The sequence below is a fragment of the Phragmites australis genome, chromosome 5 (genome assembly GCF_958298935.1).
Source record: "Phragmites australis chromosome 5, lpPhrAust1.1, whole genome shotgun sequence".
NCBI classification, from domain to species: Eukaryota; Viridiplantae; Streptophyta; class Magnoliopsida; order Poales; family Poaceae; genus Phragmites; species Phragmites australis.
In genome coordinates, this window is record NC_084925.1 from 42,245,057 (window position 1) to 42,314,498 (window position 69,442).

At 44.1% G+C, this 69,442-nt stretch overlaps 6 protein-coding genes and 1 pseudogene across 9 annotated transcripts; 4 read left to right on the forward strand and 3 right to left on the reverse strand.

The window, feature by feature from the left end:
- Positions 1-10,195: 10,195 nt before the first annotated feature.
- Positions 10,196-13,836, reverse strand: LOC133918093 (peptidyl-prolyl cis-trans isomerase CYP71-like; annotated as a pseudogene).
- Positions 13,837-16,780: 2,944 nt separating this feature from the next.
- Positions 16,781-19,600, forward strand: LOC133919779 (NEP1-interacting protein-like 2). Of its 3 annotated transcripts, none has more exons than XR_009909966.1 (6): positions 16,781-17,115; positions 17,236-17,414; positions 17,719-17,802; positions 17,973-18,137; positions 18,985-19,160; positions 19,225-19,344. XR_009909966.1 is itself a non-coding variant. In XM_062364283.1 (5 exons), the coding sequence occupies exons 1-5, from the start codon at positions 16,992-16,994 to the stop codon at positions 19,345-19,347; spliced, it is 675 nt and encodes a 224-aa protein (XP_062220267.1). In that variant the 5' UTR covers positions 16,784-16,991; the 3' UTR covers positions 19,348-19,600. The 3 variants fall into 3 exon arrangements, 1 of the variants encoding a protein (XP_062220267.1); XR_009909967.1 differs by having other exon boundaries at positions 16,782-17,115; positions 19,027-19,160; XM_062364283.1 differs by lacking the exon at positions 18,985-19,160 and having other exon boundaries at positions 16,784-17,115; positions 19,225-19,600.
- Positions 19,601-26,460: 6,860 nt separating this feature from the next.
- Positions 26,461-27,906, forward strand: LOC133919780 (photosynthetic NDH subunit of subcomplex B 4, chloroplastic). Of its 2 annotated transcripts, none has more exons than XM_062364285.1 (6): positions 26,461-26,653; positions 26,736-26,780; positions 27,015-27,168; positions 27,246-27,301; positions 27,410-27,481; positions 27,604-27,906. In XM_062364285.1, the coding sequence occupies exons 1-6, from the start codon at positions 26,555-26,557 to the stop codon at positions 27,730-27,732; spliced, it is 555 nt and encodes a 184-aa protein (XP_062220269.1). In that variant the 5' UTR covers positions 26,461-26,554; the 3' UTR covers positions 27,733-27,906. The 2 variants fall into 2 exon arrangements, with proteins under 2 accessions (XP_062220269.1, XP_062220268.1); XM_062364284.1 differs by having other exon boundaries at positions 26,465-26,653; positions 27,012-27,168.
- Positions 27,907-32,280: 4,374 nt separating this feature from the next.
- LOC133919781 (uncharacterized) lies at positions 32,281-34,987 on the forward strand. The gene is made up of 6 exons (XM_062364286.1): positions 32,281-32,551; positions 32,645-32,740; positions 33,239-33,457; positions 33,540-33,636; positions 34,418-34,480; positions 34,686-34,987. The coding sequence occupies exons 1-6, from the start codon at positions 32,345-32,347 to the stop codon at positions 34,877-34,879; spliced, it is 876 nt and encodes a 291-aa protein (XP_062220270.1). The 5' UTR covers positions 32,281-32,344; the 3' UTR covers positions 34,880-34,987.
- A 3,861-nt stretch (positions 34,988-38,848) lies between these two features.
- Positions 38,849-40,467, forward strand: LOC133919783 (expansin-A5-like). Its single transcript, XM_062364287.1, has 3 exons — positions 38,849-39,210; positions 39,322-39,643; positions 39,739-40,467. Exons 1-3 carry the CDS (start codon positions 38,985-38,987, stop codon positions 40,046-40,048), a joined length of 858 nt encoding a protein of 285 aa, XP_062220271.1. The 5' UTR covers positions 38,849-38,984; the 3' UTR covers positions 40,049-40,467.
- Positions 40,468-44,777: 4,310 nt separating this feature from the next.
- Positions 44,778-50,864, reverse strand: LOC133919784 (probable glucomannan 4-beta-mannosyltransferase 6). The gene is made up of 10 exons (XM_062364288.1): positions 50,544-50,864; positions 50,126-50,451; positions 49,668-49,766; positions 49,169-49,421; positions 48,841-48,951; positions 48,602-48,738; positions 48,378-48,491; positions 48,019-48,218; positions 47,742-47,930; positions 44,778-45,235 (listed from the first exon to the last, which is right to left on the reverse strand). Exons 1-10 carry the CDS (start codon positions 50,548-50,550, stop codon positions 45,076-45,078), a joined length of 1,596 nt encoding a protein of 531 aa, XP_062220272.1. The 5' UTR covers positions 50,551-50,864; the 3' UTR covers positions 44,778-45,075.
- Positions 50,865-58,776: 7,912 nt separating this feature from the next.
- On the reverse strand, positions 58,777-64,069 carry LOC133919785 (soluble starch synthase 2-2, chloroplastic/amyloplastic-like). Its single transcript, XM_062364289.1, has 8 exons — positions 63,547-64,069; positions 62,844-63,234; positions 62,645-62,709; positions 61,607-61,684; positions 61,405-61,515; positions 61,249-61,293; positions 60,629-60,802; positions 58,777-60,065 (listed from the first exon to the last, which is right to left on the reverse strand). Exons 1-8 carry the CDS (start codon positions 63,823-63,825, stop codon positions 59,109-59,111), a joined length of 2,100 nt encoding a protein of 699 aa, XP_062220273.1. The 5' UTR covers positions 63,826-64,069; the 3' UTR covers positions 58,777-59,108.
- Positions 64,070-69,442: the final 5,373 nt, after the last annotated feature.

A 69,442-nucleotide genomic window follows, 5' to 3' on the forward strand; every position in this document is an offset into this window, starting at 1 on the left:
TCTAGCTCTAAGGCTCTCAAATAAGTGGCACAAGGGGGTTAAAGTGGCTGGTTCAAAGCTCTCTCTAGCCCTACTCCTCTATTTATAGGCCTAGAAAATTTGGCCCTTAAGTTTCCTAGCTTTTCCCCAAAATACCCCTATCTTGTAGTGCAGTCCTACCTACCACCGAGGGTATTTTGGTCTATTTTTTTCTCCATTCATCGGACGGCCGCGACGCCTTCACGACTTAGCTTTGCCTCGACGCAAGATTCGTGATGGTGCCACATACTCCTCCAGTCCTCCCACGGTTTTGAGGCCAAACCGCGAAACCGCCTGCACGCTTCTCAAAGCGTGACTCACCGCCTTGCTTACATCTTAAGCAAGCGCTTCAATGTCGACGCGTGTACTCCATCATGCGATCCTGACCGCCGGCAAGTCTCTCCCGCTCCCGATCCCTCGGGCCGCCTTGTCACTTGCACCGGCATCCCCTTCGCTTGACTTTGTCAACACGCCGTCTCCATCCGCCTTCAATGCTTTGCTTGACCTCCACGTGTTCAGCTAGGATTACCCTTGACTCCGCCCGGCCTCTTTGATCGTCTGGCACCAAGCACTCCGCTTGGCCCCGATCATCCCGCCGTCGACCACCAAGTTGCATCAATCACCTGCACACCATGAGACAAGCAAACACATATCTCCAACTCCAATTCCAATTAGTCCATAATCAATACAATGCACATTACAACTTGGTTTCTCATTCATGCACCCCATGCTTCCAAAAACCTTCTCTCTGTTCATCATTTTACTTGTGATAATGATGCATTTTTTGAATTTCACCCAAATTTCTTCGTGCTTAAGGATCGGGCAACGAAGACCCCTCTTCTTCAAGGTCGATGTGAGGCTGGCCTATATCCCATTCCACTCAAGCAGTGCTCCAGGTCCAACAAGCAGGCATTCCATGCATCCTCCCCTTCGCTAGAGTAGTGGCATATGCGGCTTGGGCATCCTTCCTCAACCATAGTCAATAAAATTCTTCAGGCATATAGATTAGCTTCATCCCATAAAGAGTTTGTATCCACCATTTGCAATGCTTGTCAGATGGCCAAGAGTCATCAATTACCATTTTTCAATTCTAGTTCCTCTGTGTCAGCACCTCTTGACCAAGTACACTCTGATGTTTGGGGCCCAGCGATCCCATCTGCCAGAGGTTTTAAGTATTATGTTAGTTTCATTGATTCGTTCAGTCGCTATACTTGGGTGTATCTCCTGAAACATAAATCCGATGTTGAACAAGCTTTCATGCAATTTCGATCCCAAGCCGAGAGATTGCTCAATAAGAAAATCATCTCCTTTCAAAGTGATTGGGGAGGTGAGTTTCAGCGCCTTAATTCCATGTTTAAGCAGCAAGGAATTACACATCGGGTTTCCTGTCCTCACACTCATCAACAAAATGGTATGACTGAGCGAAAACATAGGCATATAGTGGAGACAGGCCTAGCTCTTTTAGCTCATTCATGTGTTCCTCTTCGGTTTTGGGATGAAGCCTTCCTCACTGCCTGCTACCTCATTAACCAGCTCCCTTCTCCCACCATTCAAAATTCTACACCACTTGAACGACTTTTTAATGTTGAGCCTGTCTATCACACATTGCGTGCTTTTGGGTGTGCTTGCTAGCCCAATCTCAGACCATATAACAAAATCAAACTTCAATTCTGATCCCAATAGTGCGTGTTTGTTGGGTATAGTTCTATGCACAAAGGGTTCAAATGTTTACATGTTCCCACTGGTCGCGTTTACATTTCGTGATGTTGTTTTTGATGAGCATGTTTTCCCTTTTGCCACTCAGAATCCTCGATCTCCTCCTTCTTCATCTGTATCGGAACATGCTCTCCTCCCTTGGCTGCTACCATCATCTCCCACTGCTGAGAATGTCCAGCCTGAAGTTTTGACTAATCCGGCCATTGAACAACCTGATCCTGTTCTTTATAGTGATGGTGTTGTGCAAGTCTCAGGTGCTGTGCAGGAAGGGGCTGAGGCGCTCCCTGACTCTTCTGTTAATGAGTCTGATGTTTCTTCTGCATCGCCAATTGCAGAGTCTAAAGAAACTATTGTACCTCATACGCCAATGCAGGAATTTCAATAGTCTGCTCTTCGGTCGGTCACGCGCCTTTAGCACAACATTAGCAAGCCTCGTGTTCTAGATGATGGTACGGTCTTCTATGATCCTCGCAGCAACTTTTTCTGCTGTTACATCTGAACTGGTTGAATCGCATTCTCTTGCTGAAGCTCTACAACATCCACAATGGAAAACTGCCATGATTGAGGAATATGAAGCTTTACTGCAGAACCAAACCTGGCGTCTTGTGCCTCCTGAACCAAGTCAGAATGTAGTGGATTGCAAATGGGTTTATAAGCTCAAGCGACACTCGGATGGTTCTATTGAGCGATTCAAAGCACGCTTAGTTGCTAAGGGATTTCGACAACAACATGGCATTGATTATGATGATACATTTAGTCTGGTGGTTAAGCCTGCTACGGTGCGTTTGGTTTTGTCCATTGCTGTGTCTCGTGGTTGGCATCTTCATCAGGCTGATGTTAAAAACGCATTCATGCATGGTGATCTTCGAGAGAATGTGTACATGAGCCAGCCTCCCGGCTTCGTGGATATGACTAAGCCTCAGTATGTCTGCAAACTTGATAAAGTTATTTATGGATTGAAACAGGCTCCGCGCGCGTGGTATCAAAAACTCAGTACCAAGCTTCAGGATCTGGGTTTTGCTTCATCTAAAACGGACACATCTCTGTTCATTTTCTGCAAGGATGGTGTTACCATGTATGTGCTCATATATGTTGACGATTTGGTTATCGTGAGTTCCTCTGAATCATCCATTGGTAATCTGCTTTTTCAGTTGCATCAGTCTTTTGCCATCAAGGATCTTGGCCCCCTGCATTATTTTCTCGGTATTGAGGTGGCTGCAGATCCAGGGGGATCACTCTATCGCAGCAGCGGTATGTGCAAGACCTTCTGCAGTGCGTGAATATGCACAATTGTAAGCCAGTTCATACTCCAATGTCTAGCTCGGAAAAGTTATCTAAGACAACAGGCACTCCATTATCAGCAGAAGGTATCACTCAATATCAAAGTGTGGTAGATGCCTTTCAGTATCTAACTATCACACGCCCTGATATTGCTTATTCGGTCAACAAGGTATGCCAATTTTGCAAAGTCCCACTGATGTTCACTGGGGGGCTGTCAAGCGCATCCTTCGGTTCTTACAGTATAGCAAAACCGATGGGTTGAGAATACATTGTGACAGCTCCATGTTGGTCAGTGGGTTCTCAGATGCAGATTGGAGGGGTTGTCCTGATGACAGAAGATCAACCGATGGTTTTGCTATATTTCTAGGACCCAATCTTGTGTCATGGAGTGCGAGAAAACAATCCACAGTTTCTCGATCCAGTACTGAATCTGAATACAAATCCCTTGCAAATGCTACTGCGGAGATTGTCTAGTTACAGTCAGTTTTGGGTGAACTTGGAGTTCCTCTAGTGCGTGCACCTATCCTGTGGTGTGATAATCTTGGTGCAACATACTTGTCAGCTAATCCAGTGTTTCATGCTCGAACGAAGCACATTGAAATTGATTTTCATTTTGTTCGTGAGCGTGTTGCTCGCAAAGCACTGGAGATCAAATTCATTAGTACTCATGATCAACTAGCTGACATTTTTACCAAAGCACTGCCTGTGGATATTTTCAGGAGACTTCGATACAATCTCAACTTGACTCCTAGCAAATTGCGATTAAGGGGGGATGTCAAAGGAGTTGCCTAACAGATAGATATTTAGAAGATAGAGATAGTCTTGAATCACATATGTTAGCTGTTAGGATTCTCAGTTGTAAACAAATCTATCTGTAACCAATGCATATATATATACGGCCAGGCATCAGATTGGATGTATGGTATTTTCCCCAAATCAATCTACTACATATTTCTTCAGCCACTGCCCCCATGGAGAGGGCATGACGAGCTCGGAAGGGGAGACCTGCAAGCTGGCGTTGGTTGGAGGCACCTCGGAAGTGCGTCCACGGTAGCGTCCGAAACTCCGACAGCCGGATCTGTCGTGATGCGATGTGGCTCCCCGTCGCAAGGAGCGGTTGAAAGGATCTAATAGCCCTAGAGAGGGTGAATAGGGCACTAATAACAAAAACTAAACTAACTATCGAATTCTAGAACAAAGAGCAACCTTAGCCTAGAATGAATAAAAGCAACTAGACGACCTAGCAAGCTAGAATGATAAGCACAAACATAAAAGCATATAGAACATAAGTAAAGTGCGGAATTGAAACTTACATGAAGGAAATGCTAGAAACAAAATGCGAAATGTAACAAGAGTAGGGAAACGGGACACTGAGTTTTTCCCGAGGTATCAAAGAGTTGGCACTCTCCACTAATCCTCGTTGGAGCATTCACACAAGGATGTCGCTCCCCCTTAGCCACCAAGACTCAAGTGCTCACTAGTGATTGCCACTTCTCCATCTCCAGATTAGCGGGTATTAAACCAAGTACACGAGCTTCCCGAGGCTCCCACAAGACCTCCAAGAGCTCACCGATAACACCTCCAATCTCTACGACCGGCTAGATGTTGCCAACCACCAAGAGTAATAAGCTAACTGGTTCACTTGATCCCTATCAAACCTAAACAACAGCTAGATGCACACTCTCTACTCTTGAAGCATTAATAGAGTCCTTAATCTTCAATTAAGAACTTTCAAATCAACTTAAGTGCTCTCCCTTTCTTCTAAATGATACACATTGTGTATGAATGCTTCTGGGTTGGAAGCAAGACGAATGAAACCAAGTGAGGGGGGGGGGGTATATACATGCTAGAGGTCCAAATCTAGCCGTTGCCCAACCACTCATATTTTCTGTGAACATCGGATGGTCCGGTGCACACGCCTCTGTTAACACTGGACAATTCGGTGAGTATACTTTTTCCACACGCTGGTCTGTCAGCTGTCAGTAGCCGTTGCAAAATGCTCCAGTGTTCCTCCACATAGTATCACCGGATAATCCGGTGAGTTATAGTCTTCTGTACCGTGACACAAGTCACAAAATGCTCCGTTGTGATATCCATCTCATCACCAGATCATCCGGTGCCTTATAATCCATTTCCTCCGAAAATATCAAGCTTCTATTAAATAGTCCGGTGACAACTCCTTTAAGTCACCGGACAATCCGGTCAGTTCAACCCAGATTTTCTCCAGAAAAGCAGTCCTTTTGTTAAATAGTTCGGTGTATGCGTTCTTCAGATCACCGGACAATCCGGTGCATGTAACTTCAAATTTCTCTGAAAAATGACTCTTCTGTTAAATGCAATGGTGCAAAATTTCTCCCATCACCGGATAATCCAGTGAGGTCATTTGAAATCTTCACAGAGAGGGAAAATAGTCCGGTGAGTTTAATCCTTCTCGCACCGTACAATCCGGTGAGAACAAGCTTTCTGGAACTCATCCAATTCAATCGACTTTGAGTTCTAACTTCTCAACTTCTCACCATGACCTTCTTTGAGCTACCTACTGCTAGATTTTCATAAGTGTGCATCCAACTATGTCTAGACTCAACTAGGTCAAGCTACAACACGTAGCCTCCTTTATAGTACGGTCAAAAGTCAAAAAGAGACATATGTCTACTCTAAATGTCCTTCATCAACTTGTGACACTTAGAACTAGAAGATACTTAATCTTGATGCAAATGTCCTTTGATCAACCAATAGAATTCCATGAGAGACCAAGAAAACCTATCCAATCATTGTGAACTAAAAAATTTGATTCCCTTCAAAACATATGCATTACTCACAATGATACGGTTGTCATTAATCACCGAAACACTTACCACTTACTTCGGGGCCTAGATGCTATAGCGGTTGTGCCAATTGGGAGGTCAATCGAGGCTCAACAAAACAACTACTCCGTATGCCCAATCCAAGTCAAAATCCTATGAAGGTTGAGGAAAGGCTCGATGACATCTTCGGCGAAACCACGGTGGATGGCTAAGGAGGAATGAAATCATCTTGTAAAGGTAATCTAAAATCACCTATTCAAACTTCCACCTATCTCCGAAGAGATCTGTGTTCTGGACAACTTGACTCGAGATAGCATGAGAAGAATAGCCCAAGAGCTCTAGATCTAGAGGCTTAGCCGGCGATCTTGCCGGCGGAAGACTTGATGGGAATTCATTACAGTTTATGGCCCTACCAATCACAACAGTTCAAAAGACTTTATTTGTGAATTAGAGGAGATTTGTGACAAGGTATCACAACCTCTCCTTTGGGAGGGGACTTTAATCTCATTAGAGAGGCTCGGGACAAAAACACTAACAATATAGATCAGAATTTGATGGACCTCTTCAATGACTTCATCTGGAAATTTCACTTAAGGGAAGTGAAAAGATCTGGAGCTAAGTATACCTAGATCAATAAGCAGTTAACTCCAATAATAGTGAACTTAGACATATTTCTTATGTCCAGTGACTGGGAGCAGCACTTCCCTGTGTTATGTATGGAGCCTAACTAGGGTTGGTTCAAATCACAATCCTATTTGTTTGGATTCAGGGGAATCTGAGATCTAGAGGTGCAAGCAATTCACCTTCGAGAGACAGTGGCTCTTAATTGACAACTTCAAGGACCTTGTTCATCAAAGGTGTCTAGAAAAGAAATCAAGAAGACTCGTTGATGGTTATTCTATGGATAATTGGTACAGCAGCCTATGTGACATCAGACAGTTTATGAGAGGTTGGTATAGACAGCATACTGGTGAGCAGGCAAAAAACAAGTAGGATACACTAGCTAAGTTGACCCTGCTGGATGGCAAGGCAAATGTTGATGGGTTGACTATGGAGGAATGGGAGAGCAAATACAACTTAGAGGCAAGCCTTGAGAAAATTCTCTCCATGGAGGAGATTCTTTGGAAACAGAAGGGGGGAAGACCTTGATCAAAGAAGGGGACAACAATACAAGGTTTTTCCATCTACTAGCCAATAGGAGGAGGAGGAAGAATCTGATCTTGTCTTTGAAAACTGATCAAGGTCAGATTAGCTCTCAAGCTGAAAATTGGAGATCATATCTATGGGTTCTACAAAAATCTTTTTGGTTTTGATTCTAGAGAGGGGCTCATGTTACATGACTCTTTCTGGGACAACCATAACAGACTATCAGCTGAAACCAGAGAGAGTTTTACTCAACCCTTCTCTACTCAAGAGATTGAGGAGGCCTTCAAAGACATGAAAGAAGATGCTGCTCCTGGATCAAATGGTTTCACTGCTACTTTCTTTAAGATCTTCTCGGACCTAGTTAAGGAGGTTTTTTTTGACATGTTCACAGACCTCCATGTAGGGAGGTTGGATCTGAAAAAATTAATTATGGTGTTATAACTCTGGTACCTAAGGTCAAAGAGGCCAATATTATCAAGCAATACATACCTATTTGCCTACTCAATATAGACTACAAGGGTTTCACCAAGATCCTAAATAACAGACTGACCCCAGTAGGCAAGGAGTTTATTGGCCCTAGTCAAACTATCTTCATCAAGGGTAGGAACATCTTGGAAGGGGTGGTGATCCTACATGAAGTCGTTCATAAATTAAGAAGAACAAGACGATAAGAGGTGTTGATAAAAATTGACTTTGAAAAGACCTATGACAAGATTAATTGGAATTTTCTGGATGAAGTCATGAAAGGAAAAGGATTCCCTACTAGGTGGATAGATTGGGTCATACAATCTGTCATGGGATGCAGGGTCTGCATTAACATTAATGGATAAAGGGGCCCATACTTTAGAACCTGCAAGGGTTTAAGATAAGGTGATCCCCTATCCCCCTGCTATGCAAATGTTCTTGATAGGCTGATGAACAAGCCTTCATCTAAGGGCTTGATTAAAGGGGTGGTTGACCACCTGTTCACCCATATTCAGTATACTGATGACACAATCCTGATGAGTGATGGTTCTGATAAATCTATCCTTAATTTTAAGATCATCATATACTGCTTTGAATGGCTATCTGGATTTAAAAAATAATTTCCACAAAGTGAGATCTTTTCTTTTGGAATGAATCAGGATGAACAGGGAAGGGTGGCAAACATGCTCAATTGCAAACTGGGACAGCTACCATTGAAGTATTTGGGTATCCCTATATCTGACCACCATTTAGGAAATGCTGCCTCAACTGAGGTTTTAACAAAAATGACCAAAAAGTTAGACCCATGGAAAGGCAAAAATTTGACCTATGGGGGCATATTGACCTTGACAAACTCGTGCCTAACTAGTTTACCTCTATACATCATGGGATTCTACCTCCTTCCCAAAGAGGCACATAGGAAAATGGATATTATAAGATCCAAATTTTTTTTGAGAGGTGCTGAGGATGTAAACAGATATCATATGGCCAAATAGGTAGCCATATCCAGACCTAAAGACTATGGGGCCTTGGCATCCTAAACACCATGATCATGAATGAATGTCTTCTGGTCAAATGGGTTTGGAAGGTGGTATCTAGCTTCGAAGACATCTGGTGCAAGCTGCTAAAGACCAAATATATGCCAGATGGTAATTTATTCACATCCAAAAAGAGGAACACTTCACAGTTTTGGAAATACCTACATAAGGTCAAATATCTCTTTCAATGGGGGTTGTGTACAAGGTTAACAATGGCAATAAGGTTTATTTCTGGAGAGATGTGTGGCTAGGAGAGACCCCTTTAAAAACTCAATTTCCTGGCTTGTTTGGCATGTGTGCTGACCCTGATGTTGTAGCAGTTGATTGTTGGGGTAATAATGAGTGGCAAATCCAACTTAAACGGAGTCTAACGACAAATGATTTGCTTCAATGAGAGGAACTGTTACACAAGCTGCAAAATGTCTATTTGAATGAAAATGAGGATGAAATTGTTTGGGCTCTAGATAAATCAAGGAGATTTACCACCAAATCTTTGTACAAGTTCCTGACTTTTGAAGGGGTGTCCTGAAGGGGGCTAAGACACTTTGGACTTGCAAAATACCACTTAGAATCAAGATGTTCATGAGGCAGATGATGCATAATAAGCTTCCAGTGGCCACCTCCCTCAAGAAGAGGGGTTGGAAAGGAGGCATGAATTGTTGCCTGTGTGATGAGCCTGAAACGGTCAACCACATCTTCTTTGGATGTGTGTTGGTACAATTTATTTAGAGTACTTTGCGAGACATATTTAGCTAGAATTGGTTCCCCACTTCGGTAGCTGGCTTATGGACGAGCTGGCTTCCGAAAAATTTCAAAATTTATAAAAAGTTAGGACTCTTCCATTTTGCAGGGATTGCTCGGGCTTTATGGCGGACACTGAACACTATAGCGATTGAGAAGAAGTTCCCCAATAAACCTATGGAAGTGTTGACCCTTGCTATATCCTTCGTGCAGAAATGGAGTATTCTTCTCAAAGAAGGTGACAGGGCCAAGATGAGAGAGGCCGCAGATCATGTCCGAGAATGGCTACAAAGGTTCACTCTGGCTGAGAGGGCCGCTACTGATGTCTGCGAATTATAACCTGGTGGCTTGCTCTCCATGTGTAATGGGTCACACTTATCTTTACTTCGGTTCCTAGTGTGCGGATCCTTTGTTTCGCTGATGGTCTCAGCTATTTATGGATCGGTCTATGTAGTTACTACCTCGTTGATTAGGGGCTATGTGGTATGCTAATGCCACCAGCTGCCTTTTATTGTGTTTTTTTTTCTTATACTGTTGTTTGTGAACCTGTTATTTGCTTTTTAATATACTAGTTTTTTGCCCGTGCGTTGCAACGGGCGCCAAAAGTTTGTTAAATAAAAATAAATTATCTGTTCGTGCATTGCAACGGACGCCAAAAATTTGTTAAACAAATGTGACGTAACACACGTGGACCGTCCCCGACCTCGGGGAAGCCGGATTTGGCGAGGGAAGGCAGAGGAGAGCGGCTGGCCGGGGGAGGCGGAGGAGGGCTAAGGAGGGCGAAGGAGGGCTAAGAGAGAGAGAGAGAGAGAGAGAGAGAGAGAGAGAGAGAGAGAGAGAGAGAGAGAGAGAGAGAGAGAGAGAGAGAGAGAGAGCACCGGATGGATAAGGCTGGTCCTCGGCGAAGGCGGTGGTCTCGAAGAAGGCGACGATGCAGGCGGAGTTGAGGTCGAGCTCCCGCACGAGCAGCACTGCGACGAAGCCACATCACCCGCCAGCAGCAGATCGAACGGGGGAGGCAGGCCTCCAGACTCCAGCGGCCTGGTCCCGGAACAAAAACACTTGAAATAAGAAATAACAATATAACATATATGAACAAACTTTCAAAGAGGAAGTCACTATGCAAAAGCAGAAACCAACCAATAAAAAACCCTCCAGAGATGATAGAATGGCATACCTAAAGAGATATATTCGATGCTTCTTGAAAGTGCAACATAGCAGTGTTGGGTTTGATAAAGGTTCCTTGCTATCATTGACATTGGTAGCTACTGAAGGGATTTTTCTAAACTTCTCGTTGCCATTGTCGCCTTGGTATAGAGCAATTTTCAGATACCTTTCATTGTTCTCTACCTTTCCCAGGATACGGGAAACCTTATTTGTGTGCAAGTTTACAATCTGCACATATGTATGATAAGGATAGTAAGTTTTACAGCAAGTTGTTCAGTTCAATAGCAAAAAATGGCGAAAAAAGTGCATAATGATACCACCATATGAGCATGGCACGATAATTATCTATTTAAGCAGTCAGTAGCTCAAGAGTGCAAACATATATGATAAGCCCCAGCTAGACACATAGGGAACCAAGATACTGCAAGATTTCTTTGCTTTTCACTTTGTACTTCAGGAGCGACTACTAAGGCCCCAATGTCTGTACTCAATAGGTTATTTAAAATGTAATAAAAATAACTATACATAATATAAATGGTCTAATACTATTCAAGAACACAAATCACCAAATTAGCATACCTTTATGCCCAAAAGGGTAGCATAAATAAGAAAATTACAGTATTAGGTTGTGGAACATTTTCTGTGTTCTCTATTTCCTTCTCAACAGCCATTCGACGCCCAAAATCAATAGCGTCAAATGATACAATGGAACATCACTTCTTTGAAGATCTTGTGCCACCTACAAATGATAATATTCAATTGAAATAAGAATGCAACATAGTTACCTTTCATATGCAAATATTTGCCAGAGAAGCTTCTTACCTCAAGGGACTCATCATATACACATCTTAGTTTCCTATTTTTGAACCAAAATACCTGTATCCTGCGATAAGGGGATGTGACGGCAAATTGAGCGCCATCGTTGCTCATCTGAAAACAACCAGCTCATTTAGCAGAGTCATTCAATGTACAATCTGAAGGACAAGACTGGCCATCAGGCCATCATTTCTATGAAGTGTCAGATTTGACAACACAATAGGCTGAGTTTATTGTGTCCAATGATTTACTTCGATATCATTTTTCTTTCAGCTAATCATACACAGTTCAGAATATAGTGCTCTATCCCTATCCCTAAATAATAAGATAAGATGGATATGCCAAGTCTAAAGTCTTACAAATTCAGATACCCCTGTCATCTAACTATTGTTAGAATAAAATGAAAAAGGAAAATCTAGTTGCATAGCAGTATAATCTCAGTGGGATTGTGGGAATACCCTTATTCTGCTGCAAAGCATTCAAGCCCATTGTTGTCCAATTGTATGCCTAATTATTCTATGAATAAAGAAAAAAGATATGTAAATCATTTTAGGAATATAAAAAGTACCTCGATAGCAAACACACTCGTCTTACATTTTGCAATTTCAAATAGATTTGTGCCTGTTTTCAAACGAAATCTCACCCTGCGCAAAGCAAATAGCAACATTGAGTGTTGGTAAGTCTAAGTTTATGCGTTCACCAAGGGGGAAAATGGACATCTATTACAAAGGAAATCGTAGGAACATGCTGACAGAGTGATAAGATTCACAAAAGATGGAGAGAAAAAAGGAAAGTCTGAACCAGAAACAGCTAGGTAGGCTGTTATCAAGCAAGGAAGTGATTTAGAACAAGATTAAAGCTGAGAAATCGATTATGTTATTCCTTGAACAATTTTATTTTTACCAAACATAATATGACCTAATTGGATCTCATTGCGATGAACATATATTAACTGGTATGTTTTTCCAGTTACAATGTTTTCAGCAAAAGTAGTGAAAGATGTAAACATGTGCTCAAGCTTGCAGTTGTTCATCAGAACAATAGGAGAATGTTTTGGCAAAGATAAATGAAGCTACATAATGTTGAAAATAACTGAGAAGGGGCAGCAACATACTCATGTTCTAGAAACTTTAGGGTAGATGGAGACCAGTATTCCAACAATCCTTTGGCGTTAGCAGATATCATAACATCATGGACATGGTTATATTTCAAAACTTTGACAGGGCCAGCATGAATCTGCAGTTAAAGAAGAAGCTCATACAGTAGGTATCCTCTTGTAAATTCTTAGAAATTATACATACAAACATGGAAGGCAACAAGAGAATACCTCTTTGGATATGATTGGATCGTTTGAACCGGATTGAGTATCATATATGTGAACAGATGGGGTATTTCTGTTACTAACAACAAGTTTTGGTTTAACATCCCCTTCTCGATAAACCCACTCAATAGCCCCAGGAACAAATGGAAGACACATCATGAACGTCATGTCATAGTTTACAACATCATAACCTTCACAGACTGATCGCTGGATATCGTGCAGCAAAGTAAACCATCAACACTCACCTGCAATACTGAATCATGCTATAATTTATAATTGTTCGTATTACCACAGGTAGGAGCGATAACTAAGAGTAGCAACAAGCAAGCCAAAGAACACCTTATGTTTAATCAAAAAAAAAAACTGTATGTGGCATAAGATAGGTCACATGAATGTAACAACTTCCTCTTAGTCGAGGAAATGAACTTAAGAATGTGCACACTCACAGCTAAGCCTTCGATGGGACTGAGATGAGACCGAAAATGTTTAGCAAATTCAATCCCAGTAGGTTTCTTCTTCCAAAACTTCAGGTATCCTAGAAAAGAAGAAAAGAAGGGCAATTAAGCCCCCGTCTCAGACACTGCAATAGACAGTGTTCCCTATAAGCTCAATAAAAATTTATTCGAGCATAGATCCAAACTCTTCAAACAGAATTATCCATTAAGCACTAAAGTTGAATCCACAGCAATCACACCATAGAATAGTTTGACATTTCAGCATATATTGCTGACAAATCATAAAATTCAGCCCAGGTAGCAGCTAGCTAAAGCTAATCCATCTACTACCACAAACCACTATCACACACGAAATAAAATATGACGCTGAGACGAGAGTGTTAGAGGGTTCACAGGCAGATCGGGAGGCAATACTGATGCCCAATGCGCACCCAAAGCAATAGATCAAGAAACGAGGATCCGGGGGATGACCTGGGTCATGGTCGCCGCAGCCGCCGCGGCGAGGACGCCGGACTGGTACTGCTGCTGCTACTGTGCCTGCTACATCAGGAGCGCATGTTGCTGCTGCTGATGCCGGAGACTCTACTGCTATTGCTGGTGACTGCCCCCGGTGCCGTTCATCTTCTTCTCCTTCGGCTACAGGCTACTCAGCCAAGGCGAAGACCAGATCGGAACCCCGGCAAAACGAATCCACGTGGAGCGTCCTAGAGGAGATCGACGGGCTGGGAGGGGGATCGGCTGCTCACATCGGCGCAGGCGTGGAGCTCCATGGCTGGCACGTCGGCCGCATCGGCGGTGAAGGAGAGGCCGCCGTTGTCGCCGGCGGGGAAGCCTACGCAGTTCTCAACCACGGACATGTTCAGCTTCATGGCGTTGCGTGGCGGCGTAGGGAGGCGGCGGGGCCGAGGGAGGCGCGGCCGGGGTCGACGGAGGGAGGTGGCGCGGCGGAGGCCGGCCACGGGGCAAAGGCGACGGTCCGATGCAGCGCTGGGAGATTCGATTTCGGGAGCGGGGCGAGGAGGATGGGGTGCGGGCGGAGTAGCCGGGGGCGGCAGAGGGGGGACGTGGGCTTGCGGATGGAGAGCTGGCGGCAATTTTGGGAGCGGGGCGAGGCCGAGGAGGAGGGCGCGGGTGTGAGGACGAAGGCATGGTCGTCCGATCGGGGCGAGCGAACAAGCGGACGGACGGACGGAGGACGCGGACGAAGGAATCGACAAAGGAATCATCGGGCGGATGGATCACGCCTTACATCTTTTTTAAGTAGGAGAGAAGTCAATGTAATCTCTTTTTTAAAAAAAGAATGTGCTGCCTACATGTGGCCCCTCGTTCCGCACGGGCTCGGCACGTCGCCATCCCATCCGGTGGCACGGTCTCCCCGGACGTTGATGCCACCATAGACGTGGAGATCACAGACACCACAAAGACTTTCGGCACGTGGAAACGGCAAGCGCCGGCACGCCCACTAGATCTGGGGCGAATTCCCTCCGTGCTATAAAAAAATAGTTTTTCTCTTTATACCACCAAAAGTTTCAAACTTCCTTATTTTCTATAGTTTTTATCTTTCTTTCCCTCTTACCACTCCGTCATCCTTCCGGCAGAACTCCAGTCAAAAATCGTTCTGCATGGATATTGTTCATAAGGTACATCAACCTTCTCTTACTTCAAAAATTAATGGTTTCTATTTCTCCAAAAATTCTAGAACAAAATGTTCCATAATCCATATGCAACACATTTTAATTAGATTCATCTAAAAAACTTATGTTAAAAAATCTACTTTTATAATTTCTAACAATTATTACGGCCTCAAATAAAATCTTAGAAATCTGATAAAATTAACTAATATTCTTTTTATATGATGGAATAATTTTAAAAATTATTTTCAGCCCTAGTTTAGCATTAGCATTACAAACGTACTCACTTTTTCACCATATAACTTAGAGCTAAAAATAATTTAAGAATTTATTCCATCATATAAGAAGAATATTAGTTAATTTTACCATATTTTTGGAATTTTATTTGAGAAGGTAACAATTGTTAGAAGTTATAAAATAATCTTTTGAATAATTTTAGTTTAAATTCTACACATGTTTTTAGTTAAATTCAATTAAAATGGGTTACACATGAATTATAGAACACATAAAAAAATCTAGAATTTTTAAATAAATAGAAGACCACTAATTTTTAAGTAATAGAAAGCCGATGTGCCTTATAAACAGTATCCAGTAACCGTGCCCGTATATAATGATTTTAGATTTGAGTTCTGTCGGAGAGCTGAATGGCGAGGAGGGAATGGAAGATAAAAACAATGACCGAAAAGGAAGTTTGAAATTTTTAATAGCACAGAGGAAGAGTTATATTTTTTTTATGGCATAGAGAGAATTGGCGATTTGGAGATGCGCGCATGAATACGTGAAACTCTGAAAGCACCCGCCTACCCTCCGCAGTTGGGAGCATCCGTCGCTGCAGTCAACAGAACGCACGATCACCATCTCGGAAAATAGACAAATAGTAGCAGTGGTATGTAGCTCGGCAATTCAAGATGTATTCTGGAACCGAAAAATTGAATGCACCGCATGCATAGCTCTATCTTATTCTCCACGATTAAAGGACACACATGGGGAGCACTGTTCATGATTTATCTGTTGCATTTAGTTGACCTTAATTTTTCTAGAGTGTATTAGTGCTGTGATTATCTGAAGAACTTATTTCTAATTCAGATATGATTTTCATGTAGAATACGATAAAATGATAGGAATATCGGCATATGTCTTATTTACCTTATTGCAGGCTATGAAACATATCGTATTAGATGAAGGACAACGATAATAATCTATTTTTAGGATATACCATATTTATAATAAGTACTTAATTATTTTATTATCAAATCATCGTCATATTTCTTTTTTAAAAGATCATTGTCATGTGGTTGTAGCATATTGTGACAGTCTATCACTTACGCCCATGACAAAGAGAGAGAATCTAGATCCTTATCCTTTGCGGTGAACACTCAATATCCCAGTAGTCTTTTCAGAGAAAAAAAGAAACAAGCCAAATCTTCCGTCCAATCATTGCACGAGGTGGGAAATAAGTAGACAAAAGATCCTTATCCCGTGTTAATGTGTTATGTCATGCAGTGTTCTTCCATGAAGAAAACCTCTCAGCAACCTGGATGGATGCACAGGAGAAAGAAATGAAAGAAAAACAAGAACCACGAAAAGAAAACGACCAAACAATTGAATCATTTCACAAACTGCCGCTAGAGCTAAAGCTAAGGATGTGTTTGGTTCTGATCTTAACGTGCCCAACCAAAATTTAGCCGTACCTTATTCATTTGGCTTGCGTTTAGTTTGTAAATAAAATTTGAATGTGCCTAAAAGAAATTTGGCTGGCCTATCTACAATTAACATGGAAGCAGGGTGCTTTCCGGCCGGCTGATTTGTGCGCCGCCATTTTAGCTTGGCCGTATGGCAAGCCATAGCCACATGTCGCCTCATAAATGGTGCATTTAATGTATTGTTTTTAGTATTATTAAATTTCTAATGATAATATTTGTTAACACGTGCATCCAACAATAAATTCGTACATATAATTTTATTTCTTATGATTTAATCTACAAAATAAGACCCCATTTAAATATATTACATAAAAAAATTAACAACATGTACACTCACAATTTTGAAATATTTTGACCTGGCAACAATCCAAACACCAATTTTACTTTTATCTTTGATAGAGACCTAACTTTGATTTAACTATAAACCAAACATTACTTTTTTATCTTGAATTTAGCCCTGGCCAATATTTGGTTAGGTTTTTTTGATCAACAACCAAACAGCCCCTAAAGCACCCTCCTCTCCCGGAGAGCCTCTGGCCTTCGCCTCCCCTCCCTTCCCCGCCACACCAACGAGCAGGCGCCAAAAATAAACGCCACGCCATTACGTGGAAAGAGAGAGGGAGAGGGAGAGGGAGAGGGAGAGAGCTTGCCATACTGCCACCTCTTCCTCGTGGAGATCACCTCGTCGCGATGGAGGTTGCCGAGGCGCCCGCGCCCGACGATGACGGGCTGGTCGAGCGCGGCGTGGCGCTGTACCCCGCCAGGCTGCTCGCCGGCGTCGTCTCCGGCGCCCTCACCGGCCTCTTCGCCCTCGGTACTTGCAGCTGCTTCTCTGATTCTCTCTCGCGCTCGCGCGTGCGCACACGTCTTGCTTTTTGCCCTGTTCGGTTGTCCTGAGTTCGAAGTGGCTCTGTGGTGTCCGCGGCGTGTAAAGCTGGAGCCTTGACCGGGGCAGTCACCGGCGCGGTGGCGGGCAGAGCTTCGGACAGCGGCGTTCTGCGGGGAGCTGGGTCGGGGGCGTTCGCCGGAGCTGCCCTCTCCATTGAGGTTCTTGAGGCTTCTCGCGCTTATTGGTGCTCGGACCGGTTGGGCTCGCATGGCGCATCCTCCATGGTCAGTTTCAGATGGCACGTCTTGTCTACTTTAAACTTGCATAGTATTTTACCAGCTTGATCGTTTATGAATTACGATGCTTGGGATTTAAGGCCAAGAGATTTCATTTGATGATACTACCATCTATCTCAAAAAAAGAATGACGTCATCATGTATCTGTGTGACTGTGACTGTGTTTGTTCATCAGCTTTATGTCACTTGACTATTGCTAGGCTTTTTTAGAAATCGTAAAATGATTTTACAATTGTAACTTACAGTACTTTCTAGACGTATTCTCTCAAGAAATTCATGGTTTGGTGTCCAGGCCAATTTCGTTGAGCAGCTCCTTCATGCCCGGTTTTTGCAAGAGCAATCTACGCCTTCAGCATATACATCACATCGCTGGCAGGTAAGTAGCACTTATTTTGATTTAGACAGCACAATAACCTCCTTCACAAATTATGATAGTGAATTCATAGAGATCATCGTGTTCTAATGACATTTGTCTATGCTTCTTTTGAATTATTCCATCTTTGGTGTCAGTGTTTTTACTGAATTTTAGATATTTTTCATTGGCAGGTCACCCTATCAGATTTTGGTTATGATGATGTATATGACATAGTTGGAGACATTTCATCTAAAGGGCTTTCGAGAGAGTCACTGAAGAAATTATCACATTATGTGGTCACTGACCAAATGCGGGACTCATTTGGTGAAATCCTTTCTTGCCCTATCTGTCTACAGGTATAATTATGATAGCACACTTCATATTATCAAAGAAATCTTTCTTGCACAATAATAAGAGTAAAATAACCTGTTTTCAAATAATGTTTCATACAGTAGAGTCGGCATTTAGCTACCATGTTATGATTTTGCTTCTTTATACTCTCTCCGTTCAGAAATAGCAAGTGTGCTTTATTTTAAAAAATCAAACTTTGTGTACTTTGACTAATATTTAATCAAATTATAAGAATACCTAATGTATAGAAATTATACAACTAGATTCACAACTCAAAATGACTTCACGCTATATAGGTTTTGTAGTTATAAATAATATATTTTGTGAGAAAATCTTAATCAAAATCTAACTTTGAAGACCAAGTCTAGAAAAATACTTCTACTATTTTTGAACGGAGAGGTATAATCTTGTAATGTTTGTAAAGAAAAACAAGGCCACTGCCTAGTGTCCTCATCAATGTTTTGAAGTTTGGTACTGGAGCACTTACCGGTAGGTGGTTGCTTTGAGCTTCCAGGTGGTCAGTGACGATGTTCTTCACTGGTCATTGAATTTTGTGCTAAGATTACATGGTAGCTTGCGATTGGAAGACAATCAGGAGTACCTCGTTTGATGCCAGTTATATTTCATTTGTTCAATTGTACTGATTTCATTTTCTTCTTCAAAGAATATTGTGAAGTTTATGTGCTTACATGCAAGAACAACGGTACACTAGTCTGTTAGCAGTTAATACAGTCTAGTACTTGGACTAGATAAACCGAGTAGTTTACCGATTGCCATTCCTTGTGGAAAAATCTGGTTACGAGTGATAATCAACCAGTAACCACAGCTTTCCCGAAATCTGTTTTCAACCAGAAAAATGAGCTCATTCTGGGACTGATAACTGCGTCGTGCAAGTTCAGAGCCCTATGGTTGGATAATGAATGCATGGATGCAAGTGGCAGGAAATGTAGATAGATGCAACAGACTCAATGGAACAACTGCAATTAGCAATTACACACCAAGATTTGTTTGATATTGAATGCAATGAGGTTGGCATGCTTTGTGACGTTTTCATTTCTTCTAAACGTCGACCTAACAGTGTACTTATTGCAGGACATCGTAGCCGGTGAAACAGCAAGGAGGTTGCCTAATTGCTCTCACACTTTTCACCAGCCTTGCGTGGATAAATGGCTCGTTGATCATGGGTCATGCCCCGTATGTAGGCAAGGTGTGTAAGATAGATAAAACCTACTTGCAAAGTTGCAAGTTCCCGGTGAAGGTGAAAGAAGTTAGTTGGGCGAAATATTTGCTTGTATACTGTACTGCATTTAGAGGTACATAAAGCGATGTAAATTAGTCGAATCTGCCTGTTTTACGACCAGAAAGAAACGGTTCTGTACATCTTGACAGTCTGACTTTGTTTGTTACAACCAGTTACAATGTGAAATGAAATAAGATCGCTGTGGAAGCTCTTTGTAGTTCTGTACAACAGTAGGACGTGGTTATGTGGATGTCTGTCACTCTGTTGTATGTTTGTGTTATAAACAGCGACCGATCCCACGGGGTAGGAGGGCTTTCTATAATTTTTTAGCTTAAAAGAGAAAGAAGAGGAGGAAGAAGACAAAACAGAGGAGAGGAAGGGTAGTATGAAGGAGTCTTTTAGACCTGTTTGGCTGTCTGTATGGTTTATTTGAGTCAGGCTGTATTACAGTGAAAATGATCTTATTAGATTATGACTGTGATTTTAATGATTAATAATAACATAGTTATTAGGCCTTACATGTTTATTAAAAATATATGTTAGTAAGTTTTTTATGGATGTAATACATCAAGAAGTTATTGTAGCCGTGATAAAATTTGATTGAATCGGAAAAGTCCCAGAAAGATTTTTCTTACCAGAATATCCGATGCAGAGGAGTTTATACTCACAGGAGCATTGTATCTAGAGGTTGATAGCCTCACCAGATAGTCCGGTGAATAGTATATAGGACCACCAGAGTGTTTCTGATAAAGAGAAAGAAGGCTGAGGACCTCATCGGATAGTCCGGTGATCTGCACTGGGTAACATCAGAGTATTTCCTGTAGAGAAGAATACAAGTGCAGAAGACTGAAGATCAACCCACCAGATGGTCCGGTGTTTGGTTTGTGCACACCGAGTTATAGCACCATAGCATTTCTTGCAGAGACGACTGTAGGTATTGAAGAATGAAGAACAACTCACCGAAAGGTCTAATACTCTAAAGATGAACGGTGTAAAGGCTCGGATAACTCAAGATAACTCACCAGAAGGTCCGGTGATAGATTTGAAAGTACACCGGAGTGTCCGGTGTTCACAGAGGTATTGAGTAGAGTTCCAACAGCTAGTTTCTGATGTTGTATTCACCGGATGATCCAGTGTTAGTACTCCTATTCTCACCGGAACATTAGGTGTTAATAGCTTTTTTGAGTCATTGGGAAAATAGCTAGTTAGCGGGTTTGAGGCTATAAATACCCCTTCACTCAGTTATTTGAAGGTGTGGTATGCTACTGGAGTCCAATGGATCCCATATACACTTGAGAAGACATCATCCATGCCAATAAAGTGCTTGAAGTGATCATCCAAGGCAATTAAGCACAAGATTAGCGTGTAATTAGCGCTTGTAGGCCTAGAGAGTATTGTTAGATGATGACTGCCTAGAGAGTGGATCAAGAAGTGATCCTAGCTTATACCGAGAGGTACACTAGCATCTTGGAGTCTTGGTGACTCACCGACATCTTGGGCATTGGTGGCTCAAGCTTGTTGACCCTTTGACTTAGTGTGAGCGATGGCAAGACACATGTATAGGGACACGGAGATCCTTACCTTGGTGGCTCAATCTCCGAAGTGGTCACGACGGCAAGTGACCGGAATAGAAACTAGTGGTGAGACCTTGCCTTGGTGGCTTGGTGGCTCATCCGACTTAAGGCCTTAGCTTGATGGCTCAAGAGTCATGATTGAGTGCTGATCGAGAGCATATCCTTGGTAGAGATCCAACGTGGACTAGGGGTGATATTCATATTATCGATATCACAGGATAAAAATTTCTTATGTCAAGTTTGTCTCTTTACCTTATTTACGTTTTCGCATTTACATACTTACTATCTAGTCATGTGTATTTTGTTATGAGTGCTTGTGAATCAGTTACCGATCCTCTCTTTATAAATCGGGTCCTCATCTCTTTATATACCAGAGAGTGGGAGAACTTACAAGTGGGCCCTGATTAGCAGACCCATGCCTAGCTAAAAATTCTACTCTTGAATCATATCCTGGAGAACCAGTTGAGCCCAACTTGCCCTGAGGGCTTTGAGTGTCTATCTCAACCATGGAATGCCTTCACACCTGCCACCCCTGGCCACCCGTCCCGTCCCATCGTCGTGCGTCGTAAGATCATATGTCAAGTTGTCCTATCCCTACGTCCCACGAGTCTACCTGCAAAATTGTCCACTTGCCTTGTCATTCTGCAAACCCTGTCTCATCAGCCATGTGATGTTGCACCAGCCCGCAAGGCTCCATCAGTAGCATTTAATGCTACGGGAGGAGACAATACCCAACCGCGCTGGATGAGGTGTCTAGGGAAGAAAAATACTTGAGTAGATAGCAATAAATACGATTAGATGGGTTAGGAAAGGATCGGCCTTGTCAGATGAATTTTTTTAATAATATTACTTTATTAGAAAATTATAAAAATAATAGCCAACTTCACAAAATTTTAATAATAGACACCTGTCAGCACGCGGAATACCGACAAGGGACCTGTCGGTATTCGGAATGCCGACAGCCGATGTGGCACTAGGCCCGAGGGCCTGTCGGTATTCCGCGTACCAACAGGCCCCCGAGTAGACACCGATAAGGGTGTCGTGGTAGCTAACAGCCGACATGCCTTACTGTGTTCTGTTTTCCGACAAGCATGTTGGCACGTCGTTTGCCGACAGGTCGACAAATAGCACCTCGTTTTATTTGTTTTTTTTATAATTTAGGAAATATCATGTAATTATTATTGAGACACATCCAGAGCTCAGCGTACATCATATAAAAGAAGTCAAACTCTATCGAAAATATCAACTACAGCTACACGAAGGTTGAGGCAATAAGCCACGCAAATGTTGAATGGCCGAAAATATTTGTTGTGCAAATAATTATCCAAACGATATCACGGAGTGGCTCATTTTTTCCTAATTTTGGTTCGATGTAATTTTGCTGATATTTATTTATTTAGTTGATATAAACTTGGGTGGGTAATTTTTTAGTGAAGCAACGTTGAAATGATACAAAATCTAAGGTAGTGTTTTGTTCGTGGGACGGGATGGGACGGAGCGGATCCATCCCATTTTTGAGCTGTTTGGATGTAGAGCAGTGGAATGTAATGGTTCGGAATCAGTGAGAGAATATTTTTCAAAGATTCTGGATGGAGCCGTTCAAAAAAATGGTGGAACGCAGCCGCTCCACTTCGAACGTGACACTGACGATGGACCTAGGATACTAAAATGAACTCGTTCCATCCCACCTACTAAACAAGCATATATTTATGAATAAAATCATTATATCCTCAAATATATGAATGAAATCATCTCATCCCACCTCGCTCTCCAACCAAACACTATCTCAATTTTCGAACAATAGTAATAGTGAAGCATAATTATTATATAACCCGGTACGGATGTTACATACGCTGATAAAAAATTTATCGTCGTTGCGTGAATAGACTATAATAATAAATAGATGAGGATAATAAACATTGACATGTACGGTACGTCTAAAGACTAACCTAATAACATATTGCTGCTAAATGTAACATGCCTTGGAGAATTAAAAAAGACTAGGTTATAATAGATACTCTCTAGTGAGTGCACATAGTGTATTTGACCTTTCGCAGGGCATCGAGGCCCTCCGCCTTAGCGCAACAGGCTCTCTCCCGCTTCCTTTCCTTCTCTGCTTCGCGTGTTTTAACCGTCACGCGTTCCTTCGCTACCTTCCTTATGCTTTCCTCCTTTTGATGCTTGAGTCATAGTTCCTCCTGCTATTGCTCGTACTTCCAGCATTCGTAAGCTGCTCTCATCCACCGCATTTCCATGTCAACCCGCCGTTTCTGATGCTCATTTTGCTCCATGTCTAGACATTGCATGAAGTCATAGGTAGGTGGAGCAGATTGGACAAATGAAATAAGAGGGGAAATTAGTAAGACCATGCATGAAATCGTGTAGAAAATGTCACAAGAGTGATATATGTCGCTATACTGGTGGGTATTCATACGGTTCGTGGTGAGACGAGTCGTACTGGTAGTTGGCACACATGAAGAAGCATCTGTCGTAGATATAGGAGATATCCTGAGACTCGCGAAGTCTACAAGAGTCCACAAAAGTACATCGATGGTTTGACCCCTTAGGGGATGAAAATCCCCCAATATTTTTCGGGTGGGTTTGATGGAGCTAAGGAAGATATTACAGTTGAGAGAGTTGAGGAAGGAGTGGTGTAGCCATGATTGAGGATGAGGTTATTTATAGTGGCTGAGGGCAGGTGCATGGACTGAATGCATGAGCATGGTTAGGGACTGAAGCATGGGAGTATTGTACACAAGGACAAATGAGCAGGAATTCGCTGTGAAAGTTGAAAAGGTTACAGGCTTGGCAGAGATTCCCTATGAAAGCTATTGTTTGGTATGGTTATTTCATTATGCAAAAGTTTAGGAAGGAGTTATTGTTGTCTCTGCATGGAAGGCAGGGAATCTTATGCAAGCATCGGGCTTAGAAAAAAACGTATTGGTAGAATGATAAATTCTGGTCATTTCATTGATGAAAGTAAAGTACATCGCATGTAGTACACAATCTATAATAAGTTACAATGGCATGTAGTACTAAATCGCTAAATGAAGCATGGCTTATGGAAAGACAGATTACTGGGTACAAAAGAAATATCTACTGAGTTGATGAAAAAGATGGAGGTTTCTCATCCAGATATTCCCAACGGATCTCTTGAAAGTTGCATCCATAGGGGTAGGGCTTGCTGCACAATACCCTTGTGCCAGTCTATGCGCCACAGGCCCCGATACAGCCGATAGGCCGCACACATATTGTGGAGGAACTTGCAAGTTTTCGTATGTAGTGGGGTACTTATCCCACCACTATTTATTTAGCTTATGTAGCCTCATCTTTGGCCATTCAACATCCACGCGTCTCATTGACTCAGCCTCATCGTAGCCATAGTTGATGTTTGTGTACTCTTCTTCATTCGTGTACTATTCGTATTTGCACCTAGGCTTGTCGTACTGTTGGAGGGAAGCAGGTTAATTAGATGAAATTCGTAGCACGGCAAGATGTAATGCACACTTACCCCAGATTGATACCAAGCAACTATGGCAAGCGGGAACAGTTTTTGGCGTGCTATTTTACCACAGTCGTACTGTGATATGCGTGCCTCGTGCCCTTCTATCTATAGCTCGATCTCCCTCTTCTTCTGCTCTGGATCTTCATTTCTATTTCGCTTTTCATCCTCACACTGAAGTCTATTAAGGATGTCGTGTCATAGCTCGTAAGGGCCCGTCTTTCCCTTACCCTTGTTGGACCTGGATCTGAACCTAGTATCCATGGAAGGGTTTGTATTAGACTGTGTTAGAGATGAAGTAGCCATGGATGTGTTAACGTTATATGCACAAGGTGGGAATATTGCCTAAAACTGTTCAGTGTGTTCGAGGGAGAATTATTGCGTGTCTGTTGAAAGTGTCCATTGAGAGAGAGAGACAAACAGGTGTGATATTATAGAAGAAGGGATAAGGTCACGGGAGAGTGTTTCCTCATCATTTTATTACGTGGAGTGAGGATGTGTTCAAGCTATAGGTATAGGTCGGCTGTAGATACAAGTGTTGTGGATGTGATGTGTCACGCGCTCGAGCATTTTCTCTGACAACATGGAGTGGTTCCTTTTACACGTACAAAAACAGTCTCAACTAATGTTCAATGATACAAGGGCAACAATAATTGATTCGTACATGTTATCTGCATAGAGGGGAAATGATACATATGGAGTGGTGACTTTTCATTGCAGCAAGGATAAGTTATAATTTTTGTGCCGTTAGATATCATGGTCGATACAAAACGTAAGCATAACATGTAGACACGTCTTAGGAAAAGTAAATAGCTGGTATACAGTGGAGTCGCATCATTTGATTGTTCATTCAATCAATTAAGTGATCAAGATCACCCAATAACATTGTAAACTAATCTTTTAATTACTTTTCAAAACAAACTTATTGATCACAATGATATAGTTATCATTAATTACTGAAACACTTACCACTTATCCAGGGATCTAGATGCTACAACGATCAGACCGGAACACCTCACGATCAGACCATGACTTAGGAACTTGGAAAACTTCTGCCTTGTTTATACAGCGGTCAGACCAGCCACATCTGGCGGTCAGACCGCTACTATATAGAACACTCTCAAAGGCTGTTTTTTCGGTTCTTCTCAAACTAATTTTCTCATTCTAGATGAAATTCAAGTTTGAGCAATTATGACACTTTCGATATATCAAGTGAATGCATATCAACCCCTCTTATTAATACATCACTTATCCTATCAATCCGAACATTTCTCTTCTCTAATCATTATTGAGCAGCAAAAGAAAATATCCTACATTTGATATAATTGCCTTGAGCTAGGTATTTGCATATCTTTCACGCATGCTTCTTCTAACTTCGTAATATTTTTATGACTAACTTTTTTCATAACTCAATTAAACACGTTAGTCCATAATTACATATTATCATTAATTATCAAAACACGAATTAGGGACCTATATACTTTACACTCGTGTCCGTCGTCCACGAGCATCATGTACCCTTAGGCACGCCCGTATGCGAATTAGGGTGGATGAGAGCAGCAGGCGTAGATCTGGGCGACCAACACGAGGGCCAGTTTATATACCACAAAATGATTTAGGTCTACATGTCACATGATTAGAGCGAATACATAAGCAAAGTGGGCACGAGTACAACTATTTTATACCTATTTCTCTATATTTATTGGGTTTAATATCAAACCTGTCACTAGACTTATGGATAAAAAATGCATCTCCGATCTGCACTATTAGGATTTTTACGGGTAAACAGGTGAACTATGTCCATTGCCATCCCTAAACTGTGTCCATTGACAGATCAGACCCAGAATCCAGCCCGGCCACGTCATTTGCAAGGCCAGAAGATCTGAGGCTCTGTTCGGCCCTAATTTGGGATAAGGCCAACAATGGTCAATACCAATTTCACCAGGCCCAAAGCTGCTGTTCTTACGTCTGCCCAAGATCGAAAATACTTGGCCACCCAATACCCACCTTATCCACTAAAATCCCCATCCTACACAGGCTACATCTCCGAGCCGAACATGAGCCCGCCGAGATAGACTCACTCAAAGCACCCTAACAAGTACAACAATGGCGTCGCCGCTGCTCAAGTCACACTCTCACTTCGCCGCCGCTCTGCAGCCTGCAAGAAGAACCGACCTCCATGGCCGCTGCCCTGCATCCGTACACGTATCATTCTCTTCACGTCCATGTACGAAGCTGTCTTGAGTTGCTTGCAGTTTTCACGTGTACCAGTGCTGTTTCTCTGCAGCTCGGCAGGTTCCCAGACCACGGGTTCAGCTCCAGCCATTCTAAGGTAAGGGACCTGATTTTTTTTCTTGATAAGAAAAGAAATTGAACATTTTCATGACATGCATCAAACTTATGAGGATGTGAGATTATGAACCGAGCAGAGTATTTGCAGTGTAGTTGCTACTATATAATTATATTTTATATGTGCGGCCTTCTGAAATCTGAAGAAAACAAGAGTACAAAGTAGTATTTTTATGGTTCAGTAATGGTTACACCGATCCATCTTGCGTTGCAGAAGTCAGCCGGAAAGGGTTCAGTGAAGGTGAACGCCTTCCCGTCGTTGGACGTGGTGCCGCTGATGGCGATGATGGTGGAGCACGTCGACAATTCGCGGGATTACGTCGTGCACAAGTCCATCTGGCACCTCAGCGACGCGGCCATCAAGAGCGTCTGTGAGCTGCCTTCCACGGCATACTCATCCTGAATTAGCACTCCGGCTTTCTCTCAATTTAATCATGTATTCTCGCAGATACCTTCTACGCCATGTTCACGGTCTGGGGCGTCTGCTTCTTTGCGTCCATGAAGGCAAGCATGCCGTATTAGCAGTAGCCATCGCCAGCATGATACTAGAAATCAAATCAAATATATTTTTTCTCCGTGTTCATGACAAGAGGTGCCTTTGTGGGTTAACAGGATCCCTTCTACGACAGCGATACGTACAGGAGCCAGGGGGGAGATGGAACCGTGCACTGGTACTACGACCGGGTAAGCACCCACCCTTGCAGCTTCTGTTTGCGTCTCCTTTCTTATGCTGCAGCCTACATGAAGAATCAAAGCCGTTAACCTCAGATAATTTTACTGACATCTTGTGAAACGTCCATCTGCAGCAAGAGGACCTGGAGGCGTCTGCAAGGGAGGAGCTACTGAGGGAGGAGCTGCTTGAGGAGATTGAGCAGAGGGTTGGAGGGTTCAGGGAACTGGAGGAAGCAGGCAAAGAGGAGCAACTCACAAACTGACCGGAGTGCTAATTAGCTATCTGAACTTTGTATGAACAAACCCATTACTGTACTACACATGTTTATATATGCTGAACTGCAGTGTATATATGTCATGCCAACCAATGCCACAAAGTTTGATCAGCACCAAGGTGCAACATATATATGAAGTATTTGGTAACGGGATTTAGCACACATGTAATGTTGTCAGTTTTCAGTCTGGACAGTGCATACATTATCCTAAACCACTTTCTTTTCTGCATTACGGCTTTGACCAGGAGTACAACTACAGATGCACGTAATGCAAAAGATGAGTTCTCGTCTAGCTACAATACTCTGCCTGCACAGTAAATGGCGGACTAGAACTGTAGTCTACAGCATCGCCGTTTTACGTGTCAGCTACATAGTTACTCGGCACACACAGAGTTCAGAGATATCGATCAGAGGCTTTACACTAAGGTGACAACAGCGGTATGCAACGTCAGGCGTCTGCAGCCTGCAGGCCTCGGTCGGCAGCTACGTACGCACGCCGTGGAGAGCGGTGCGAGTGTGCGACGAAGGATGCAGCAGCGGGGCTGGAAAAAGGCGTGTGACCTCGCCGCGCGCTGCAGCTCCAGCCAGGGAATAGCAAGCTGAGCTTGCGTACTAGCTCCTTCCTGCTACGACCTGCAAAGCTGCAAGGCTGACGGGTGACCACCGGTCGGACGGCCAGGCCCTTACCGGTTACGACCGAGGGCAGCCGCTGGCTGTGTCTGTCTCCGATGTAGGTGTGTTCTGAACTTTATGACGCTGGGCATGCCTGCAGTAGCATGGAAACTTGAGCAGATGATCAAGTGCTGGATTCCATGATTCCATCCACTTAAGACGTTAAGCAGTTAATGATTTATTCTACTCTGAACTTCACTAAACTCCAGCTTTATTGTAGTCCACACGGGCTAAACATCCTTCTAAAGGGGTAATACATGGAGTACGTGTAGATATGGTTGTGAAAGGAATGGTAAGAAAACAGTATGCAAAGTATGAACTCCTCTGTGGAGTGTGGACTACTCGACTTGGGAACGGCGTAGCAATGCGGGTATATCATAAACAGAGATCCTAACTAGCCTTCCTCAGTAATTTCATTCAGCTGTGCTCATCTTGGGTGCCTTGCGGTTCTCTGAAGCCTGCACGAAGGAAAAAAAGGAGACTCCGTACAGTTATCTGAAGCCTGTACGATCGATGTTTGCTCCACAACCTTATGTACTCTCGGTCTGGCTGTCTCTGAAGATTAAAAAGACAGAACCAAGCGTTTCTCTTCGTCAAGAACAAAAGGGGCTACGAGATTCAGAAACGGGAAGCAGTAAATATATATCGATCTGCGTACCTCGATTACTAGTTCATAACTGGCCTCCGTGAAGAGGAAAAGAACTGCCCTCTAGATCACCATCCGAGGTCTTGCATGAGAAGACGAGGCTATCATGTAGCCAAAGAGAAAAACCTGCCGATCGACATCTCACCGCATATACACGCACGAACGCGTGCATGCAACAATCCCGGCCGGAGACTCAGGCCGGCAAGTCATCCTTGGCTACACAACAAAAAACAACCTCCTCCCCACATGCAAGCCCTCAGATGATCGACATTGAGACGAACTGACGACGACCGACGAGATCGCCACTGCATCACTGCATGCAAGTAAAGCTACACACTGTATGGAATACTGTGATATGCCTGTACAGAGAGGATGCAAAGAGAGGAGGAAGAGAAGCTCCCGCTGGGTAAAACTCTGAAGCTTCTTCAGCACTAACACAGCTCGCAAGGAAACAAGCTGCTATATATATTTGCCGTTAGTATGGAGGAGCAGATCGATCTCTGTGTTTACTTGAGTTCGCACGGAAGGAGGTTGGTGAGCGTCTATAAAGGAAGCGCACCCTTGGAAAAAAGAAAAAGAAATGGAAGTGCATGTAAAGCGAGGCGCGCTGCCGAGGAGAAAAGATGTGTCGTTAAGAGTGTTCGGTGCATGCAGTGCAGCACGGCCCCTGGCCTGCATGGATTTGACGCTGCGGCACTGATAGGTCTACTACTCGAGCCTTAGGCCGTCCATTACATTTTTCTTGTGACATGCACCGAGCACCGTTGTCTAGACCACTTTTCAGGTACATGCATGCATGTGAACTGTCGTGTTACGGTGCTGGCTCGTCCATGTCACAAGTCGAAACGCAAAAATTTAGAGAACAAATGAAAACCTCAGCACTCATTCTTCATAAAGTATTATGCACACAAAGTTTATCATCCCATTTTTGCAGTGTTTACCGGCTGAACAAATTTGAGATCAGCTGAATGCAACCGATCCCATTCCTAGGATGTATGGTGGATACAACCTCTACCGGCAGTAAAAGATGAAGTGAACGAAGAGTGTTGTACTTGTCCTGGCCAAGAATGAGCTCGGATCCAAAGAACTTTATCTCAGGTTCTGGCACGCGAGTACAAGACAAGCTAGTTTCACATCGATCGCCAGCGGCAAAAGGACTCGCACGCAGTAAGCCTGTAAAATCTGAAGCCACGAACACGAAGAAAGAAGGATCGATCCAATTGAAACTCGAAAGACTAGGGTGTATAATACATTAGTACTCTTGCGAAGCCGACACATGTCACCTCAGGTTCAGGGGCACAGACGGCCTACGATCGGAACCATGGATCTAGTTCTGCTGCAGCGTACTGTGGCGCTCTATCTCTGCGGACGCCTTTTGCCTTTTTTCCCTGTCAGTTTTGATGAAACAGTACGAGAAATATGACAGTGCAGCAGCAGTAGTGTAAGGCCAAGCTCCTGCACAGGCGATTGTTGGAGCGTTAATGCACGACTTCAGCATGTGAATTTTGATGATTCACGTGTGACAAAGCTGAAGGTTTAACGTGTTAATCCCTTCTCTAAACAAGGCAAGATCAAACCATAAGTGCCAATGAAATTCTGCAAAAAAAATGTGGTTTATTTTCTATAAAAAAATTGGTACAAACTAGCATGCATCTCATGGGTAAACTTTCCTAGTATTGCAGAACTGCAGATCGTTCAGTATGTTTTCAGACTTCACAATTCACATATACACAATGTTCACCAACTCTGTTGACCAGCTAGTAAAGTATTTTTTTTTCTAAAACTGTCATGTCATGTAAGGCCGTATTATGTTGGCTTGCCTCGCTGGCTAGCCTTGCCAGCCCGGGAGAGCGAATTTGGCTCTCTCACGTTGACGAGGCGAGCTCAGGGTTAATAAATGCGACTGAGGATTGAAAACAAGACCTAGCGCATTCTTTGAAAATCGAAGAATTCTATCAAATTCAATTGAATTTTGTCAAATTTTCGAATTTTAAATTTGAATTGATAAAAAACCACTCGGTTTCGAAATGTGAACCAGACCGAATCGGTCGAAAACCACGCATTTCGAGCTGTTTTCATCACATTTGTTAACCTAGGCGAGCGCAGGCACCGAGGCAATAAGGAAGGAATCCGAGCTTGCGATTTTTTGTTGCGCCAAGCAAAGCAAGAGACCACCAAATGCGCGCTAAGTAAACAAGTATGCAGAAAGATGAGCTAGAACTCGAGATGCATGCTCTAGGACATGGCGCTACGAGTGAATAAAAAACAGCATAGGCATAGCCATGCACGAGGATACCCTAGTGATATGCGCAAAGCAAGAACTGTCACACACGGCCTTGGCAGACCGCCAGACCGCAAAAGGTTTCAGAAACTGAACCTGCCCTGCTACCCGAAGTCCGGAAGGGATCTGCAAATATAAACACTTGAAACTGTGTGTTTCAATGGTCATCAGGTTACACGCTGTAACACATACAATAGGAATAAAACCAGATGCGTCAAGACACCATCGTTACAAGTGAGTTGGTGAACATTGTTCTGCAGAAGTCGTTGCTTCTCGTCATCAGGCCCTGCTTAGTTACCGGTGCTCATGCATGTCTGTTGGGCGCTGCTGTATCTGCCAAATATCACCAAACCGAACCGAAGAGGAACAACAGCAACGACGCGACCAAATTGCAATTGCCTAGCCTGCTACGGTCTGCACATTACCCCGGAGCAAACACAAGAAGCGACTGCTGGGATCGTCTGTATCTGGAGCGTCTGCGTTTACTTGTTTCAGAAGGGAAGAAGCAGAGGTGGCGGATGTGAAATGGGAAGTTAGATCATAATATTCTTTACACTATATATTTTTTCAAAAAAATTATAATTATTTTGATAGTGTTTTAAATTTTGAAGCATCGGAATACTGTGTTTTTATTTATTTATTAACATGTTGGAAGGATGATATGTTTATTGTTTTAAACATATCGCTCGTTAAAAGCGCGATATGTGCATGTCACCCCTCTAACAACGACAATAGCCTATTTTGTATTTTTTTCAAACGGATGTATATTTTTGCAACTTTTTGATTTTCGAAACATAAAAATAAACGTGAAGTGGATCCCAATTCGTACGAAGAAAAGCCCACTAATTAATGGGCTCGGCCTTCTCGAACATGTATGGAGCTATGGGCCGTTGGCCTTTGCTCCGGCAATGGTGAGCCTTCGAATAAGCTTTCTGACTCGGGTTTCGTAGTTACGTGCGCTCCGGATTAGTCAGGGAAGCGAGGGAGAGCGAGACGCCGCCATGCCGTGCCTGGTCGCCCTCCCGCCGGTGGGCCGCCCCGGCCGGTGGCCGCCTTCCGCATCAGTGCCCCGTCGCGGCCGCACCCTCGCCGCACTCCCTTGCCGCTGCCGCTGCGGCCGGCGGCACCTCCTCGGTGCCTCGTCGGCCGCCGCCCTCCTGCCTCTCCTCACCCCTCCTTCCCCCGCCGCCCCTCCCATCGACCCCGACGTGAGCTCCTTCACGGCTCCTCGTGCGCCTTCATCTAAATGTCGAGTCGATCCGATTGCCTCGTAAACTCTTTTCCTTCGCTTGGTTGGGCAGGTGATGCTTGAGCGAGTACACCCGTCGCGGCCGGACTGGTACGAGGAGTTCTATGCCACGGCCATGGACCGGGGCATGAAGTCATATGAAGCCGAGGTACTCTAATTTTGATTCGACCTCTCAGATTGAAGCTTTTTACACGTGCTCAAGGTTAAGCAGTTAAGGTCGCGACTTTTGAGAATAGGTTTGCATCCGTATCAGGTCTCCAGAGAGCAGAATTAGAATTTGGATGGCTCGCTGAGTACAGTTCACGTAATTCCACTGTTAAATTGACATATGTGACATCTATTGCCGCTTTGGCTACTATTCTGAGTAATCCGATGTACCGATGTACGCTTTGGCTACTAGTGAAGAATAACCCCGCAAGAAACTAGCAAAGACTAAAAATGCATGAATACTGGAAAATAGCGATGTCATATTTATGATATGATACATCCAACGGATGAGATAAGCATTTGGGATATTGTTGCTAAACTTGTTAGTGCCCACTATTAGTATCTCTAATTTTTCAGTCTCGAGGATTAATAGAAGTTCATGAGTGCTGCAATAACTTCTCAACTGACATACTATTGTTAAATGTTTCACTTCGTGAAGATTGCAGGTTATAAAGCAAAGCTCTTTTCTCAACTGACGGCTGCAGGAAAGAACATTCTGGAGCTCGGTGTTGGAACGGGCCCTAACTTCAAGTACTATGCAAGCGACAGTGGCTTGAGTGTTATTGGAGTGGATCCTAACAAACACATGGAGGACTATGCCAGGACAGCTGCAGTATCTGCAGGACTTCCATCATCAAGCTTCACTTTCAAAAGAGGGGTATGGTGCTGTCTGTTGTTGCACTGTGATCTGTGTTTTCCTGTTAGTACGAGTACTGCATTTGATGCACGATTATATTTAGGTTGCTGAAGCTTTGCCAGCAGAGGACAATTCCATGGATGCGGTGATTGGCACCTTAGTATTGTGTTCTGTAAATAACATTGACATGGCACTGAGAGGTAATACTTGTTCCTTCTTAGCCTTTACATAATGGTTATTTTCTTTGGATGACTTTCAATTTGAAAGGTGTCAACATGTCGAAGTGAATAACTGGCTCCATGTTAAAACTTCATACATGATACATGTCAATATGACTACTACTACAACAACAAAGCCTTTTCCTAAGCAAGTTGTAGTAGGCTAGAGATAAAACCCATGAGATCCAACTAAAAAGATGATGAGAAAACAATAATAATAAAGATACTAGTAATAGTAAAAAAATAGTAAAAATAATAACGGTACAAGGAAAATGATGTATAAGTTATGACTTTGGCATGTGGATTGCTAACTTTCACACACTTCTATCCATAGTTCTTTGGGGATATTTCATTTCTTCATGTCAATATGACTACAAGTAAAATTAACTAGTACATCAATTCTTAGTTCCAAACCCAGATTTTAGAATAGCTTGTACATTGCGATTTATGGTGTATGTGTTATAATGACTCAGACTAAAGAATACACTTAGGCTGTCTTTTTTTTTACATCCTGCGTTCTTGTCTTATTTTTATTACAGCGATGTGGAAATGCACATAAAAAATATTAGTAAATTATCCCTAGTTGAAGCTGTTGTCCACGAACTTAAGTCTTATTTCATAGTTGATTCTTTTCAGTGACTACAGTCAACCCTTGTATCTCTATATGCACTCTTCTGTTCCATTTCACCATTTTTTAGCGATGTAATGCCGTCGCTGAACAACATTTTGTACCTTAATAACTCAGAACTATTATTTTGTGCAGAAATAAAGAGAGTCTTAAAGCCTGGTGGTCTCTTCCTGTTCATTGAGCACGTTGCTGCACCAGGTACTCCAGGATGAGCAGCAATGTTACTACTAACTCCACAACTAATTGTGCTGCCCCAATATCTGTGCCATTTATTAGATTTCTGAATAGGATTGAAGCTGCTTCAAACTGAAAACTGTATACCTGTTGGTTGATCGTTCTTTTCTTCTAACAGTTTTACTGCTGTAAGTTATTGATTTCCCAGTTCCTTTTGTCTCCGTTGCAGATGGTTCCTTGCTCCGGTTCGTACAAGGTGCCATTGATCCGTTGCAGCAGTTTGTGGCTGACGGATGCCACCTCACCAGGAGAACTGAAGAAAACATCAGAGATGTTGGGTTCTCGAGCCTGAGCCTGGATAGTGTCCGCCTCTCAAATGCATACATCATTAGCCCTCACGTTTATGGCGTAGCCTGCAAGTGAAGTTTTCCTCAATCTTTGTAGATATTTGTTAATGATGTATCTTCCATCTGTAAAGCTACTAGTGATATTTCAAAGGCGAAGGGCGCTGTCAGCAGCAATGGTTTGTCGTCCTCTTGTGTCGGGCTTGATTTCTTTGAGCCTGGAATGGGCTGGACTTCTTTAGATGAAAATGAAAAAATGAAAATGGTGAAGAGCTCATGGGCTCATCGGACCAAGGATGCATTGTGGGCTAATTTAAGTCGAGATTTCAGAGAACTTGTGTTGAGGTGGTGTCCTGCCCCGGTTTGGTCTCTTCTCTTCTCGATTTGCAGGCGTTGGGGTCTTAATGACGTTCAATGCAGATAAGGGGCATACAGTACTGTCCGCCTGCGTGACCAGACCGGGGTCGTGGCCGTTGGCAGCGAGGTCCCTGCAAGTCTGCAAGCGTCCTCTCACCGTCTGACGCCGAAGGACACTTGCACGTTGCGCTGCGTCGCGCATGCGACACGTCTTGTATCCCTTCGCTTCGAGGCACTCGAGTCACTCCATGTGCCTCGGATACAGCTACGCCGATGGCTTCGGATCGCGCCCGTGTTCGTTGGGACGTGGCTTCGCGCCAATACGCTTGCGGAGCGCTGGTCACGGGTCCCTCCCCCGTTTCTGCAAAAGCGCCCAACAGCCTCTACTGTTTTCTTCTGCGCACAGAATTTACTACTGCTGCTGTGGAACTGTATTTTTTTTACAACGCTTAACTGAAAAGATTGGCGTGAGCTTGGGATGCAGGCAATCCGTAAAAAACGATCTGCAATGCGATGGTTTCTCTCTTCCGGGAAATTAGCTGTTTTACACGTTCCAACTTCCAAACCATAGGAATCTGCTCCAATTTTGTGGGTGAGGTGTTGTTTGCCCGTGTGTTTTCTCCATCAGAATCTGGAGGAGGGATCTGCGTGCTTTGGACAAACGATCTTCTGCGCAGGGCTTGGCCAGAGGGAGCATGTGCGCGTTCATTGCTTGCTTGCTGCTTCTTTGCAGAATCTGACGAGTAGAAGCAAAAGCAGCCCCACTCACGCTGCAACTCCAGTGGGAGCAATTGAGACTCGGGTGTAGAACCAATACTAACGGTACAAATTATGTTTAGTCCGTGAGATGTACTGGAGTAGCCAGTGGGAGACAAAGATCGACTACAACCCAACTAAAAGAAAACTATATTCCTACTATTAGTATATTTGACAATGGTATATTGTTGAGACACATTGGTTCAGGAATGATTCTTTTTACAGGCGGGCTGGTGTACTACACATGCAAATGGGACCTCAAATCTTGACTGGTAGCTGTAGCGCATCCTGACAGGCAAATTGAATGCCGCACCAACCGGTTTGTATAGTGGTAACAGAATTCCGGGCTAGGAGCCAAACAGCAATAGACCACGGTCCCTTGGCTCAGTGCAGCCTTTTCTGTTTCTCTCCTGAGTGAGTGAGCACATGACATGTTCGTTGGACTCTTCAGTACGTGCAGTGTTCACGGCTCACACACTTCAGCCGCGGCCTCGCAGTTTGGTGTAGCTCGGGCAGTTGTCCGTTTGATGCCTTATTTAAGGGGGAGCAAGGCAACTACTCCTATACCGTAAGGCTGTGTGGCCAGCCAAACCAAGCCGCCGTACGACTGTACAGCTGAATAAGTTTTATCCTGCAGTGTTGAGAAATGGTAGCAGCATCAGCAGGAGTGTTGTTTGAAATTTTACCATTTGCTTTATAAGCAAAACATATATACTTCGTTTTTTTAATGATGCATTTACTTTCAAATTAAAATGTCGAATTCCAGCTGACGAGGATTTATATAACTAATAATTATATATTTACTATAAATATGATATATCTTTACAATGTGTATCCATCATACATATGTCTTTAACCTAATACTATAGGTTTCATTGTTAAGTGTCACCGTAGCATCGCTATATCGGCGTGGCAGAAACTCGAGGTTCGTCACACCGACGCCAAGGCTCCCTTTCGCCCCTCGATGGAGGGCTATAGCAGAGCCAATAGAGCAGATATGGAGTTGGATAACCCGATCTGCCATCATCAAAGCTGCCCCATCACCATCTGGCATCATTCCCATCGAGCCTCTTCCGCGTCACCTCATTGAACCTGCACGACTGAGAGAAGGGGAATAAGAGGGTGGAGAGGTGGGAGGGAGCAGCGCAGTGAGGACATGACAGCAAGGAGAGGAGAAATGGGGAGTTGACAACACAATAGATATAGAAAGATGAGGAGGGAAGCGACGCTACGAAAGAGAAAAACGGATAAGGTGGTGGCACTGCATCAACCTGGGAGGGGAAGCACTTGTGGGGTGGCTAGTGGATTGGGCCATCCCCTCCCTTCCCTTTTTCTCTTTTCTCCTTTTCTTTTTCTTCTTATTATCCCCCCTGATGTTGTTTTGGTGTTTCTTTTAGCACATATGATATCGTCACGCTACGCGCTATAAGTAATGTAAAGGTACAAAGCTGGCGTGTCATCATACCGCCACAATAACTACATGTTTGACAACTGTCACAGGTAAATAAAGACATGTATTGATATTACAGGCAGTTCATTGTGTGCTATGCAAAAATTATCTCTAGATTAAAAATGAATCTTCCAGATATCCCAAAAAATTATAATTTGGAAAGATTTTCCTTAAAGTTTATGTGTATGATACGACTCATCTACCTTAGCTATAAAAAAAGTTGGGTATGTCGAAGTAGGCTCCTTCCGGAGGCTAAGCAGATCCTAAAGCTAAGAGTCTAAACCAAATATCTCTAGCCAGATATAATTTTCAACACGAAACTGAACAAACAATATAAAGCAAACCTAATTGAATAGGACAAAGAAAATCTATTTGACTCCTCAGGACTTCTGTCACTCAAACAGATATTGAGATGACACCATCTATAAAACTTGAATCTTAATACACTAAAAAATTATAGCGAAAAATCAATGGAAAGACTCGCTCTTCCCCCCACAAGGACGCAACACTTTTTTTTTCAAATGTCCCACGTTTCTAACCATATTCTCGTAGCGCTGAAGCACAAGAAAGAGTATTACTTGGTTACCTTGCTAATCAGAACTTCTGTATTTAGACTATGACCAAGGGTTCTCCTTCACGATTCAAATTTTCGTCGTAAAAAGATTTTCGTTCCACCAACACTCTAACGATTTTCCTTTAAAACTCTGTCGCGAGGTCATTCTTCATGACGGGTAACGTAACTTGCCGAGAGTGCAATCATGGACAGTGTACTTCTCGTTTTTGTGTTTCCAAAGTGGAAGGCGCCGAATTAACTGAGTGTGGCCCATTAGCTACATTACCCCACGAGCCCACAACTGTGTTGGGCTAAAGATCTGTACCGTGTACAGTTTGTACTGGTATTTGGTCTGCAGTCTTGCACATTAAATGCATTGCGGAGCATTAAATACTGCTATTAAGGCAACTGTGCTGTAGTTCAAATTCGACAGAAGTTTCCTTGATGTCGTGCGAATAGTATTGTTTTGCGGTTAATTCCATCAGATTTCTCTCTGAATACTGTCAAAATGTGCCCCTGGAATAGGGGCATATATCCCGAGCAATGTGACAGGTTTTCTATCAGCGTTCAGCGAGGTGACGAGCGCATCATACTACGGCAAGGAAACGGAGCCGAACGGTGGAGCACCCTCGGCCCCCGCGCGCCACCACGTTCAACTTCCAAAGCCGCACCGCGCACCGCGACGGGTGTCGTCGCGGCATCGCCTCCTCCGCCCGCTTTTACTACTCCATCCCCACTTTTTCCCACTCCCGCCACGCCTCCCAAGGGCGCCAGAAAATCCGTGTCCCTACGCGGTAGCTCAGCGGCTTTTGCCAGGGCATGGCGTGACCCACACCCGGAACCACCGTCCGTCCGCCCAATGCCCATGCCCTGCGCTGCGCGCCCCGGCACCACGCGCACCGCGCGCCACGGTTTGAAACCCTGCCCTAACCCCAGATCGGCCGCCGCCCCCACCCCCCTCTATTTATCCCCGCCCTAACGCATGATGCCCACCACGCGCCGCACCACACTCACTTCCATCCACGCCGCACCGTTCCCCTCGCGCGCGTTCCACCGCACCCCACTTCAATGGCGCTTCGCCGAGCCGTCCTCGCGGTCCTCCTCGCCGCGCTGCTGCCGCACGCGCTCTCACGCGGGCTGGGGCTTGGTCACGCTCACCCGCATGCTCTTAAACGCGGGCCTGGGCTTGGTCACGCTCACCCGAACGCGCACGGGCACGCACCGCTCGGAGGCGGCGCGTGGTCCTCAGCCCACGCCACCTTCTACGGCGGCGGCGACGCGTCCGGCACCATGGGTACGTGCGGCTCTGCTAACCTGAGCTCAGGACTTCGTAGTAGGACTAGATTGCACGTCTGCTTCTCTCGTGGGAGTCTAAACTGTGTTTTCTGGTCGTGCGTTCTTGCAGGGGGGGCGTGTGGGTACGGGAACCTGTACAGCCAGGGGTACGGCGCCAACACTGCGGCGCTGAGCACGGCGCTCTTCAACAATGGCCTCAGCTGCGGTGCCTGCTTCGAGGTGCGGTGCGACGCGGCCGGCGGCGGCAGTCACTCGTGCCTGCCCGGCTCCGTCGTGGTGACAGCAACCAACTTCTGCCCCCCCAACAACGCGCTCCCCTCCGACGACGGCGGCTGGTGCAACCCGCCGCGCGCCCACTTCGACATGTCCCAACCCGTCTTCCAGCGCATCGCGCTCTACAAGGCCGGAATTGTCCCCGTGTCCTACCGCAGGTCCGTAAAACTGCAGCTTCTTCGAAATATCTCCCTTTCCTTGAACACGAAACAAGTAGATCTGACTTTGTCATGTGCGTCCGTTATGAGTGCAGGGTGGCGTGCAACAAGAAGGGTGGCATCCGGTTCACCATCAACGGCCACTCCTACTTCAACCTTGTGCTCGTTACCAACGTGGGCGGCCCTGGCGACGTGCACGCGGTGGCCGTGAAGTCCGAGCGCTCAGCGGCGTGGCAGGCCATGTCGCGCAACTGGGGCCAGAACTGGCAGAACAACGCGCTCCTGGACGGGCAGGCGCTCTCCTTCCGCGTCACCGCGGGTGACGGCCGCTCCGTCGTCTCCACCAATGCTGCCCCCCGTGGCTGGTGCTTTGGCCAGACTTTCAGCGGGGCTCAGTTCACCTGAGCAACTCCCTTGCCGAGGCGTCGACGCAGCAGCAGCAGCAGCTGTAGTACTAGTCAATGGTCGTAGTAGTTGTCCCACCCAATTGGAGCTTGCCGAGTGGCGCCATGGTTTTATGAATGGTGCTTCTCGCATTAGTTCTTGGGAATTACCAGTAGTTAGTCGCAGTGTGAGCATGGGTTAGCGCTGGTGTTAGCCTAGTGTTCCTTGGCGTTTGAGAGTGTTTTGGCTAGGGAATTGGAAGCGGTGGTAAAGGCTGCCTTGAAGATTAAGGGAGGCCGCCTTGTATCACCCGCCAATCAGCGTTTGGGTTTTGGCCTCGCGGTGATGGCCTGTCTTGAGATGATGTTTTGTGTGGTAATCGTGTTGGTTGTAATGAACCTTATCAACTCATCTTATGGAACGGTTTAATTTGTGTTGGATCTTGAATGTGCCTGTTCTGATATGCATCCGTTTGTGTGGTTTTTCGTTTCTTTAATCTCATAAGAACTTGTGGCACTCAGTTGCTTCGATCTGCCTTGGTTCTTCGTAGTCTCAAGGGAATACGAGCTCGTTCTCTTTATATTTTGAAGCTACAAGGGTTGCACAGCGTCAGGTCCTCGTCATTGAAACTGGAATTGAATTGGGCCTGTGCCCAACTGATGCAGCTTGTGGCAAAGCAGAAACAGGTCCATGCCACCAGACAGTGCAAGTTCCACGATAACTACGTAATCGAGGGTGTCAATGTTTGCGAGCTCTAAACGCTAATCTTTCAACTGTGTGACCTGTTTTGGAACCATGGCTAGCTCTCTCCATGCAGTAGGAATGGATCTGTTTTCCAATGCGAACATGTGATATTTCTGCAGTTTATTGTCTTGACAGTAGGATTCACGTTTCAGTAAACGTTATAATTTCGGTTACGAGTTCCATTGCATAATAAAGCAAGAAAAAACGTGTATGCTAACTCAGAATTTGCACCTGTATAATGCTGGCACAGACGCACAGTTTGACGGGCTCCTCGCATAGAGATTCCTAGTGCAGGCAGCAACATAGAGATTCCTACTTGAAGTCCCCACTCCCCACCTGAAGTTTATCGTGCATTCCACACACCGATCGGTATAACTCGTGCCTGCAACTCTGCAGGCGCATAGCTGCACTGCTCGAGAAGTTTGGCTCCAAGCCTCCAAACGTAGCAGCTTATAGTCCTGAAATAAAGCTAGAAGCCATGGTCAGGACTCAGGAATCCGGTTCTTTTGGATTGCGGTTCTCTAGAACAGTCATTTCCATCTTTGACCGTCATTTTTGACTGGAGACCATGGAGATGCACTGCACCCATTGGATTCTTCTGTGGTGTCCGACAAGCACCAGCGTTAGACCAAAACATTCCTAAAAAGAAAAGAGTGATAATGTGAGTGCTACTTTTTTTACTGGATGATAATGTGGAGTACTAGCCCCTGCCGCAAAAAGAATATGGTATTGCGGAGATGATTGGTTACCACGCACTGCTACACAGGGATTCCAGTCCTGTTGTTTAAATATGACTACTGTTTTCTGTTCTACCAGCAGCAAGATTTTGTTTACTCTTTTGATTCTCCAGCTAGACTGTTGAAAACAGAAGCAAGAGCTCAGCCTGATTGGACATAACGTATCAGAGCATCAACAAATAATGATATTTCACGAAACATGTCGTGGTACCACGAAGACAGTTTGCTACTGGTACCTTCTGGCATGTGCAGCAGCAGCGCAGGCGACTTCACTCAAAGGCGATAGGAAGGTAACCGCCGACAGCATCCCTTCGCATGCGAAAAGCTATTGCAATCCTTTGGCACGCGACGGGAGCATCACGAGGCCGTGGCCATTGATGCGTTTTCTCTGCTCGGGCAGACATGACCGGAAGGCTTCACGTCCCGTCCGGCCGTCCCGGCTCTGGTCTCACGCAAGCAAGATGGTGGGTGCATGCAACGTGCGAGTGTCAGTGACCACAGTACAGCAGATACCGTGATGAACGCGAAACTTCACACTGTGCTTTGAATCTTTGTGATATCTTTCTGAAGTGTCCTGTGCGGCTGTAACTGTGGAGGTGTGGACTTGTGGTCTAGGGATGGACGGCTGGGAGAGTTTCTCTTTTTTCACCTTTTACTTTAACTTTATTTTTTTATTGCTGGCGTGTGCGTTTCTGAATTTTTCTTGGCGGGTAAAACTATTTTTCCAGCTTGAGGTACCGCAGTCTCTGGCTCTGGATTTGGTTTAAGTTTTGCATTATACAGTAGTGTTATTAGAACGAAATTAATCGAACAAACACAGATTTGCCATTTGACCCCAGTTAGAGTTCACTACTCTGCAGCCGTTCGGTTGTAGGCAAGTCATAGCTTTGTTAGTAGTACTGGATTACATTTTCTGAGCGGGAGTTGTTTTACCGGTTGACAGTTGACACTAAAATATACTCTATGGAACAAGTAATCTTAACCTTTATCAATTCACGTTCATACCCACTGTTGATCGTATGTGTGTGTCAAAAAGCATACGATCCACTGGGGTCCATGGAAATGGGTAGAACATGGTAAAAGTACACCACGGATTTGAAATTTTGGTGCTTTGAGGTGCTTTGAAATGTTGGCAAAGATTTTGATTTATGAGGGGACCAACCGGTTGGATCTCAACGCGAGATCGGATTGAAATTCTCTAACTTCAGCATGATAAAATCATAAATAAACAGTGAAATATGAGATGAGGAATAATACTGTAACTTCAAATACTGTAGCAAATGTATTGTAGGATGATACTTAATCAGAAATACTATAGCAAACCCAATGATACACGTTAATTTGAAATCAACTACTTCACCAAAGATACCATGACGAGATCAAGACCTACAGCAGTAGCAAAGATTTTCCATTGGCGGGAATGGGACAGAGCCGGAGGGAATTACGGACGGAAGCGTACGCATTCCTCGCATGTCTCCGGGGAGCAGTGCCGAGAGGGAGGGGACTCGTCTCAGTCGTGTGTGCCGCGGTCTCGAACGGTGCGGCGACGCTTTGTCCCGTACCATCTGACCTGAGGGATGCGTGTTGTCGCTGCCTTGCCTGTTGGTTCCTGCTCCTGCGAAACAAAGCATCACTCAACTCGCGGTTTTCTCCGCTCGTGTGCTTTCTCGGGCTCGCCGACGACGCAAGCGCTTGACTCCGCCGTCCGCAATCAGTAGTCCACATGGAACAGTCGCCGGGCACATGTGCTGTGCCCGTCTTGTCCTCTGGTTTTCGTTTCTCCGAGGCATCCCTTAGGGCAAAGGCGTGATCGCCCAAGCCATTGGGGATTCGGCTGAACTATTTGGGCCTACGCTTTTTTCTTGGCCCAGCTAAAGGTTCCCTGGTTCCTCTGAAAAAAAGCATCCCGGCCCGGCCTTGCTGGAACGAACGCCCACATTAGCCGGACATGTTCAACCAGGGCCGTCAGGACAGCAACCGCTTCGGCCATGTTAACATTTAGGTGTTGTTTGATTTCTTACACCAATGAGCCAAGCTAAAACTTGGCTGTGTCTAAATTGGGGCAATATTAAAATTGGGTTTAAAAACTAGTGTTTAATTCATGACTAAATAAAAAACTAGAGTAATATCAAATCTGAGATCATGATATATGGGACCCGCATGTCATTATTTTTATTTCAAAATATTGCCAATAGATCTTGTTTTATAAATTAAATCATAAGGAATACAACGAGTCGATTGGATGTAAATTGGATACACGGTTTAGAAAATATAATCTTTTGAAAGGTTGCTAATCCAAAAGGAACTACTTAATACAGCCAATAGCCTTCTATCAAGTCATTTTGGAATGGTGTAGCACCAAACCAAATTTTGGCTGATGTTTTGGCCGCCCACAAATTAGCCAGAATGCTCTGTTTACTGTATCTCGGCAGTCCAACTTTTGTTAGGGCTAGCCAAATTTTGGCTTTGAAGCAAACACCAGCCAACTTTTTTGGTATAACCAATTTTTGACTTAGTCAGCTACAAACATAAACCAAACAGGAGCCTCCAAACAGGTCACACTGTCTATCTGTAATTTACCTTTACACATTGTCGTGCAATAAAATCAATCCCTTCCTCTCTAAAAACAACCAGATCTCTCCGTCAGGACGACAGGAGCAATATACTCCCTCCGTTATATCTAAATAGTAGATGTATTTCTTTTGATATTGGTCTTCAAAGTTAGATTTTAATTAAAGTTTCTCATAAAATATATCATTTATAGTTACAAAACCTATATAGTATAAATTCATTTTGAATTATGAATATAGTTTTATAATTTTTATACACTAGACATTCTTATAATTTGATTAAATGTTAGTCAAAGTACACAAAGCAAGAAATACGCAGCTGAAGGGTGCAGTTAGTTTAACTTTTTTTAAAAAATACGAGTAATATTTAGGGAGTACACAGTAAGCTAGCTAAGCTAACTGCACCCATCAGGTTCCCATATATTCGGGCATTTTGCAAATTTCTTGGGATCGGAGAGAACTATTTGGGCTTACACAAGTTTTATTGGTCCAGCCAAATGTTCTCCGGCCCGGAATGGCAACGAAGCCTGAAAAGTAAGTGCGCCTGGAAGCCTTTCCCAGTCAAGCCCATTAGTGCACTAAGCAAGTCGCATCATGTTCAGGAATCAGGAGTTGAATCTTGAATGTCTTTGAGCTTAGCTAGCTAGCTTTGAATCAGGAGTGGAAGCAGGAATTGAATCATGGATGTAGCAATTGAAATGATATTTGCGCTTTATATAAACCTGTCAACAAAATGTGATCATGCGAACACAACTCTTCGCTAAAGACGCATTTTTGTGCATCAACGGGGTTAATAGATGATACACACTAGTCTCTTGATCACTTTAGATTCATCTCTATCTCCCTTATGCTTATCCTTACTTGCAGCATGTGACATCTCTACTTCATTGCACCAGAGTTGGGTTTTTTTTCCATTAACAATCGTCAGGGGCCTCAAATGAACCATCTTAATATGCGACCTTTTTTGGACTGCATCTTGGAAATGGGCAGCCTTGATCTAACTGCTGACACTGACACCTAGGAATTCAAACCCAACTGCAAAATACATGATCGATTGAGGTAGAACGAAGATGTAAAAATAATCATCTCTGTATAAGTAGTCATAGCATGCAGACACCAGAAGGAACATGCCAATAAATATCTCAAGGCAGTGGAACCTGACAAGAAACAGGATAAAATAGCAAAATTAGCGCAAAAGATATGTTAAAACAAAGTGTATCTTTTCGAAAGGAAAAACGAAGTGTATCTGACGTTATATATTATTCTTCTCTAAGACTCGGGCGGCCACCACACCTGTTGCGCTGCCGGCCCTCTCCTCGGTGTCCCCGTCTTTGTTGTCACCTGAGTGCACTGCTAGAAGTCCGTGTGGCCACAAGGACGGCAGTGGTAGGGCTGTTTTTCGCCTGTGCCGCTGTCCTCTCCCTCGTCGCCCTGAGGAATGGCTACCGGGGCGTCCATGGTGGCCGGATCCGGCCTCCACGTGCCTGGCTCTAGACCATTTTTGTCTGGATCTGGCCGAACAGTCCTTGGCGGCTGGGGCTGTGAAGCTGGAGCGTGGTGGCAGGTCGGCGTGAGGATGCGATCGCTGGCTACTTGGCGGGCGGCCAGTTCGAGGTGTCGACCGGTGTGTTGGGTGGATCCAAGCGGGGTCGTCCGGATCCTGTCAGGTCCGCCATCGATCGACGGAGGCTGGGGGCAGCTGCAGTGCCCCAGTGGGCAGATCTTCATGGGGAGGGTAGAATCAGGGTGGTGGCAGTCGTGCGATCAGCAGTGGTCGCGTGGGATGACAGTGCCTATGTGTGGGCAACGAGCGGCTCGTAGGAGGTGGCCGCATGTGCTGGACGACACCGGAGGAGGCGACCACATGCGGCGGCTAGTTGGCGCAGAGGTGTGGACGACACGGTGACAGCGTGCAATGGCAAGACGGTGGACAGAGGCTCAGTGGTGGTGAGAAGGTCGTCAGTGGTGCTAGATCTGTGTATGTGGGGGGGGGGGAGGCACTTTTGGCACGGCGGCAGCCGGTCCTGCAAAGCGGCTACTGATTTTGGTGCCGAGCGGCGTGTCCTTCATGCCTGGATCGGCGAGAATCGGCATCCTACGTTTGATGGCCAGGGGTGAGGTCCTGGTTCAGCGGGGCAAACGACGGTGGTGACCAATGGTAGCAGTGACGGTGGCTCACATCGGCTCCGGGATTGGACCTGCTGAGGCCACGTGCTTGGTGGGTCTGCGTCGGGCCGGTCATGGATGATGTGGCCATAGGCAACCGCACGCGTGTCAGCATGATGGCTTGTAGCGGACTGCGACGGCTAGCCCTGCCTGGCAGCAGCTAGTATGGTACGGGACAGCGTCGATGATGGTGCAATTGGCAACGACGGCATGTCGGCAAGAAGGCTTGCAACGGACTATGGCGACTAGCCTTGCTTGACAGTGGCTAGTTTGGTGTGGGACATCGTCGCAAGATGGCACAAGCAGCAATGATGTTGTGCCAGCATGTCGTCTATGTTTTGGCTCAGAGGCGGCGGGGTGGATGCTGCGGCGGTTGGTCCCGTAGGGTGGCGGTCGCTTCGGTGCAGCAACCAGGAGGTTGGATCCACTCGGAGGTAGCGGCCAAGATGAGGGTGCGGGCGTCGGTGGTTGAGATTAGCGGCTGAGACGAGGGCGTGCGCGCGGTGATTGATGGGCACAGCTTCTGTTTGGCAGAGCGGTAGGCGGCGGCAAGGCGTGGACGTCGATATGGGCAACCACGAGAAATGGCACGGCGGCTGTGGTGTGTCGTGGAGGCCAATAGAGGTGCGATGTCGCTATGGCTTGCACGGCGTGGTGACAAGCGGTCCCGTATTGCGGTGGCCGCTTTGGTGCAAGGCAGCCTTTGTTCAATGGCTTGAAGCAGCCAGTTTGACACTGCCGATGTACTCAACAAGGACATGGACGGTGTTGCGGCGGCCAGAGACATTCGCACGCGTGTCGACATGATGGCTTGCAACAAACTACGACATCTAGCCCTGCCTGGCAATGGCTAGTATGGTGCAGTACAACATCGATGATGATGCAAGCGGCAATGATGGCGCGTCGGCAAGAAGGCTTGTAGCGGACTATGACGGCTAGCTTTGCATGGCAGTGGCTAGTTCGGTGCAGGGTAGCGTCGCAAGACGGCGCAAGCAATAACGATGGTGTTAGCTTTGCCGTCAATGTGTTGGCACAACGGTGACGGCTCCTGCTCGGCAGCCGTCGGTTTGCGGCTGGGTGCTTGCGACTGACCCTGGTCAACAGCGGCGAGTTCGATGCGATATAGCTCCCACTTAGGTGTCGATGGCGACGGAGGCGGGAATGCTAATGATGCGCCTGGCCTCTTTCCATTGGAGCTAGTGGGGCACGGCAGCGCATGCGGAAATCAATTTTAGCGAAAGGCGTCTGTGCCCGTTAATATGATAGAGAAAGTAATGGTGGTTCGTTATAGTTATTGGCGCGTGTTGTTGTCATTTTGTCCAACCGGCCGAGTATAGTTGCTATAGTTATTTGTTTTTTAGTTGGTACTTTTAGTTGTTTTTTTTTCTTATTATAGTCTCCTAGGCTATACTATTGTATTTTTCTTGCTATATCAATTGAAACGGGCATTGTTCGGTGCCGTTTATTTCAAAAAAAATATTCTTCTCTAAGAATTACCTGTCTTTGAAACGACGGTTCGTTGTAACACGTACAATGGATTTGAGCTTATGTATACTCCCCAGCTTTTGTGTGACAATCCATTCATTAGCTCTTCCCGCTTCGAAAAATCCGATCAATATGGCTTTAAACCGATGCAGTGCCATCACATTCTCAAATAAGACCCACAGTATAATCAGATGGATTGACCTGCAACACACTAGGGATTCAGCACGAGCAACATTCTCAAATAAAATTTTGTTGTTAAAAAGGAAGGTAAAGCAAACACTGATGTTGCCTTGGAGTCCCAACAGAACTGAGAAGAGTGATAGCTGTGGGGATATAGATAAGTTCCCACGTAGGAATCTGCGTTTCTGGGAATAGAAAGTTCATAGGGATTAGCACGCTGAAAAAGAAGAATGTGAAGAAGGTCGATACGATCCGCCTGGCAATGAAGAAGTCATAGATCATGTAGAACTTTTTGAAGGCCGATACTTTCTGCACAGAAAAGTAGAACAGTGAGAATATAACTATGTTCAGAGAGAATAATTGAACAAGAAAGGACGCTGCAACTCAGCCAACTCTCATATGACAAAATCTCTATGTTACCGCATCATGTGTCCTCAGGATCAGGGTGCAGAGTCGTACAACACTAACCTTAGCGGCAAGAATTTCCCAGAACATTTTCTTGAACAGGACTGCAGGTCCGCATGACCAGCGATGCTGCTGGGACCGGTACGCCTTCAAAGTGCTCGGCAGCTCACTCTTAACCTGTAAGCGAAATTCATCAGCCAATTTTCTTGAATCGGTTTGATAAAAGCTATGTGCTTGTGGCATGTTAATATGTTGTAGCATTAGCATGTAACTACTGAATGAAGCACCTTTATGCTGCCAACGTAAACAAATTCCCAGCCCAGGAGCCCAGCTCTCAGTGCCAAGTCCATATCCTCAGCAGTAGTTCGATCCTCCCAACCACCGGATTCGACAATCGCTTGTGTTCTCCATACTCCAGCAGTTCCTGCATACGTGGATAGAAGTCACTGGGCATTCTCATTTTTTAAACACCGCGAAGAAAAGAACAACTGGGATGGCACAGCGGAGAAGAGGGAGTAGTAGGTACCATTGTAGCCGAAGAAGTTGCAGAGCGAGGAGCCGGCTTCCTGCTCCACCTTGAAATGGTAGTCCATGGACATCTCTTGCATTCTCGTCAGCAAGCAGTCGTTAGCATTCACTACAAGGCAGCTTAAACAAAATCCTTGTCAGTCCTAATAAAAATCCTTGTCAGCATGTGGAGCAGAGGCCTGTACTTGAAGTTAGTCTTTACGAGACCCGAAAGCAAGACGATAACTAAAATTGAACAGAAAACTAGTTTCTGTTCGCTTGCCCAAAAAAGAGCCAGAGTTGTGGTAATACTTGTCGGTTGTCTTCGCGGGGTTTAAGGGACTCACCGAACTTCCAGCGGGTCTGCACGAGCGCGAGGTTGGGGTCATGGACGAGGAACGGGACGGTCCTGACTAGGAAGTCCGGCGCCGGCTGGAAGTCGGCGTCGAACATGGCGACGAACTCGCAGCCCCGCACGTAGGCGTGCCGCATCCCTTCCTTGAGGTTGCCGGCCTTGTACCCGGCCCTGTCCTTGCGCGTGTCGTACTTGATGTTGATCCCCTCCTCGGCCCACTTCTCGCACTCGCTCTTCACCAGCTCCTGGTGATCGGCATCACAAACAGGCAAGGCAAATATTCGCATCAAGCTCTGTCAACTGCTTCGTCGTGCGAATCAAATGCAGTAAGCAAACGGCCAAACATGCTGTGGTTTAGAACATAGAAATGGCAAATTTAGTGCACGGTCTCTAGGACCATTCCTGCAGACACCCGGTTCTTGTGTTGTATGTTCCGCTGGCAATTGGCAGTGGGTTCAGAGTGAGTGAGTAAAAACGAAGTCCGATCTCACCTTGATGATGAGGTCAGTGGAGTCGTCCAGGACCTGCACTATTAATCGATCTGCCGGCCATGTGAGCCTGCAAGCTGCGCCTATCGATAGCTTGTACACCTGCGTGTTTCAAATTCTTGTCAGTGACTGCTCCTGAACGGCAGGCAAGTAGGACTACTCTTTCATGACGACTCTGTAATTTGCAGCCAAGAATCCCTTGTTCTGTATTCTAATTCACTTTTTCAGGTAACAGAAATATGGCTAGAGCATTCGCGCAAAAAAAGAAAAGAAAAGGAACTATGGCTAGTGGCCTAGAGTAGAAATGCTAGCTTTATCTGTGCAGTGAAGGACTCTGAAAAAGAGGCAGATGCTGGACGAGGATTAGCAGTTCAGCATTTAGCCTCGCTCTGAACAACTGTCAGATTTCACCAAGGACACTTGCTCCTGCGAATGCCAGAGTCCAGAATACAAAGTCATACCTCCTTCTCGTTGCACATGGGGATCTGGACGAGCACCATGGGGAAGGCCGTGGAGCCAGCCTCCTCATCCTGCTGCACAATGGGGTCGCTCTTGTACATCCTCCCCGGTCTCCGGCGGAGCACCTTCATCACGGAGCTCACCGTCCCCAGGAACACCTTCTCCGCGAGCACGATCACCGACATGACCGTGCACGCCACCACCGCGGCTCTGAGCAGCGGCACGAGGAGCTCGGTCCTGACCTGCCGCCATGCCCGGAGCGACAGCTCCACGACGGCCGCGATCGTGGGGAAGAAAACATCTCCCACGGCGCGCAACGCGTGGCCACCTGCACCGGATCCCGTGGATCCGTGAAGAGATTACAGAGCTAGTCCATTGAGCAGAAGGAAGCACCAGAAATGGAATGCACTCCAACTGTACCTTGCATGGCTGCTGGCTGCTGCCCCGAGTGGTGTTGCACTTCAGGCAGTTCTTACTTGATGGTGCAGTGGAGTGGTAGTTGTGGACTAGTGGCAGAGGCATGGACATCCATAAGGGAAAATGTGCAGAGACACAGCTCACAAGCTCGACTTGACTTCGCGTTTCAGATCTAGGATAGACGACGACTCTGGTTCTGAAGGGCACGCACGTTCGATACTTACATATTCAGTGCATTAGGAAAATAATACGCAACTTTACAGCATAAAATTGTTTTTTATTGGAGATAACAACGTAGTTTTTACATATGAGTCTGTCCGGATATGTGTGATCACAAGCCTGTGGAGTATATGTGTTGGATCCCTACTTCTTGCCCTAGCTTCACAAGAATAGTGGTAGACGTTTTTTTCCCTTCACACGTTGCCATGTGAGCCCGCACAGCATAGAGTATATCTAGAGTTCTAGGTTTTGGACGCGGTTCCAGCCAGTTTAACCGCATGCGATTCTGATCCGACGCGTTTGACCGACTTGTGTCGGTGTACCCATGGATATTCTAGCTCAGGCCAGGATCTACTTGCATAGTTGCATGTGACAGCCTGTCGATAGCTGCAATTTATGTATGGAGTGTTCACCTGAACGTGTTTGGTACATTGATTGATTGTTAGGATACCCAACTAGCAGCCAGAGTGGAAGACGTTTAGACGTCTATTGCTCTGTACCTTTTCTTATGTTGATCTTGGGTGTCAATTATTGGAACACAGACGGCGCACTGGATATTTTCCGACAGTGGTAACCAGCTAGGAGCGATTCACAAATCAGGCTGATTTTGTCTCCATGTTATCCTCCGTGTAATGATATATTTTTTTATTTGGTTTATGATTAGTTGTGAGCCGTTTTTTATAAGAATCCGTCTAATTTCAAATGATGTAGTTATACAAAGGTTATTTAATAGTTTTTCGTATTTTGCAATATTATTAGAAGCTTTAAAATATAATTGAACATCATATCTGAGTTCGTCATCTATCGGAGATTTGAGTACAATGTCAGTCTCAGAGCCTTGAAGTGTGAGCGATCCACCAAAGAAGAGCACCCAGTCGTCCTCGATCACACTTGGCTTAGTTTCGTCAATGCTGGTCCATTCGGCGATGATTTCGACCAGTACTCACGACTTCACGCTTATGCGTGGTGCATAGTGAATGTTGAACTTATTGAGTTCAAGTGTCTATTGGACGATTTGTTCAGTAACCTCCCTATTATGTATGACATTCTTTAATGGATACGTCATCACGATAGTGACCTTATAAGCTTGGAAATGGTGCTGTAGCTTCTGAGAAGACATCAAGACTGTATAAAGCAATTTCTGCACTTATGGGTATCGTAGTTTCGCATCGTGTAGGACTTCGCTCACGTAGTAAACAGGTTTCTGAACCTTGGCTTTTTTATCGGGGCATTCCCGTTCGACCACTAGAGTCATGCTTACAACTTGCGGGGTAGCTGCAACGTACAAAAAGAGCTCCTCTTTTTCATTAGGTAGAGTAAGAATTAACGGAGACGATAAGTACCTTTTTAAGTTCTTGAAGGCGTTCTCCGCTTCTTCCGTCAACTCGAACTGATCGTGTTTCTTCAGCAGCTTGAAGAATGGCATCTCTCGTTCGCCCATCCTAGAAATGAATCGATTAAGGACTGTTATGCATCCTATCAGTTTTTGAACCTCCTTCAATATTCGAGGTGACCGTATCTGATCAAGAGCCTCAATTTTTTGTGGATTAGCCTCAATACCTCGACTTGATACCAGGAAGCTGAGAAGCTTACAAGATGACACGCCGAACGTGCACTTTTTAGGGTTGAGCATCATGCGATACTTCCTGAGGTTGTTGAAGGTTTCCTTGAGGTCGATGACCAATGCATCTTTGGTCGTAGACTTGACTATAATATCATCAACATAAGCTTCTACATTACGTCTAATCTGGGGTTGTAGACAATTCTGAATACATTTTTGAAACGTAGCACCAATATTCTTCAGACTAAAAGGCATCTTTACATAAAAATACACCGAAAGGAGTAGTAAAAGCAGTTTTCTCCTCGTCCTTAATTCCCATGCTAATTTGGTGATGCCCTAAATAGGCATCTAGAAAACACAACAACACCCAACCTACCATAGAGTTGACAATCTGGTCGATGCGTGGGAGAGGAAAAGGATCCTCGGGGTAGGCTTTGTTGAGGTTGGTGAAGTCGACACACATTCTTCACCTGCCATTTCCCTTCTTGACGAGGACATGATTCGCGAGCCACATAGGATGACGAACTTCTCGAATAAAGCCCGCCTTTAGGAGTTTATCGACCACCTCCTGGATGGCTAGCTTCCTATCATCAGCATATCTTCGCTACTTCTGCACCACAAGTTAGGCATCGGATTTAACAGCTAGTCAATGCTCGATTACTTCCCTAGGAACCTCAGACGTATCAGACGGTTGCCATAAAAACACATATTGGTTTGCCTGGAGGAAAGCAACGAGCTCGAGTTACTATTTAAGGTTGAGACCAGCCCCAACCTTGACCGTCTTGGCTAGTTCAGAAGGGTTGAGAGGCACTTCCTTGACACCACCATCAGTTCTTTTGTCCTTGGCGCTGTCGTTGGTCTATTCCTTTGTGGCATCGTCGAACTGGGATGTGTCAGCAAGACTTACGAGCTTGGAGTCACTGGTGGCTTGATGCTTCTGTCGCTTAAACTCAACACCTTTTGAATTAATTGATGATCGACTAAAATGTTCAACCATATCCAAGCTTTGCTTGTCGCACTTGACTGCTGCTTATTGATCTCCTTTGATAGTTATGACCCCTTTAGGGCACGAGATCTTGAGTGCCTAGTACGCGTAGTGCATGACAATCATGAACTTACCTAACATTGGGCGGCTTAGGATTTTATTGTACGCTATCTCAAAATCCGCGACATTGAAGGTAAACTTCTCTGTGCGGAAGTTGTCAAGCGTGCCAAACGTGACTGGAAACTCGATCTGGCCAAGGGGCATCATCGATGAATTGGGAGTTATGCCATGGAAAGACTCGACTCCCTTCTTGAGCTCTGACCTCTCGATCCTCATCTTACTTGAAGTCTTAGCGAATATGAGATTAAGAGAACTACCCCCATCAACCAGTGTTCAAGAAATTTTGATGTTGAGAACAGTCGGCTATACCACAACCAGATATCGACCATGATGTGGGACTGTGGGAGGATGGTTGACTTGGTTGAAGGTAATTGGAACTTCCAACCACCTGAGGTATCGAGTAGGCCTGGTGAGAGCCAGATTGACCTCTCGTTCGACCGCCTTGTATTTTCTTTTTGACTCGTACGCGGCGGATTCTCCAAAGATGTGTGCCAAACTTTGGTTAGGCTCGTGGAACTCAGGCTCATCGCCTTTAGCGTCTGGCTTAGTCTATTTGCCATGGTGCTTGACAGCGGTGGCTTTGAGCTTCTCTTCAACCTTCTTTTTGAGGATGTAGCATTCATCAAAGTTATGTTGATTGGTCCGATAAATGGGGCACCGCTTCTTGCCACCTTGACTCAGGCATTTACTGTCCTCGGTGTTGCATGCCTTACTCCTATTGACCGCGACTGCGGTCGTATTTGGACCCTTGCGCTTGTCACCAGGCTTGCCCTTCTTCCCCTTGTTCTTTGAGGACTCGGTATTGTCTTTGCCAAGCTGAGGGTTTTTGGCATGTGCCTGAGCTTAAGCTTTCTTTGTAGATTAATCAGCCAACTTGAAGATTAACCGTTTTGACCTTCCGACCAGATCTGTGTTCTTGACGCCTCTCTTGAAGGCGTTGATAACCAATTTGAGCTCCTTGAATCGTCGGATGAAGTCTCGGAGGGACTCATCCTTTCCTTAGTTCAGTTGATCAAGATCATTCTCCGTTCCTGAGCGCTCAAAAGTACCCTGTAAGTTGGCTATGAACTGAGCCTTCAACTCGGCCCATTATCGAGTCGAGTTGGGAGGCACCCAGAACCTTGCCAGTCCATCAAGCGCGGTTAGTAGGTAATTGGCCATTACCTTGTTATTTTTACCTGCTGCTCGAATAACTGTGGTGTAGATCTGTAACCACTCATTGGGGTTGATCTTCCTGTTGTATTTCTAGATCGAGCCTGTCTTAAACTTATCGGGTCACTGCAGCGAGCGGAGCTCTGGGACGAAGGCTTCACAACCTTCGTCAAATTTCTCAGGAGGCAGAGGAGAAGGACTATCACATCTATTCCTTCGATAAGGGGAGTTACATCGACCGTTCAATCCTGGAGACTTGTGATCGTTGTAGCATCGATCATCCTCACGGTGCTCCTCATGGTTGTTGTTGATAACCTCCCATAAGTCACGTCTGTAGAGGTTCCTTAGGTATCCCTGATTCCTACGCTCGTGGACGGGGCAATTGCAATTCGACTTGCAGGGCTGTACTCGGGGTCGACCTCCCGAGCTGCCTACTTGCGACCCTTCTACTCGAGACCGTCTACGTCCGTGGCTCCTCGAACCAGCACCTTGCCGGCTAGAGGCGCTAGGATTATTTACTTGAGCAACTTGAATCTGATCTGCATCGAGTAAGGTCCTGACCTGATTAACCATAAGGGTTAAAGGATTCGTCGGATCTAACTTTGGAAGGGATTTCAGAATCAGATGAGCTCCCTAGATATTAGCATCTGGAGTGCTAAAAACACCACTTCTGAGGCTGGGTTGCAGTTGAGCCGATGAAGCCTCGTGATGGCCACCCTGAGGGAGTTTGTCCCTCAATCTTGAGACTGGTGCTGGTGGAGGCGTGCCCACTGGAAGCTGTCGTTGAAGACCAGGAGGCGTTGGTCCTCTACGGTTCGTCGATGATCGATGGTATTAGGAGCGTATAGAGCTCCAGCTGTAGTTGTCCCAAACGGTATATCTCCAGCATTGCTGACGTTGGCGACCGCTGCCGTTGGATCCTCGAGGATTTCCGTGTTGTTATTCACCATGACGTTTGGATCTACCAGCATTGGATCGGTAGGTGGGACCCTGGTTCCTCTAGCCATAAACACCTTCATAGTATGCTCCTTCTAGATCTCCGAGAGTATCAGGTACCACAAACTTAGTTCCGTAATATCCGGAGTTGTTAAGCATGCACACGGCATACCTTATCCATATATGGTATACTCTTTATGCGTATATGCCCTATAATTAGATATTCAACAGAAGTTCTGAACAGGTTATCGCGGCTTCGACGTGGAAAATTGAGGAGAGCATGGCTCGGTGGCAAGGCAATGTGAAGTGATGACGGAGTAGGAAGCCACCAAGGTAGCAACTGCTTGGTGTCGAAGGCGGCAACATATTGGAAAGAAAATGGAAGAGTAAAGAGCGGGCGGGCGCATCGAGAGAGTAGGCGATACATTGAGTTCCTATGATTGTCACAGGTGGGCTCGACATGTGGCCACAACCATGGCACCGACGCCCTGTCCTCGTATTAGTTCAAGAAACCACGTGCATCTAGCCAGAATGTCACGTCGGTTGCGCGAAAGGCTATAAGGTGCTTTAGACCTCCGACGAACCACTTGCGTCTATGTCTTGTCAAGTTTAAGTATGGCCGATGTACGTTTTTGTACGTGGTTCTGTGATATGTGAGAAACCAAGTGGATAAAAGCCTTGGTTGATATGTGTGATGAGTCATTGATAATGTTGGAGTTGAGTTGGACTTGGTTAGCACATGTTTGTTGATACTTGTTCTTGTTCATGATTAACTCGACTTGAAGGAGAATGGAATTGGAATGATTTTCTCTGAGTCCAGGTGATTTGTTCTCACTGGATTATCCGGTGCCTAGGAAATTGGCTTTACCAGATGATCTGGTGTGGTGCTGATGCTAATATCAGAGGTTTCAATTTGACGGCAAAATTTGAAATAGGCATCGGATGGTCCAGTGTTGGTTACTTGTGTTCACCGGACTATTTCCAGCAGAGAAGGATCCAAACTGATTTCTGGTGAGTTGTACTCACCGAACGATCTGGTGATAAGCTATGTAAACACCAGAGAGTATACCAGACCTTTTCTCGCAGAGAGCAATTTTTCCGTGCATGGGGGACTTCTGTGCACAAGATTGTCTGGTGATGGATAGTGTGCACACCAGAGTATATCACCAGACTAATTCTTGCAGAGAGCAAATTTTCAGTGTGAAGAAAGAGCTACATTCACTGGATGGTTCGGTGTTCAGAGGGTGAACACACCGGAGCATCCGGTGTTCATGATTTCTACATGATGTGCTTGTTTTGAGGATTTTTGTTTTGAATTAACCTGGAGATGGTTTTGGAGTGCAAGGAACATGTTTGCTTATTTTATGTGTGCAGATGATGGATGCGACTTAGCAGTTGATTGTGGGATGATCGGAGCCAAGTGGGTGCTTGGTGCGGGTGATCAAGGAGATTGGACAGAGTCAAGAGTGATCCTAGCAGTACACGTGGAGGTTAAGCGAAGTATGAGGTGATTGATGAAAACGACGTGTTGACAAAGTCAAGCGAAGGGGATGCTAGTGCAAGTGGCAAGTGACCCGAGGGACCGGAAGCAAGAGTGACTTGCTGGCGGTCAAGATCGCAAGACAAAAGAAATGCGTCGATATCAGAGCGCTTGCTTAAGGCAAAGCAAATAACGGCTAGTCACGCTTTGAAAAACGTGCTAAGATTTCACATTTTGGCCACAAAACCGCGGGAGGACTGAAGGGTTACGTGACAATATCGTGAGGCTTACATCAAAACGAAGCTAAGTCATGAAGAAGCCGTGACCATTCGATAGATAGCGAAAAATAGATCAAAATACCTCGATGGTAGATAGGAATGTATTATCACTGAGGGGTATTTTGGGAACAAGGAAACTTAAAAACTCTCTATAGTTCTACCCCTCTATTTATAGACCTAGGTAGGAGGCTAGTGATAGATTTAGAGGAGAGGAGATGATAGACATAGTTATTGTAATAGGCTAGAGCTTTTGTGAGAGAAATAACTTGTAATTCACTTAAAATAGTACTAACCTCTTTAAGTAATAAAATTTATATTTTTGAATATACTTGAATTTCTCTCCTTCTAGTCTCTCTATTAGTTCTCTTGCCGGTTTACAAATTTTACTTTTTCAGTTGTGATTTTTATTTTCCTTTTGAGCTGCAGTTTTTTCATATTTATGAAGTAATTCTTTTTATTGCTAAAGACATAAACACTCATATGCTCATGTATTTGAGAATATCTTGAATTCACTCATTTTTAGATCATCAACTTAAAAATTTACTTCTTTCGTTAACTGTTTTTTTTGCAAAAAACACATGAAAAAATTTTAAATAAAACCTATAATTCGTATTACATATATAGAGTCATATTGACTTGAATTTTTTTTTCTCGTTTTATCTTTTTAAAGTTTATTATTCCGTTATTTATTTTTAAAGAGCGTTGAGTGAACCAGAAATAGATCATATATTTTTTAAAAATTTATAAAATGTCTATTCCACTCCCTTTAATCACCTATCTTGATCCTCCAATCTGCCAGAACTAAATTTCAGCTATAAGACTATCTTATATTTACTAATTGGAGGCTCCTTTTAGTGCCTCCATATTAATCCTAAAAAAATTCTAGAAATTCTCATAAAAAAGCAAAACATCTGACCGTCGAATTGATTGATTGACTAACTGTAACCATAGATCAATAATCAAAAGAAACAAAAGATTAAAAAATAAATCATAGAGTCCAACTCCAAGACTACTTCTTGCCTTGCTTTTTCTTTTTTTTTTATAGATACCCTTTGTCCAATAAAGTTACGTTAGCAAACTCCAACTTAATTACGTTAGCAATCAATACACTTTTCCAAATCAATTAAAATATGCCAATTAAATATGTGTATAATCAAACATTACAAAATTAAAACAACAGAACGCAAACATATTACGGATTCTCACATAAAAAATAATATGAGATTCGGTGATGACATTAAAAATAATAATAATTTCAAAAAATCAAGAAACAATAAAAATCAATTTGCATAACACATAAAATGAAAATTATAAATTAGATCTATTCACAAATAATAAACATGATTCCAATATTATGAACAAAAATTACATTATATTTTACATCCTAATATTTAAATATAAATAGCTGATGTATCTTAGCATACAACCATTATTAATATAAATATCTAGAATTCAGCTGTAAGCTAAATTTCTAGCCTGTGCAGTCGCACAGGTTGATGCGCTAGTTTCACAAATCAAAAGCTAGATCAGAAAATTGGCAATGTACAAGCTCTGCAATCCCACAACTTCTCCCTATTTTGGGCATAATGCACGTGACTCACCTCGAACTCGGTACTAATAATTTTCATCGTCGCACCAGACCAAAGCGATTCAGACCATGAACCCAAAGCAGGGCACCACCACAGGCTCGCTTATTTTACACACCGCCGTGTCGTACCACCCGGTGGCATACATTCCTCCGGCGCGCCAACCACCATCGTCCGACGCACCGAGCCGGGGAAGAGCCGCGTGTCCCGGTCCACGGCAGGAGTGGCGTCGGCGACACCAATTAACTTACTCACCACTGGTACTTGGCCTTGACGAGGACGTCCTCATACAGCTCCGCGGCGTGGTCCCAGCTGCGGTCTTGCGACATGCCGCCCGCCTGCAGGCTCCTCCAGCTCTCCTTGTAGTTCCGGAACGTGTTGAGGCAGTGCCCGAGCGCGTCGATCATCCGGTTTGCCTCCGCGCGATCGAACGTCCACCCGAGCCCGGTGTCGCCGAACGGGTCGAATGGCGCCACCGTGTCGCGGAGCCCGCCCACGGCGTGCACCACGGGCACGGTGCCGTACGCCATGGCGTAGAGCTGGTTCAGGCCGCACGGCTCGAACCGCGACGGCATCAGGAGGATGTCTGCGCCCGCCGTGATGCGATGTGCCATCGGCACCGAGAACCTCACGCACGCGCGCACCTTGTCGTTGTGCTCCGCTTCGAACCGCCGCAGCATGTCCTCCAGGTCAGGACGCCCCGTGCCCAGCATCACCAGCTGCACATCCTGCCCGGCGATCCACGGCAACGCGTCGGCGATGATGTCCACGCCCTTCTGGTGGTCCAGTCGCCCGATGAACCCGATGATCGGCACATCGTCGCGGACCTGCAGGCGCAGCTGCCGCTGCAGGGCGGCCTTGCACTGCCGCTTGCCGGTGTCAAGCGTCTCGAATGTGTAGTTGGTGTAGTCGTCGGAATGCAGGTGCACGTCGACCGCGGGGTTCCATTCGCCCATGTCAATGCCGTTCACGATGCCGTGCATCTTCCAGTCGTTCTGGTTTATTATGTCGTGGAGTCCCCAGCCACCTTCCGACGTTTTCAGCTCCCACAGGTAGCCATGGCTGACGGTGATCACCCGGTCTGCCATCTTCAGCCCGGCAGCAAAAACGTTGCTGTGATCGCCACCAACAGGGTCGTGCAGTCTGAAGTGGTCGATGTAGTGTTCAGGCAAGTCAAGATTTAAGAAGTCATCTACAGGGCCACGACCCTGCAAGGGGAACACTGAGCCTGGGTGTCAAGTAGCAAAAGCTAACTGAAATAATTAGCCTAAGCAATAGTAGTAGAGTGAATCAATTTATTGTCTGGAGCACATCATTGCTCATTAGCTTTCATGAACTAAAACAATTCGCCTATTCGTTTTCATAATAACTAAATTGATGCCTTAAAGGCTGAAATGATTTGTATATCAAACAAAAACATTCCTAAAAAATATCAACAAAAAATTTATTTCAAGATTGAGTAACATTCCTATCCGAAAAAAAGGTTAACTTTGCACTCTGTCCTTTCACTGAATTTGTTAGCTTCGTTCATCTGAATATCAGATCACAGTCAATTGGAAGAAACTAAGAAAATAAAAGTATTTCACTTTTCAGATTGACTAAATCTTCAAATTTATTCCTTTCGATAACTGAGTCTAAAACATGATAAATACTTATGGAAAGATCAACGGCATTAGTAAAACTGATTTAAAAATAACGGACATTAATGTGTCAAACATTCAAAGAGAGAGGAAAAATAACAGAGAGGCAGGATAAAATTAAGGTGCAATACCTGATGAGCAATGTTGTGTATCACAAGAACAGATCGAGCATACTGCATCAAACCATTGTCTCGGTAGTAGGCCTTTAGATAAACGGGTAGAAGTGCAGTATGCCAATCATTAGCAATGAAAACTAAATTGCCATCACCATAGATGGTACCACCACATGGAGCGTACCAAGGAACCTGCAAATGTTTGGTTGGATGAACATTGTATACTTATTTGCAGATTTTTTAGATAATATTTATTTGCAGATTCACGCAATTAATTTAATGAGAACATAGTGGAAGGCTCGTTCACCCTATAATAAATTAAAACAGAAATCAGCTATCATTAGGTTTGTAATGAGTCTTGTGACAAACTGGTCAGTGAGTTGCATAGAGCCATAGAAGGCTAAACTCAAAATCAATTGAAATTTATGCAGGAATATGTTTTCCCGAGGGAAAAACAGCAGATAATTTATTGACTCACTAGCGCAGAGAGACTAGGACACAATTGGCTTATCAAATACCGGGAATGTATTTCATTTCTCATTAGTGCGAACTTAGTTAGATACTAAGAATATCCAAATTAGTTCTTTTGAATTTCTTAGACATCTATAAAAAGTTAGCAGTACAATAGGAGAAGGTACCTCAACAGCAGCCTTGCAGAACAAAATCATACGCTTCAAGACATCCTGCCATCAGACAATAAAATGTACAAATATAGTTTAGATGAATATGATAGGCATTCAAGTTGATTTTCTAATATATTTTTAAAAAATAAAATAGATAAAATAGGATTTTACCATTCTTTGTCCGCCATAAATATCATTGTGCCGGTGCCGGAAGGGAGGGGCTTCTATGAACACAAAATCAACTCCATCAATGTAAGAGTGGAAATAAGTCACTTCTGAATCCTGCAAACCACAGGAAAGAGCAATTCAGTTCTCTGATCTTTTTGTTTCATACTGCACAACAGCAGACTTATTGTTTTCATTATGTACATACCTGTCCAGCTACCCTGTAACGTCTGTGGACACCTAGATTCCGGGCTTCTGCGTACTCTCCATACCTTGGTATCACGACCTGAAATTGGAAGACGTATTTGCGTTACAGTATGAAGTTGTTTTCCATGTCGTAGATCAAATGAAAGAACAAGAATTCAGAAGTGTTGCTCTAGCATTTAGGTGCATGACAGCCGAAGTGGCATCTGTTATTTCTTGAGGAGTGCATGCATACCACAATAGGGTTTACCTTTCATTTAATCGAACTAGCGCATCAACCTGTGCGACTGCACAGGCTAGAAATTTAGCTTACAACTGAATTCTAGATATTTATATTAATAATGGTTGTATGCTAAGATACATCAGCTATTTATATTTAAATATTAGGATGTAAAATATAATGTAATTTTTGTTCATAATATTGGAATCATGTTTATTATTTGTGAATAGATCTAATTTATAATTTTCATTTTATGTGTTATGCAAATTGATTTTTATTGTTTCTTGATTTTTTGAAATTATTATTATTTTTAATGTCATCACCGAATCTCATATTATTTTTTATGTGAGAATCCGTAATATGTTTGCGTTCTGTTGTTTTAATTTTGTAATGTTTGATTATACACATATTTAATTGGCATATTTTAATTGATTTGGAAAAGTGTATTGATTGCTAACGTAATTAAGTTGGAGTTTGCTAACGTAACTTTATTGGACAAAGGGTATCTATAAAAAAAAAAAGAAAAAGTAAGGCAAGAAGTAGTCTTGGAGTTGGACTCTATGATTTATTTTTTAATCTTTTGTTTCTTTTGATTATTGATCTATGGTTACAGTTAGTCAATCAATCAATTCGACGGTCAGATGTTTTGCTTTTTTATGAGAATTTTTAGGATTTTTTTAGGATTAATATGGAGGCACTAAAAGGAGCCTCCAATTAGTAAATATAAGATTGGGATTTGGGAATGGTGGTGAGCAATTGTTATGTAAGAAATTTTCTTTTGCAACCGGCGACATGGGGAAGCAAAGTAGTGAAAGTGAATACCATAACACGATGTCCTCTTCTAGCCAAAGCCTTGGGCAAAGCACCCACAACATCTCCAAGACCACCTATGGACGACAGCGATCGTTAGAGCGAACAATGAAACCAACTTACAACTAGACTACAGGGTAAGTCTGTTTGTTTAATCTCAAAAGGAAAGAAAAAGTAGGTAATCTTATTGCTCAGTACGAATGCAATTTACCTGTTTTGCAGAAAGGAGAACATTCAGAAGCCACCACTATGACATTCATCACATTCGGCCCAGCCAAAGGGCCAGAGTCCTTGCTCTCACTATCATCAGCAGAACTCGCCGCATCTGTCATGGCAGCGGCATCAGCTTTAGCTTCCACTGGTTCAGCGACACCAACATCTTCCTTGTCATCCAATACGGGCTTCGATCCCGCAACCTGCGGCTTCCCATTGCCATCGGTTTCAGCCGTAGAGACAGGAGCTGACGGCTCGACTTTGGGTTCTGACACCAGTGCGGCAGGTTTGCTAGCGCTGATGCCCCCGAGCGTCCCATTTTCCTTTGCAGCGCTGCGACGTTGCTTCGGCGGCGCTGATGTCACAGGCTTGGTTTCGGTTTCTGCAGTCTGAATAAACAACGGAATCAGTCAGCAACTCAGCATCAGTGAATCGTTAAAAAAACTCAGCATCAGTGAAACCGAGCAAAGTAAACTTGAAAGTGTGTGTCACATGTTGAACTGCGAAAACGGAAGGAGAAACGCATGGCAAAACCACACGTGAGGCTGCATTTATGACAGATACAAAACGGCGACTAGCTGTGCAATTTGAACTAATTAAACCCCCATTCTGATAAGCAAACTGTGCACAAATCCCTTTTTTTTTTGTTTTCTGTGAAACAAAATGAAATGTTCCAAGTGCCAATTGTTTAGGGAATCAACCTTGGCCTTGCCGCCCAGCACGGCGACCCCCTTCGACTTGGAGCTCTCCCCTGCAGCCGCTGACTTCGTTGCGTCCTCATAGCCCCCAACCGCCGCGGCGCACGCCATCACCGCTCCATCCCGAGACGGGCCCCGCCGCGCGCAGTAATGCAACCGCAGCCCGGCCGCGCCCCCGTACGAGCGCAGAGCAGCGCCCACTCTGCTCCGCCTGCGTTGCGGCGAGGAGGAGGCGACGACGATGAGGAAAGCCGAGGACGAGGAAGCGACTGCCCCCGACATGGGATCCGTACGAGCTGCTGCTCCCGCTCTAGCCTCTACCAGGAGCACGGGACAAGGACCAGAGCGAGGACGGCGAGCGGCGCGGCGCACGAGGGTATTAAGCGTGGAAAGATCTGCCGCGAGATGTGAAGCGGCTGTTGAGGTTGAGGCATCGCTGGTGGGCCCTGTTTAGGGAGGACGACGACGGCCTGAGTGGCTTGTGCGGAGAGAGGTGGAGAGCTAGACCTCGTACAGGGAGACGACGTCGACGAGAGGAGAGAGAGACGGGGTTCTCGTATTTTATTTTGGGTGGGAGATATATTTTTTATAAATCCATACCTACTAAATAACTGTTTAATCTTTAATATATTATTAATTATGCTAATAATATATGAGATCTAGATTTATATGTCATCGGAACGTCGAGTCATCGATACAAGTTATTTGGTGACAAATAGTAATTTTTTTGTTTTTGGTTTTTTTAACTCGTAGTTGGTCTGACCGGTGGGGTCAGATTTCGGCCCGGGATACCCACGTGGAGTAAAGGGCGTCTGCTATTGGCCAGAAACCGGGCCCAGCTATGCTGTCAGACATTTGTCAGGCATGTGTCAGCCACGGAAAGAGAGGGCACATGTGTCAGACATGTGGTTACGTCGTCGGCCAAAAAGATGCGGCGAATTGCAGAGGAAGTGCGAGAAGGAGCGGCCTGAAAGGCTGAAACACGTGGCTCGGTTGTCTGGCTTATCTCGATTTCTGTCGACTCGATAATTGACAAGTGGGCCCAGACGTCTTTGGGAATTTCTGATTCCTTACATCACCTCTTCGGATGGACGGCCATTATTCGGTTCAACTTTCAACTGAAAATAATAATTAAAGAGTGAATTGCAGCGGAAGTGTGACAATTAAAATAAAGAGTAAATTGTACAAAACTATAAATATTATACCATTTGTAACACAAAACTACAAATATTATAAATAGTAACGTAAAACTACAAGTATTATACACAAATTTCATGTAAAACCTGATTTTAATTAAATTTACTCATAAAATGGTCTTTTATTTATCCAAAAATTCTAGAATTTTTTTGCATGTGTTCTATAATCTATATGCAATCCATTTTAATTAGACTTATAAAAAAACCTGTGTAGAATTTAAACTAAAATTCTTCAAAAAATTCTACCTTTATAACTCCTAACAATTATTAGGGCCTTAAATAAAATCCCAAAAATATGAAAAATTCACTAATATTTTTCTTATATGATGGAATAATTTCTAAAATTATTTTCAACATTAGATTATATGGTGAAAAATGAGTTCATTTGTAATGCTCTATTTATACACTTACAAATCCTCTGTCACCCATCATCTTCATCTTCAAATTTCAAGAGTTATATCACATTTGGTGGATAAAGTGGTTGTTCATTCTGCAATATACATATGACACCATCATCTTTATAAAATATGATTTGAAGCAAGCAAGAAATATGAAGATCCTATTATGTGACTTTGAACACCTCTCTAGCCTTAATATCGATTTTCGTAAGAGCGAAATGCTATGCTATGGGGGAAGGAAAGGAGTTTAGGACGAATATACACATTTATTTGGTTGTGAAATTGAATCATACCCCTTCAAATATTTGTGCATCTTCATGCAGCATCGCAAACTATGAAACAATGGTTGGAGAAAAGTTGAATAGCATTTTGAGAAGAGATTGAACAATTAGAAGGGAAAACACATGTCATCAAGGGTAGACTAATACTAATCAATTCCGTTCTAAGTAGTCTACCGATATTTAAGATGTCATTCTTCGAAATCCCTAGAGGAGTGCTCAAAAGATTGGATCAGATAAGATCTAGGGTTTTCTGGTAGTATGACGACCACAAACGAAAATATAGGCTTTTAAAGTGGAAGATTATGTGCCAACCTAAGGGTCAAGGGGGTTTGAGCATAATTGACCTCTCAACCCAAAACAAATATCTTCTCAATAAATGACTTCTCAAGTTATTAAATAAGGGCGGCGTTTGGCAAAAAGCTGCTAAAAAAATAACTTGGAACTAAAACCCTCACATAGGTCGAAGGTAAACCTAAAGACTCACATTTCTGGTTATGACTAATAAAAGACAAATATGAGTTTCTAAAATTGAGCAAATTCCAAATACAAAATGACACCCAAATAATATTTTAGGTAGGTAATTGGATAAATGATACTCCACTTAGCAAACACTATCCATCATTGTTTCATATTGCCAGGCACAAAAATACCATAGTGGTAGAGGTAATGAGTACCATACCATTACATGTGCCCTTCCGTAGACCAATTATAGGAGATAGATTAATAGCATGCCATAGCCTAGTGACCAAGCTATTAAGCGTACATCTATCTCAAGAGAGGGATGCATTTAGATGGACTCTACATGCGAGTTCGATCCATGTACCAGCATATGACTAAGAAAGTCATTCCTTTCCATAGTCAAGTCTGGTGGCAATTAAAAATTCCATTGAATATAAATAATTTTCTCTAGTAAATACAAATAGGGGTTATTCTGACTAAAGATAATCTAGCAAAATGCAATCGGAATAGGAATATCAAATGCTGCTTTTGTAATCATAATGAAAATATACAACACTTGATCTTTGATTGTCATTTTCGTTAAATTAGTTTGGCATAGTATAAAAATGGATCTTGATATAAACATACCTACAAATATTAACAACATGATAGATGTTTGGTTTAGAGGTGTTGGACAAAAACAAAGGTATCAAGTTTGGCGATATGGCTATACCGTAATGATTTACATGTGATAAAAAAGCAATCATATCTTTCTTGTAGGTACTATTTAGAGAAATATATTGGCTTCGACATTGAAATTTACTATAGAAAGAGGAAGAGAGGGAATGTGTGTACAAGACATGCCTTTTTTTTCTCTTTCTATTTTCATGAACCTATTTGCTTAATGAAGCATGTGGACATATTGTAATAAGACTGTGATAACGAACTAGCTAAGCGAAACCTATTTTTAGCGGTGGCAAATCATCAATTGGCCTTGCACTTTATGGTACAGAGACCGGACACTTGATTTCCATTATTTAAAAAACTTGAACAAGCCTATACCCTCGACTAAAAAAAATTCAGCATCCCAATCAAACATTACAATACTTTCAACCCCAATACCAAACTTTGGACACAAGCTCCAACTTCAAATTGGATCTCATCTTTCACATAGCATTTGGGGAAACAGAATGGAAGATGGACATTTAAAGCACAAATACATTATGTTCGGTGCTGGATTATAATCTCACAACAATGTTTGATAGGAAAATAGTCTTTATTTACAGTGAAACTAAAATCCAAAATCACTAAGGTAGGCAATGTAGTCTTGATTTTACTATTGCTCTAGGATGCAAAAGCTCGTGGCTTCCATGTGTATTGGAAACGGCTATGGACACTTCTCCAGAAACAGGAAGGTCGGAACCAAATGAAGGTGGCAAGTTGTTGTTTGGAGACCACTATGATGGACATTTTCGCTAAATTCAGATAGAGATTTAGTAATAAATTAAATGTTTGAGATGAACATGTTTGTTTGCTCACAATCCCTTCTCTGTCTTGTGGTCTGTTGGCTCTTGGGTACACGGAGTCAATGCCTACGCTTGAACTTTTGTAATAATAATCGGTCAGATATATCGTTGGATGTAGAGATCGGGATACTTTAAATTTACTTAATGAAATAAACTCTCTTTATCTTTAAAAAAATATGGCTTCGATGTGTAGATACTCATGCCATCCGCGTTCGTCAAGTGAACACCCATGAGATAATGTCCATATGCTGGTTCACCTACAATCCCATGGAACTCAAATCAATACACAAGAGTGAAATGAAAATGCAAAAAAGGCTCACTCTCGGTGCACCCTTTTCTCTTCACTGTAGTATGACACACACAACCTTGGGATGTTGTTAATTTGATGTAGCGTTGATGCAAGTGGTCAGTGATGTTTCTTAGTAACACAAGATTGACTTCGATTCATGTGCCCATGTCTTAGAGACGTTTTTCTTAGGACTTATTTGTCTCACCACAAGGTGTGCCCTAAATTACCAACAAATAGTAATCTAAATGAGAGTGTTTGGCGTAATGGCCTTGTGTCTCACTTCCTTGCCAATAACAACAATAGACTCATGCTCTGTTTATATTAAACTATCAGTCATCTAGAAGAAACACAACTCTTTACGGATCATCAATAGACATAATGACGTCTCTTTGGAGACATTCGATAAAAAAAATAGACACTATAGCTTATCATCAAGAGACACGATTTTTCATGAATCATCAAAAGACAAAATGATTCATCAACCATCATAACTATTCAATAATTAGCATATGTGTTAATTCTGCTCACAACCTCCAAAATAATAACTGCCAACACACTGTGGTTACACATGTAGTGGTCGTACACATGTATTGAGTATAGATGCAAGATTAAAGTTAATACAGATGGCTATTAACATGGTCGATCGGACCATTTTCCAATAATAACATTTTCCTCCCACTTGTGATAAAACAACTAATAAACAAGCAATGGAATTTGGATCCTTTTTTTTTTTTGGAATCTCCAACAAATAGTACCGCTAGAGAAGTTTATTCTCATGTTTGGAACTTTTTAAACAACAAGACTATTATAAAAGGATGGATCTTAGCACCGCAACAACACCTAATACTAAGATTATATTACATTAAGGAATCATGATATGTTTGATATTATGAACTACATAATCTTTCTCCTTTCTTTTTTATTTGTATTTTTTGACATTTCACGGTCTCCAAGAAGTGATTTTTACCACTATTTTTTTATAACTTTATATCAACATATAGTAATAAAATTATATTTTTTATCAAAGCATTTTTAGAGAGAAATCTAGTAATATAATTTTTATATAGCGAATTTTGATGGATTTTAACATATTGATCATCAGAAGTTTGACGATACACATTCTAGTAAAAAGAATGGAGGGAGTTGCATGATATTCCAGTTACGAGTTATCTTAATCTCATTTTTGGCAAACAAGATGAAATTCCAGAACCACATGTAACATCCCAAACTTTGGCCAAATCGAATCTCAAAATTTATTCACACAAATTCTTTCAAATCAATTCAAAACCACCTAAAATCTTTTTCCAAAAATCCCAAAAACCTCAAACCCTCTCCCTTCCCTTGGGCCCTATCTCCTTTCTCCATCCATCCGGTCCGGCCGCTTCCCCTCCCTCCCTGGGCCGCCCTCACCCCCCTCCTTCTCCGGCCCACTTTCCCTCTCCCTTCTTCCTTTCCCCGCGCAGCGCAGCCTGCCCCCCCCCCTTCTCCTTCCTCGCGCTGCACCGTGACCGAGCCAGTACGCGTGTGCGCGTGGAGCTCCACGCCGCTGTACCTCGCCGTACTCCCCATTACCGCGCGGTGTGCACGCCTCGCCGCCGTGCCGTCCTCCTGTCCCTTCCCCTGCCTAACTTGTCACCTCCCCGCTGTACCAACGACGACCGAGCGCGGAAAGCCGACCGTCGGACACCGCGTTGTCGACCACGAGCCCCGGCCCCCCTTTTCTCCTTCACCCACCCGACCTGCGCGTGCAGAGGCTCGCACGGCCACCGTG

Excerpts from the sequence above, each read along its gene's own strand:
- LOC133919779 (XM_062364283.1), top strand. The coding sequence starts at position 16,992 with ATGGAGGTTGCCGAGGCGCCCGCGCCCGACGATGACGGGCTGGTCGAG. Across the intron at positions 17,415-17,718 it reads CGCATGGCGCATCCTCCATG|GCCAATTTCGTTGAGCAGCT; the intron begins GTCAGTTTCAGA and ends TTTGGTGTCCAG. Across the intron at positions 17,803-17,972 it reads ATACATCACATCGCTGGCAG|GTCACCCTATCAGATTTTGG; the intron begins GTAAGTAGCACT and ends TTTCATTGGCAG.
- LOC133919780 (XM_062364284.1), top strand. The coding sequence starts at position 26,555 with ATGGCGTCGCCGCTGCTCAAGTCACACTCTCACTTCGCCGCCGCTCTG. Across the intron at positions 26,781-27,011 it reads TCAGCTCCAGCCATTCTAAG|AAGTCAGCCGGAAAGGGTTC; the intron begins GTAAGGGACCTG and ends CTTGCGTTGCAG. Across the intron at positions 27,302-27,409 it reads GCTTCTTTGCGTCCATGAAG|GATCCCTTCTACGACAGCGA; the intron begins GCAAGCATGCCG and ends GTGGGTTAACAG.
- LOC133919781 (XM_062364286.1), top strand. The coding sequence starts at position 32,345 with ATGCCGTGCCTGGTCGCCCTCCCGCCGGTGGGCCGCCCCGGCCGGTGG. Across the intron at positions 32,741-33,238 it reads TGAAGTCATATGAAGCCGAG|ATTGCAGGTTATAAAGCAAA; the intron begins GTACTCTAATTT and ends CACTTCGTGAAG. Across the intron at positions 34,481-34,685 it reads TGAGCACGTTGCTGCACCAG|ATGGTTCCTTGCTCCGGTTC; the intron begins GTACTCCAGGAT and ends TCTCCGTTGCAG.
- LOC133919783 (XM_062364287.1), top strand. The coding sequence starts at position 38,985 with ATGGCGCTTCGCCGAGCCGTCCTCGCGGTCCTCCTCGCCGCGCTGCTG. Across the intron at positions 39,211-39,321 it reads CGACGCGTCCGGCACCATGG|GGGGGGCGTGTGGGTACGGG; the intron begins GTACGTGCGGCT and ends GCGTTCTTGCAG. Across the intron at positions 39,644-39,738 it reads GTCCCCGTGTCCTACCGCAG|GGTGGCGTGCAACAAGAAGG; the intron begins GTCCGTAAAACT and ends TTATGAGTGCAG.
- LOC133919784 (XM_062364288.1), bottom strand. Across the intron at positions 48,952-49,168 it reads GCAGACCCGCTGGAAGTTCG|TGAATGCTAACGACTGCTTG; the intron begins GTGAGTCCCTTA and ends GCTGCCTTGTAG. Across the intron at positions 45,236-47,741 it reads AACCGTCGTTTCAAAGACAG|GTTCCACTGCCTTGAGATAT; the intron begins GTAATTCTTAGA and ends GTTTCTTGTCAG.
- LOC133919785 (XM_062364289.1), bottom strand. The coding sequence starts at position 63,825 with ATGTCGGGGGCAGTCGCTTCCTCGTCCTCGGCTTTCCTCATCGTCGTC. Across the intron at positions 63,235-63,546 it reads TGCTGGGCGGCAAGGCCAAG|ACTGCAGAAACCGAAACCAA; the intron begins GTTGATTCCCTA and ends TTGTTTATTCAG. Across the intron at positions 61,516-61,606 it reads GTTACAGGGTAGCTGGACAG|GATTCAGAAGTGACTTATTT; the intron begins GTATGTACATAA and ends TGTGGTTTGCAG.